Source organism: Benincasa hispida, chromosome 12 (assembly GCF_027475165.1).
Source record: "Benincasa hispida cultivar pf3 chromosome 12, pf3_genome.v1.1, whole genome shotgun sequence".
Classification (NCBI taxonomy): Eukaryota; Viridiplantae; Streptophyta; class Magnoliopsida; order Cucurbitales; family Cucurbitaceae; genus Benincasa; species Benincasa hispida.
This window is the reverse complement of record NC_143489.1, coordinates 56,098,345-56,170,433: the sequence shown is the minus strand read 5'-3', so window position 1 is coordinate 56,170,433 and position 72,089 is coordinate 56,098,345. Positions and strand designations below refer to the sequence as shown.

At 34.3% G+C, this 72,089-nt stretch overlaps 4 protein-coding genes across 9 annotated transcripts; 1 reads left to right on the top strand and 3 right to left on the bottom strand.

Moving 5' to 3' along the window:
* The first annotated feature begins 20,789 nt into the window (after positions 1 to 20,789).
* Positions 20,790 to 28,840, top strand: LOC120092840 (COP1-interacting protein-like protein). 6 transcript variants are annotated; one of them, XR_016525231.1, is made up of 15 exons: positions 20,790 to 21,012; positions 21,155 to 21,215; positions 21,591 to 21,770; positions 22,304 to 22,424; positions 22,505 to 22,574; positions 22,712 to 22,764; positions 22,852 to 22,907; positions 23,542 to 23,694; positions 23,807 to 24,036; positions 24,329 to 25,899; positions 26,112 to 26,984; positions 27,331 to 27,356; positions 27,445 to 27,856; positions 28,341 to 28,403; positions 28,513 to 28,840. XR_016525231.1 is itself a non-coding variant. In XM_039051066.2 (14 exons), exons 2-14 carry the CDS (start codon positions 21,157 to 21,159, stop codon positions 28,575 to 28,577), a joined length of 3,906 nt encoding a protein of 1,301 aa, XP_038906994.1. In that variant the 5' UTR covers positions 20,790 to 21,012; positions 21,155 to 21,156; the 3' UTR covers positions 28,578 to 28,840. The 6 variants fall into 6 exon arrangements, 4 of the variants coding, with proteins under 4 accessions (XP_038906994.1, XP_038906995.1, XP_038906996.1 ...); XM_039051066.2 differs by lacking the exon at positions 27,331 to 27,356; XM_039051067.2 differs by lacking the exon at positions 27,331 to 27,356 and having other exon boundaries at positions 20,817 to 20,935.
* Positions 28,841 to 30,277: 1,437 nt separating this feature from the next.
* On the bottom strand, positions 30,278 to 33,791 carry LOC120092841 (Protein phosphatase 2C family protein). Its single transcript, XM_039051069.2, has 5 exons — positions 33,556 to 33,791; positions 33,164 to 33,457; positions 32,127 to 32,385; positions 31,734 to 31,831; positions 30,278 to 30,545 (listed from the first exon to the last, which is right to left on the bottom strand). Exons 1-5 carry the CDS (start codon positions 33,586 to 33,588, stop codon positions 30,408 to 30,410), a joined length of 822 nt encoding a protein of 273 aa, XP_038906997.1. The 5' UTR covers positions 33,589 to 33,791; the 3' UTR covers positions 30,278 to 30,407.
* A 2,234-nt stretch (positions 33,792 to 36,025) lies between these two features.
* LOC120092712 (large ribosomal subunit protein eL14y-like) lies at positions 36,026 to 37,685 on the bottom strand. The gene is made up of 5 exons (XM_039050866.2): positions 37,524 to 37,685; positions 37,317 to 37,418; positions 36,615 to 36,744; positions 36,425 to 36,537; positions 36,026 to 36,340 (listed from the first exon to the last, which is right to left on the bottom strand). Exons 1-5 carry the CDS (start codon positions 37,524 to 37,526, stop codon positions 36,287 to 36,289), a joined length of 402 nt encoding a protein of 133 aa, XP_038906794.1. The 5' UTR covers positions 37,527 to 37,685; the 3' UTR covers positions 36,026 to 36,286.
* Positions 37,686 to 39,574: 1,889 nt separating this feature from the next.
* LOC120092862 (P-loop containing nucleoside triphosphate hydrolases superfamily protein) lies at positions 39,575 to 43,276 on the bottom strand. The gene is made up of 6 exons (XM_039051095.2): positions 42,436 to 43,276; positions 41,844 to 41,999; positions 41,641 to 41,748; positions 41,439 to 41,549; positions 40,075 to 41,328; positions 39,575 to 39,983 (listed from the first exon to the last, which is right to left on the bottom strand). The coding sequence occupies exons 1-6, from the start codon at positions 43,093 to 43,095 to the stop codon at positions 39,759 to 39,761; spliced, it is 2,514 nt and encodes an 837-aa protein (XP_038907023.1). The 5' UTR covers positions 43,096 to 43,276; the 3' UTR covers positions 39,575 to 39,758.
* Between the last annotated feature and the right edge of the window lie 28,813 nt (positions 43,277 to 72,089).

Sequence of the window (72,089 nt, the reverse complement as noted above, 5' to 3'; positions counted from 1 at the left end):
AAAATAAATATTTTAGAGACAATAAAGTTATTGAAATTTTTAATATAGAGGGGGGAGAGACATTTTAAAAATAAAACTTTAGAGAAGGAAACAAAGTTAGAAAGATTTTAGAGAGAGAAAATAGATATAATTCAAGAAAACCTTCGAAAGAGTGAGAAAAATGGACAAAAATAAAGAGATTTAGGAGAGATTAAAAAAATTAGCCTCGGGGTCGTATAAAATTAAGTTATTTTAAGGAAAATTTTTATAAATTAAAAATTTTCAAAAATATTTACACTTTATAATAAAATGTTTTAAAAGTGATTTGTATTTTAGAACTTTTTGCTAAAAATGAATATTTTTAGATATTTTTTTATATGTTTGATTTTATTTTTTTGCCGACGTCAAATCTTATTTATATTTCACATTGCTTCTAGGTAAATTTGAAACTTATGATGCTTATAATTATTGCATAAATAGTTAATTTGTGAATGCATTTTTGTTTTTCTTATTACATTCTAGTTTTAGAAGAAAAAAATACATTTGATATGTTATATCATATATTTGCTTTGAGATAACAATCAAGAAATTTTTTGCAATCTAATGACTTACTAGAAAAAACATCATTATCATGCATAGGTACAACATTATTAAGTTTCTCTTTACTACTTTCCACCTTATCAAAAAGCTCAAATATAGTAGATAAACTAACTTTTTGGAAAATTGTGAAAAATAACACGTTTAGGTTCACTTTACAAAATCAGCACGTTTTTTGAAAACTCATAAAAATAGTACTTCTCGGTCCATCTCGGGCGAGATCAACCATCGAAAATTAATTAAAAAATCAACATTTTTTCAAGTTTTGGGTCTTCTTATACATCTCGCCTAATTACACATCAAGACTTGCTATTTTTTTTTTTTTTTTTTTGTAATCTTCCCAAATCTTATACTATTTTCAAATTTTCTTCAAATTCGATTATGTTTACTAAATATTAAATTATTATGTAATTTTTTTTAATTTTTTTTAGCATAATTTATGTTTTCACAATTTTATGAATTTCCAAAATTTTAAATGCGTTTTGCCAATTATCAAATTAGATTTTTCAAATTGATTCAACATTTTTAAATTTTGAGAAAGATCAAATTTTTGGAAAATGGGTAAGATTTGGGATATATATAGAATGTTGGTGTTAATCATGCCCGATATTTCATCGAGAAAGCTCAAATATATGAATTTCGGTGCTAATTATGCCTAGGATTTCACTGAGAAAGCTCAAATATATAGAATCTTGGTGTTTTTTTGCCCAAGATTAGCACCGAGATGCACATAATCTCAGTGCATACTCTGGTGAGGTGTATCGAGAAAGCCTCAAACAATCGATAGGTTGGAAAAAGTTGATTGTTTAACTAAAATCTCAGGGTCGATCTCGCCCAAGATGGACCGAGAAAAATTATTTTTACGAGTTTTTTTTTTATTATTTTAAAAATGCTAGTTTTGTAAGGTAAAAACTTAAACGTACTAGGTCTGACAATTTTCCTAACTTTTTCCACTAATGTATTGGCATTGAAACTAGTCTTAGATTTAGTATACCTCGAAGATCTCTTGTAGAGTTGCTTTTCTATCTTGATAGAAATGCACATCATTTCTTCCAAATCCTTATAAGGTCGAATCACTTCTTGATCGGCAAGTATATCGAAAATATCCTCATTAAGTCATTTATAAAATCAATCCATGATAGCTTCTTCATCTTCAAATGCGTTAACCTCATCAAGTAATAACATCTCCTCTTAGTAATTGTTCACACTTTTGCTCAATTGCTTAAAAATTAGCAATTTGTGGAAAGCCTTGGGAACAAAATTCTTCCTCATAAAAAGCTTGGTTTCTTTCCACGGGGGTGTTACATGATTTCCTTCTTCTTGTCCTTTTTTTATAATAAAATATTTCACCATGTTAGTGAAGGAACTCTTATCAAAGAGAACCCATGAGCGGAAGCATGATCAATCCAAATTCATTGTGACAGGATTACAAGAATTCACAAACATACAAACTAGTTATGCATCTTTACCAAAATTATGACATGCTTTAGAAATTAAATACAAAAGAAGTAAGAGACTTACCTTTGAAGAACTCTTCTTCCACAGATCTCCTACTCTCATGAAGAACTAGACCAACAACCTCTTGTTGTCGCTACGAACACCTATCCAATAGTTTAGTAGTCACGAACAATCTTCTCCACGAACAAGTAACCTCTTAGACACCACCACTCGGCAATCTTGGTATTTTCAGAGTGAGAATCCAGGAGGTGTGAATTCTGTTGGATTTGGTAGAGGGTTGGAGGAAAGCAACGATCAAACTATACAATCAAGAAAGTGGGAGAATGTACTGTCTATCGTATAGACTTTGTGTGCTTGATCGTTTAGTAAAACTCAACAGGTACAGGATCGTTTAGAAAAATAGGCTTGATCGTTTAGAGAAACTCGCTAGGCACATGATCGTTTAGTAAAACTTTACACGATTTTTTAGATAAAAGTGCTTACACGATCGTTTAGGTTGTCACTTAGAAGGCTATCGTATAGTCTCTCTTCAGCTAAACGATTAATAATGCTCTTAATGAAGCGATTCTTTACAAAATGAAAACATTTTTTTATTTTATCCTTCAGTTATGAAAACTGAACATAGCCTCCCACTTTCACGCACGGTTAAAGGAGAAACCACCTACAATTATGACATAATTGTTTAATTATAAATAAATATAATAACTAACTTATCATATTATATTTATAACCTATAGTTTTAATATCACATCATATGTAACATTTAAACCATAGCCCTTTTCTTCTTTACTTGATATAAATCATATTTATATCAAATTCCTCTAATTAATGTATCTCATACGTCATATTAATTATATCACATATAACTGAACTAGTTTAATCATATCATATATAATCAAACTCGCTCTTGTCAATTTGAACACTTCAAACTAACCCAAAAACTAATTCTCAACTTGAATCCATTGAGCTACCAAAGGGACCTTATGGACCTGTAGCTTGAAGCCCCAACAGTACGTGAATAGCTTATTAAACTCTTTAATTACGAGATCCACCATCCGTTAACGGTCTGCACTCTACTAAAGACCGACAGCTGCACTCTTCTCACTACAGATATATTTCTGTGTCCATCGGATATAACCAGTCAACAGTACGATAACCCTTCACAGATCGCTCATAAGTACAGCTGGGCCAATTTGTCGTTTTGCCCCTGTAGTTACATCTAACTCCTTAAGTACCACTGATCCCTTTAATGAATAATACATCATAGTCCTACTATGAGTGGACACCTCTCGGGCCATGAGAAGGTGTGTGGCGTCACATCGTTCAAGCCCTAGAATCAGCACTTAAGGGAGCAATCTATCTACTTACCCCTACTTTGGAGAATAGGTGAATTCCATCTTATGTAGCTGAGTTCCCAGCTCCCCAATCAGACGAATCCCCAAAGTGGTAGGTTTGAGTCGGAAATCTGGCCACTCGCACCCATGAAAATCAAAGGACCGCCCTCAAAGGCAGGAGTTCCCAACTCACTTAGGATTAAGGTCATGTTACCTATCGTTATCCTAGTGAAATGAAAGTCTCTGTCATGAACGACGTTATATAACGAGACTAAACACTTCATGGTCCAATCTTATACAAACTCCTTTATATAGGACACCTCCGCTCGCATGTCTCCACATAAATGATCAGGATCAGACTGTCTGTAGCACGTCACAACACTTGTAACTATCTACAAAATGGGTTGTATCTGTAGTGTCACTAGGATAAGGTTTCCCTCATATATCCATATACTACAGACCATTTAGGTTATCACTTAAGGCATGATCCACTTGTATGTCTCCATAAATATGCTTAAGTTACAACGAAAAAGCAAATAAAATATTTCATATTATTACATCACAAACCTTTGTTCATACAGGTGTTTACAAACTACAGGACCCTACGAGAGTTTAGGGTATCAACCCCAACAGTTAGTGCATAGTCTTCAAATGTAGAGACAATAAGTTTTACCTTTCCCTTTTCATTATAGTGGTTGTGATCAAATATGACATCAATTTCCTTCTCACAATGAAGATACTCCTCTAGATTTGAAGTATTTCTAAAGAACAATGGAAGCATGTTTCGAAAACATGACAACTATTTCTCAAAGCTCCTCTTTATATATACATGACTTAAGAAATCCAATTGCTCATAACTCATGAAATTCAGCTGTTTAATTAACATGCTTGTTTGACTTAGTTGCTTTCACACCTTCATCAATCTGTCGTCATAAACCTTCTCGATTTTTTTTCTTTTTTCAATTTCACACACCACCACCTCTTCAAATTTTTTTCACCCAATCTTTTCCCAACTTTTGTTTTCAATTTCTCTTTCTTTTTTCTTTTGCTTCTCAATTTGCTAGCACATATTTCGAAATTTTTTGTCTTCTTTCCCTACACCGATGATCGATTTCGATTTAGTTTCTCTTTTTCTACAATTTCAAAATCTGCACAATATCGATCTACCTCTTTTTTTCTTTCGATTTATCTTTTTTTTTTTTACCTCCCCAATTTTGATTCGGAAGAACAACAACCACAATTTTTTTTCTTCAATTGAAACAAAAATTCAACTAAATTTTTGTGCAATTTTTTTCTTCCTTCTTTTCAAACGTACAATGCAACAAGAATCCTGAATAGAAAATATATTCAACAAAAAAAATGAATAAAAAGAAACATATATCCAATCTAGAGCCTAGACTCTAATACCAAATGATATGAAAATTCTAGAAATTTGAGAAATTAAGAACTGGGTTGGTGCTCTAAATCTTGTAGGATCCTATAGTTTGTAATTGTATTGGACAAACATCTTATTTATCTAATAAAATATGTGTTTTATTTGATATTTAGTTGCATTAATCCACAAACCAATAAACTAACATCTAAAAAGGAAGAGAGGGTGCGGGCCCCCAAAGAGACGAGTGTGGCTTTCCATGGTTGCACTCTCCTCACTCTAGATACATTTCTATCTACTTGATTTAACCATGATCAGTAAGTCGATCATTCAAAGGTCATTCATATTTACAGCTAGGTCAAAATTATCATTTTACCTCTATGAATACATATTGTTTCTTAAGCTCCCATTGATCTTCTATTGAACAATTAGTTAATAGTCCAATTAATAAACTATGTTCCCCTCGGCCATGAGAGGGCGGGCCCCTTTGTTCAAGACCAGGAATCAGTATTTAAGGGAACAACCTATTTATTAGTCCTAAAACGGGTATGAGTGGTAGGACTATGTCCCCAGCTATCTATCTGGTATTATCCCTAAAATGGGAGGCTTGTTAAGCAGTGCTATTGAACTACTCCCACTTATGCAGATCAAATGATAATTCCAAATAAACAAGAGTTCATAATTAGCTCAGGATTAAGATTGAGTTACCCTAGGTCATCGAATTAAAATAGTCAGTTTTAACGGTAAATGGTTGTTATAAAGAAAAATAGACTATTTCTTGGTCCAGTCTTATGCAAAACTCTTTTTCATAGGATGCCCCCAATCACATGTCTCCACATGGACGATTCTGAGATCACATCGTTTGTATTAAGATACAAAATAGGCCGCATCCATAGTGTCTCCAGGACGAGTACTAATCTCATCCATATACTTATAGACTTTTTTGGCTATATATTATAACTTGATCCTCTTTTATGTCTCTACATAAAGTTAAAGTATTCATACTATAACCATAGATTCGTTTATTAGATTTTATTACATAATGCAATTTCAATAACACTTTTTTTTAATAAATGCTTCAATAATACTTTTTATTGATAAATAGAATATGTTTCCATGATTACATACTGCAAGTTTTAGGACATTCCCAATAGTTGGCTCATTGGGGCGAAACTATGGAATCTAAAATGAGGAGTTACACTTACAAGAAATGTCAAGCGAGTTTAACAATTTTTTGACCGAATAATGGTGACTGATAGTTACAGTAACAAAGAGTTGTTCTGTCTATTGGTTGAGATTGTCTCATTTGAGTGAAGGGGCACTTGATCACCGTACGATGCCTTTTGTCTTATCTCACTGAAGAATCATTGCAAAATAAATGTCACTAAGGGTACATTAAATTATTTTGCTAAAATTGATTGGTTTTTCTAAATGGTTTAATGCAAATATACTAATATAAATAATTTGTACAATTTCAGCAAATTTATTCATAATGACTTTCGCAACTCTTAATTTGCTCACCGTTGACAAACTAACAGGCAATAATTACGCAACTTGGAAACAAAATCAACAGTATCTTAATCATCAATGACCTTCAGTTTGTCCTAATGGAAGATCGTCATCCCATTCCAGCTCCAAATAATGCTCAAAATGTTCGAGAAGCATATGAGCGATGGACACGGGCAAACAAGAAGGCCCAAGCGTACATCTTGGCAAGCATTTTTGAAGTCTTGAGCAAGAAGCATGAGCCCATGCTTACGGCCCATGAGATCATGAAGTCCTTGAGTGGAATGTTTGGATAACCGTCCGCACAGCTCAGGCACAACGCTCTCAAATACATCTTCAATTCTCGTATACAGGAAGGGGAATCTATTAGAGAACATGTTCTCAATATAATGGTCCACTTCAACGTGGTGGATATGAATGGGTCCGTCATCGATGAAGCCAATCAGGTTAGCTTCATCCTAAAAACTTTACCTGAAAGTTTCCTACAGTTCCATAGCAATACTGTTATGAACATGATTGACTACACCCTGACCATCTTTCTCAACGAGCTATAAACCTTTCAATCCTTGATGAAAACTAAGAAAAAGAAGAGTGAGATAAATGTTTCTTCATTCTCTAAGAAGTTCTTCAAAGGTTCGACCTTTGGGACGAAGAATAAAAAGAAAGGTGGAAAGGGGAAAGCTAACCCACCAGTTGCTATCCAGAAGGACAAGAAGACCAAGGTTGTGAAGGAAAATTGTTTCCGTTGCAATCAGGATGGACATTAGAAGAGGAACTGTCCCAAATACTTGGCAGAAAAGAAGAAGGCCAAGCAAGGTAAATATGATTTGCTTGTTTTGAAAATATGTTTAGTGGAGAATGATGATTTGATCTGGATAATTGATTCGGGCGCCATTAACCATGTTTGTTCTTCATTTAAGAGAATTAGTTCCTGGCGGCAACTAGAAGCTGGGGAGATGATGATGTGAGTCGAAACTGAACACGTTGTCTCAACTACAACAATGGGAGGGCTTCGACTTTGTTTACATAAATCTTATGTTATATTAGATAATGTATTTTTGGTTCCAAGTTTGCAAAGGAACCTTATTTCTGTAAAATTCCTTTTAGAACAAAATTGTACTATCTATTTTAATGTAAATAAAGTGTTTATTTACAAAAATTGTGTATATATTTGTTCTGCAAATCTCGAAGATAATCTTTATGTGCTAAGACCGTTAGCAACTAAATCCCTCCTTAACATTGAAATGTTTAAAATTCCAATAACTCAAAATAAAAGACTTAAAATTTCTCCTAAAGAAAATGCCCAACTTTGGTACCTGAGATTAGGATACATCAATCTCAATAGGATTGAGAGATTTGTAAAGAATGGACTTCTAAGCGAGTTAGAAAAAAATTCTTTACCTGTGTGTGAGTCATGCCTTGAAGGCAAAATGATTAAAAGATCTTCTACTGGAAAAGGTAACAGGGCAAAAAAACCCTTAAAGTACATTCAAACTTCTGTGGTTCGATGAATGTAAAAGAAAAAGAAGGGTTTGAATATTTCATCACCTTTGCTGATGAATGCAACATAAGTTTAAATTCGTTGAAAAGTTCAAAGAGTTCAAGGTCGAAGTTGAAAATGCATTAAATAAGACAATTAAGACATTTTTATCTTATCGAGGTGGAGAGTTTTAAATCTTACATTCCAAAACTATTTGATAGAACATGGAATAGTAACCCAACTCTTACCACCTGGTACACCTTAGCAGAATGGTGTATCAAAAAGGAGAAATCGAACCTTGTTGGACATGGTTCGGTCTATGATGAGTTACGCTTCCTTACCTAATTCGTTTTGGGGTTTTACAGTATAGATTGTAATGTATATTTTAAATTTTGTTCCATCCAATAGTGTTACAAGAACACATTTGAAGTTATGGGATGGTCGTAAAGCTAGTTTACGTCATTTCAAAATCTGGGGTTACTCAACACATGTGCTTGAGACAAATCCTAAGAAACTAGAACCTCGTTCAAAATCATGCCCATTTGTAGGCTACCCTAAAGGAACGAGAGGTGGTTACTTCTTCGACCCTAAGGAAAATAAAGTGTTTGTGTCGAAAAATGCTACTTTTCTAGAAGAAGACCACATAAAGGGAGCACAAGCCCTGCAGTAAAAAATAGTGTTGAATGAATTTTCCAAGGAATCTATTGAACCTTCAACAAGAGTTATTGAAGAACCCAACACCTTAACAAGAATTGTTGAAGTTGGATCATCTAGTAGGTCAAATCCACCTCAAGTGTTGAGGTAACCTCGACATGGTAGGAAGGTTATGAACCCTCCTGTCCATTATCTAGGTTTAATAGAAGTCCTAGCTAGTAGCTGACAGAGATATTGAGGATCCATTGTCTTATGAGAAGGCAATGGAGAACGTTGACAAAGATGAGTAGATCAAAGCTATGAATCTCGAAATAGAGTCAATGTACTTCAATTCGATTTTGGATCTTATAGATCAACCTGGTGGGATTAAACCTATAGGATGCAAATGGATCTACTAGAGAAAATGGGGTGTTGATGGGAAGGTACAAACCTTCAAGGCTAGACTTATGGCAAAGGGTTATACCCAAGTTGAGAGAATCGACTATGGGGAGACTTTCTCACCTATTGTCATGTTAAAGTCTATCCGGATCCTCCTGTCCATTGTCTCATATTATGACTATGAGATTTGGCAAATGGATGTCAAGACTGCTTTTCTGCATGACAATCTTGAAGATGAAGGAAACTCTAACTAAGGGAGAGATCCTTGAGCGGGAGCAAGATCGACCCAAATTTCCATTTTTTATTGAATTTAAGTTTTACAGTAAAACAAGAACAAGATATGCATTTACATAAATTATAGCATGCTTTAAATAAAGAAAAACTTAGGGTTTCAAAAACCCTTACCTTTGAAGACTACTTCAAGAATCTCTCGAACAAAACACGAACGAATCTCATTCTTTCGAAAAGGACACCACCACTTGAGAACCCTCTGTATTCTCTGAGGACAAATGATTCAAGCAAGAGTTGTGGGCTTTGCTTGAATCCTTGGAAGAGGGAAAGGAGATGGAGAGAAAGAAAATGAGAAGAAGAACTTTTATTCTCTTTTTCAGTTTTTCCAGTGATAATCCTTCTCAGAGATAATTGAGGAAGAAGATGAATCTCCTGCCACTTGAATCTTTCACAACCCACATAAATTAACTGAGAGAAGTGGGGGGAGGGAGTTGTAACTCCTTCCCTTTAATTAATTTCAATTAAATATATATATATATAATTACTTTATTATATACACACACACACTATATGTTATGTCAAATATAACATATAGCCTATAGTTTTATATTGCATCAAATACAATATAACCTATAGATTTTATTTTCTCTCAACAATACATGGCATTTAATATAAATGACATTTATATTAAATTTATTTATATGAATCTCATCCATATAATTGATATTTGGATCATATCCAAATATTTAATTCCTCTCAATATAAATCATATTAGATTTAATTACATGAATCTCATTCATATAATTAGTATTTGAATCTTATTCAAATACCTCTCATATTACCTTAAATTATAATGTATCAAATACATTATATTAATTATATCTCATATATAACTAATTTAATTAATTAATTTGAACACTTCAAATTAATCCAAAATTAATTCTTAATTAAATTTCTTTGAGCTACAGAGGGGACCTTATGAACCTGTAGATTGAAGCTCCAACAGTACTCGGATAATTAATTAAACTCTTTAATTAAATTACCCAACATCCGTTAACTGTCGGTCATTCCACTAAAGACTGACAGCTGGACTCTTTGCAATATAGATAAATTTCTGTGTCCATTGAATATAACCAATCATCAATGCAATGACCCTTCACAAATTGCTCGTAAGTACAGTTGAACCAAAATTATCGTTTTCCCCCTGTAGTTACATATAACTCCTTAAGTACCACCGATTCCTCTAATGAACAATAAGTCATAGTTCAACTATGATCAAGTCCCTCTTGGGCTAGGAGAGGGTGTGGCCACTACGTTCAAGATTGAAATCAGTCCTTAAGGGAGCAATTTATCTACTTGTCCTTGCATTGGGGAATGAGTGAAATGTAAGTCTCTATTATTATGGCGTTATATAAAGAGACTAATCATTTCGTGGTCTGGTCTTATACAAACTCTTTGTATAGGATACCCCACTCACATGTCTCCACATGAATGATCAGGATCAGATCATTTGTAGCACTTTACAACACTTTTAACACCTACAAAGCGGGTCGTATCCATAGTGTCACGAGGATAAAGTACCCAGCCTTATCCATCTACTACAGACGTTTAGGTTATTGTTTAAACAAGATCTACTTGTATGTCTCTACATACTTATTTAAATTACATGAAATAACCTCGGATCTTAGTTTATTGGATTGAGTATATGCTGATAAAATAATACTTATTTTATTAACAACAATATGTTTATACAAAGTTTACAAACTACGAGATTATAAGGATATTTAGGACACCAATCCCAACAGAAGAGACCATTTATATGCAGCAACCTGAGGGATTCATAACCCAAGGTCAAGAGCAAAAGGTTTGCAAGCTTAATCGATCCATTTATGGATTGAATCAAGCTTCTCGATCTTGGAATATAAGATTCGATACAGCAATAAAATCTTATAGCTTTGATTAGAATGTTGATGAGCCTCGTGTATACAAGAGGTGTTTAGTAGCTTTTCTAGTGTTGTATTTAGATGATATTCTACTCATTGGGAGTGATGTAAGTCTACTGACTGAAGTTAAGAACTAACTAGCGACCCAATTTCAAATCAAATATTTGGGAGAGACTCAGTTTGTTCTAGGAATTCAGATCTTTAGAGATCGAAAGAACAAAATAATAGCTTTGTCTTAAGCATCATATATTAACAAAATGATTGTCAAGTATTCGATGCATAACTCCAAGAGAGGTTTACTACCTTTCATGCATGGAGTTATATTGACTAAGGAACATTATCCTAAGACATCTCAAGAGGTTGAGGAAATGAGATGGATCCCCTATACATCGACTGTTGGCAGTCTAATGTATGCGATGTTATGTACTAGACCTGACATCTGCTATGTGGTGGGGATAGTGAGTAGATATCAATCTAATCCAGGATATGATCACTGGATTGCCGTTAAAAATATCCTCAAGTACCTATGGAGAACGAGGGACTACATGCCCGTGTATGATTATAAGGATCTGATCCTTATAGAATACATGGACTTTAATTTCTAGACTGATAAGGATTCTAGGAAATCCACATCAGAATCAGTGTTCACTCTTAACGGAGGGGAAATAGTCTAGAGGAGCACCAAGCAGGGGTGCATTGTTGACTCCACCATGGAGGCAGAGTATGTAGCGTCTTGTGAAGCTGCTAAGAAAGTTGTTTGGCTCAAGAAATTCTTGATAGATCTGAAAGTCGTTCCAAACATGTCAAGGCCCATCACACTTTATCGTGATAATAGTGGTGTTGTGGCTAGTTCCTGAGAGCCTATGAATCACAAGCGCGAGAAGCATATAGAGTGAAAGTGTCAACTCATCCGAGAGATTGTGCATCGATGAGAGGTGATCGTCATGCAAATAGCTTTGGAGCACAATGATGTTGATCTGTTTACAAAGGCCCTCACGACCAAGGTGTTTGAGGATCACTTACAAAGTATGGGTCTATGGGACATGCCACGTTTAGACTAGGATAAATGGAAGATTTGTACTAGGCGTGTTATGCCCTAGTTTATTGTTTGTATACTTTATATTTATTACTTTTACTTTTATATTGTACACCCAACTAGCTTTAGGTCAAGTGGGAGATTGTTGAGGTTGGTGCTCTAAATTTCATAGAGTTCTATAGTTTGTAATTGTATTGTACAAACATCTTATTTATCTTATATGGTTTGTAGATAGTTACAATCTCATAGAGTCCTATAGTTTGTAATCTCATAGAGTTCTATAGTTTGTAACTGTATTGTACAAACATGTGATATTTTATTTGATATTTAGTTGCATTAATCCACAAACCAATAACTAACATCCAAGGTTTATCTTGTAGCTTAAACATTCATGTAGAGACATACGAGTGGATCATGTTTTAAGTGATAACCTAAATGGTTTGTAGTATATGGATAAGGTTGAATACCTTATCCTGTTGACACTACAAGTATGACCCCTTTGTAGATGTTATAATTGTTGTAAAGTGCTACAAATGATATGATCCTGATCATTCATGTAGAGACATGTGAGTAGGGATATTCTATACAAATGAGTTTTTATAAGACTAGACCACAAAATGACTAGTCTCATTATATAACATCGTTCGTAATAGAGACTACATTTCACTAGGATGACCATAGGTGACATGATCTGAATCCTGAATGAGTTGTGAACTCCTGCCTATGAAGGCGGTCCTTTGATTTGTATGGGTGAGAGTGGCCAGATCGCTGACTCAATAAACCTACCATTTTGAGGATTCGTCTGATTAGGGAGCTGGGAACACAGGTACACAAGAAAGAATTCACTTCTTCCCCAACATCAGGGTAAGTAGATAAATTTCTCTCTTAAGAGCCAATTCCGGGGCTTGAACAATGTGGTATCAAACCTTCTCCTGGCCCGAAAGGGGTTTGGTCAGAGTTGGACTATGATTTATTGTTAATTAGAGGGATTAGTGGTACTTAAGGAGTTACATGTAACTATAGGGGCAAAACGGTAATTTTCGCCCAGCTGTACTTGCGAGCAATTTGTGAAGGGTCATCGTACTGTTGACTGGTTATATCCAATAGACACAAAAATATATCTGTAGTGCGAAGAGTGCAACTGTCGGTCTTTAATAGAGTGTCCAACAGTTAATAGATGATGAATAATTTAAATAAACGAGTTTAATTAATTATTCATGTATTGTTGGAGCTTCAAGCTACAAGTCAATGAAGTCCCCTTTTAGCTCAACGAGAATTAATGAGAATCAATTTTTAGATTAATTTGAATTGTTCAAATTGATTGGGGGAATTAATTATATGTAATATAATTTTAATTTAATTATATATGATATAATCAATATAGTATATTTGATACATTATAATATACAAGTTTATTTGAGAGAAATTAAATATTTGAATATGATTCAAATATTAATTATGTGAATTGGATTCATATAATTAAATTTAATATAAATGAAATTGATATTAAATATCGTTATTGAGAGAATTAAACTATAGTTATAGTGTATTTGATACAATATTAAACTATAGAATGTTATAGTTGATTTAACATATAGTTTAATATATAGTATGTGATAAAGTTGTTATCATATAAATATATATTAAAGTTTTTATTAAAATTAATTTGTTTTATTAATTTTAGGTTTTTAAAAAAAATTAGGGAAGGAGTTGTAACTTCCTCCCTTTTTTCTTTTTAGAACGTGAGAGTGGGTTTCAGTTTTTTTTTTTGCTAGTCAATCATCTTCTTCTTCGTGAAGAAAAATTACAGATAGGTTATCTGTAAGTTTTTCAATCGCATTCCAATCTCTTCTCTCATTTCTAAAAAATTCCCTCTCTTCCAAAATAGCCAAAGCCCATACCTCCTCGATTTTCATCCAAGGAATACAGTGAAAATATCGTGGTGGTGTTCAATCAGTTCGAGGGATTTTACTTGAAGAACGGTTCTTCAAAGGTAAGGGTTTCTGAAACCAAATTTATTTTTTTGTATTTTTTTTCTCAAGCATGCTGAAATTGACTTTTAGATGCATAATTTTTAATTGTTTGCTGTAAAATAAACATTCGGTAAATTTTGGATTTTTGGGTTTGATCCCTTTTTTTGCTCAAGGACCTTCAATGGTTCCTCCACCCAATTGGGATGAACCCCTAATATCAAATTCTAAAACTCCCAAATATGTTGATGCCCATTCAAGAGGAAAGATTAGATTTGGATTACCTTTTGAATGAAGACCATAAGACGAGAACTATTTTCCTACTCACGGTCTAAACACTCTACAAGCAAGTCGATCAATCTTACCCGAAGAAGGTTGGCAATGAATCTCTATCATTAGCACATAGGAAAAATATCCTTCATAAATTCAATATCCAAAAATTGTGTGCACAATCCAATCTAATGACAAGGTTTTATATAGCCTCCCAATGAAACCCTAATGCCACATCATTAATCATAACAAAATTATAAAAACACTCTACGTGACATGAAAAGAATAAAATTGAAAAATACTTAATTTATATCAAATTTATTAAATAAAATTTAAATAACAATTTGACGCCTTTGACGGTTCATATCAACTTCCCTTAAGATTGATCTTAATCTTGTTCGAATTGACCTGCGTAAGAGATACTCACATCGTTGCTACTGCAACTTGATGCTTAAGTTAGTATTATAAGTGACTAATTCAGCTAAGCATGAAAATGAAAAAAGCTTAGATCTCTCATTTGGAGTTGACTTACTTTCCTTTTCGGGGTGGTTGAAAAAGGCTAAGTCAATCCTTTGATACATGCACACAGTTGTGTATGACAACATAGGTGTCAGGGACATTTCTTGCGCTCGAACTCGAAGTTGTAGGGTGCGAATCCGACCTTGACTCGCTTATTTCTGTATTGGTATACATTTAAATTAATAATATTACAATAATAATAATATTTTTCTTCTATTAAAATTATATCATTCACAAAAACACACACACATTCTCGTGGAGAGTTGCGATTTTCAAAATTCAATAATAATAATAATAATAATTATTATTATTATTATGATTATAATTTTATTCATATTTTTCAACCAGTTTAACTTTGAAAAAATCTTTAAAATATCCTTGTTAAAAAGAGAGAGAGAGAGATAATTGATGTGGAAATAAATAATAATAACATTTTGATTCATATTTTTCAACAAAAACGAAATTTTAAAAACATTTTTTTTTCCATTTTCAATATTCCTTAGGTCCCGTTTGATAATCATTTGGGTTTTGTTTGGTAACCATTTTATTTTTTTTTTCATTTTTGAAAATTAAGTCTATGGACATTACTTCTACCTTCAAATTTCTTCATTTGTTATCTACTTTTCATCAATGGTTTAAAAAATCAAGCCAAATTTTGAGAACTAAAAAAAAAATAGTTTTCAACAAGTTGTTTTCGTTTTTGTAATTTGGCTAAGAATTCAACAATTGTACTTAAGAAAAATGTAAATCATTATAAGAAATATGGATGATATAGGTTTAATTTTAAAAAACAAAAATAAAAAGCCAAATAATTACCGAACGAGGCCTTAGTTATTGATTTTTAAAAATCTACTTTCGATTTTTAGTTTTTTTTTTTTTTTTTAATCATACATCTTTAGTTACTATTTTTAGTTCTTAGCTTCTGAAAACTAAAAACTAAAAACACGTTTGATAATTGTGTTTTGGTTTTCTGTTTGTTAAAAACGCAAAATAAGATTTGATTACTTTTTTAATTTTATATCTTTTATATGAGAAATAAAATCAAACTATATTTACAATATTTTCCATCTAATATAATAATTAAAAAATTATATGTTTATTCTTAAATTTTCTTTTAAAAAAATCATATTAACAAATCGGTAATTAGTTTTTTAAATGTATTGATTTATCACAGATCAAAGAATGAAAACTAACAAAAATAAAAATACAACAAAACACAATAAAATATTTTTATTTTGTAAGAGCAAACTATATTAGAATAAGGAAATGATGAAACAATTAATTTATATAAAGTTCATCTTATTTTTTTAAGAGAATTTTGTTTTTTTATGGTGCTCAAGGTGCCATGAACAATTGTCTTTTAGATAAAATGAATAATTAACTTATGAATAATTTCAATTTCATATAAAAAATGAAAATCATTATAATAAAATGGAGAATAATAAAGTGAAAAGATAAAGTATAATATATTTTTGTTAAGATGAAAAATAAAAATTAATGTGAGAATGTATAATATAAGGACAAATTTTCAACACATCCCTTGCATTGACTAGATAAAAAAAAATACTTTTAAAAAAGGTTATTATTATTTAACCTCTTTTGATAAAAATTCTTCGAAATACATTTTGAAAGTATTTTAAAGGCTATTTTGAGTGGGTGTTAGAAACTTCAATTTTCTAAAAAATACTTATTTTCAAAATGACACACTTAAAAAATTAAATAAAATGCTCCTAACACGTGTTCTCAAGAAGGAAAAAAAGTTTTTAAAACGACTTTTTTTGGTTCTTAAAATTTCTTTACATTTTCAAAAACTTATTTAAAATTGAAAGAAAAAACAGAACACTCAATTAGTTAACAAACATATATGTTTTTCAAAAACTAAAAACCAAAAACTAATTTTGATTATCAAACGACTCCTTAATAATCTTAAAAACGTATTTGAAATTTAAAAAAAAAAAAAAAATGCAATTGGATTCTGAACAAATCCGTTTTACAAAAATTAAAAACTAAAAAATCAAATGGTTATCAAACAATCTCTAATTCCTTTAACTTTCAAATTTTGTCATGATACTTACAAACATTAGTGAAAAATTAACAACAAAAAAAAATGAAAATAATATTTATAAATTGAATTCTAAAAAGTCAAGAGTCTGTTCAATCTGAAAATATAACATTAAAAACAAGAGATTAAAAAAAAAAAAAATTGTATGTCATATCTCCAGATATATATTTAATAACATATTTAGAATTAAATTTAAATTAAAATAGGTTTGAAAATATATTTAGTTATCCAATAAATAGTAATATAAGAAAATGATAAGCATAGATGATAACGTTATAAATGGTTGAAATTCGTTAATAGCATAATGATACTATAATTAGTGGGGGAGCATTAATAATGAAATAAATTGAAATTAAAACAGAATACTAAAAAGAAATTGAAATAAAAATATAAGTGTTGTTTGGTAGTATAGACAAATAGTCAAACCAAAAATCAAAATGTCCCGTTTTGAATTAGAAAAAGACAACTACTCAATCGAAACATAAGGGAAATGCCAGCCTATCACACACCAATCGGATATAGCTAAACTTTAGTCTATAATAGCAAATAATAATAATAATAATAACAACAACAAATAAATAATAATAATGATAATGATAAAGTCCTTTTAATTTTGTATTAAAAAAAATCTTTTTTATAAAACAATGATAAATTAAAAAGGTAATTTCCACCTACAGAAAAAATGGTTAGACTATCAATATAAATAGTAAAAATAATAAAAAATAATATTAATAGATACTAATAGACTTTTATCACCATCTATCAATGATAAATTTCTACCAATTTCTAGAATCTCTATTAAAGAAGATTAAAGTTTTGCTATTTCGTGTGATTGGTTTTCCTTATTTTTCTATTTTTAAAAATTTGCCTAAAATTAATTTACCAATTTTAGTATATGAACATTAGTTTTTTTTTAATTCCTAAAATCCAATAGGAAATTTTTAAAGATTTATTTTTTAATTTGTGCATATTAGACACTAAATTGATAGTTTTGAATCCTATTAAACATAAAATATAATCATATAAAAATATATATTAGTTAGTTACAGAGAATTAAATTTCCATCTATATGTCAATCAGTTCAATATCTACACGAGAGATGAATCAATATTTCTATTATATCGTACAAAAATTCACGAAACAAAAAACAAGCAATAAAATGTCACTAATTTAAATATATTATAAATAATAGATGACAATCATAAGATGTATCCCAAGTGCAGCTAATGTGGCTACAAGCTATTTTTAATTTTTTTTTTTTTTGTAACTTTTTTAGAAATATCTATTCAAATTGAAATTTTCGTAAAATCAAGACCTCGTATTTCGGTGGAAATCGACATTTTAAATCTTGGTTAGTCATTAAAATTTTTGAATATGTTAGACGTATATTATTAGACACAAAATTGAAAAGTTTGAAGATTTACAAAATATTTTTAAAGTTGACTTTTTAGATACAAAATTGAAAGTTTAATGACTTTTTAAATACAAAGTCGTAAAGGTGGACCATGGTTTCTTTTTCTTTTTCTTTTTTTTTTTTTTTTTTTTCGTTTTCAATTTTAATAAATAATTTATTAATAAAAGGAGATGTTGACAAATTTGACTAAAATAATCTCTTCGCTGGATATTAAAATCCGACTCTCGCTTAACCACCTTTTTGTTTTTTAAAGTAGAATAGTTAAAACATAATTTTGATTCTGTAATTTAGTTTACCTTCTATTTTTATCTGTATTCTTTTAGATATTTAAATTTAGTTTATGTATTTTCAAAAATAAATTTTAATCATTATTTAAATTTATTTTATTCTTAAAAATTGATTAAATAATAATAATAATAATAATAATTTTAAGATAACAAAGGACAGTGTGGATGTATTTTCTAAATTTATAGGACAACTAAGAGAGCCTGATTTTTTATATAGAAATTAAGAATAAACTATTTTGAAAATATATCGAGATGTATATATTAATTTAGACATTTAAGAATACAAAAATCGAAATAAAACAAGTCAAAAAGTACAATATCCAAACAAATATTTTAACTAAGAAGAAGATAGATAATATATTATTGTAATTTGATTATATTATACTCAATCATTTTTCTTTCAACATTGTTTTTTTTTTTTTTTTCCTTTTTTGAGTTATTTTCTTTCAACTTTATTATATTTAGTTGTTTTGTCTCTTCTTCTAATTAACATGGAGTTTTGTTACATGGTGATGTTTGATGATGGATAATGACATTGGCCTTTTTTTGTTGGGTCTATTCACAAAGATGTTGAAAAGCTATTCCAATAAAGTGAAGAGACATGATTTGTAGATAAAACTTTAAATCAATTCAATTTGTTAAATTAGTACTAATAGTTGCAAAGAAGATTGTGAGACTAAAATTATTATAAACTTTGGAGTAGTTCTTAATTAATATTTTCATAAGTGGAAGGATACAATTAATATAAGATATCAATTACAATCTCTATTAGTTAAAAAAAAAAAAGTCATCATTTTTAAGTACCAATATAATATAAAAAGTGTAGGATAAAATTGACAATATACAAAATATCACCCACTTAAATTTAAATATACCAATAATAATCGAAATTTAATACAGATACTTAGCATTTTTTTAATTGACAACATACAAAATATTACCCACTTAAATGTAAATAATAATAATAATCCAAATTTATTTTGAATTACTTTTTTTTTTCTTTTTGAAAACTAAATCTATTTTCATCCATTTTCTTACAATGATATGCATATTTATTAAGTACAATGATTGAATTCTGAAGTAAATTTAAAAAAAGGTACTTTTTTTAGTTTTCAAAATTTAACTTAGTTTTTTAAACCTTTGGTAAATGTAGATAACAAATGAAGAAATTTGAAGAAAGAATTAGTGTTTATAGACTTAATTTTAAAAAATAAAATGACAATAAAATGGGATCTTCACCTTTCATATGTTCAATTATATGAATATGAAAACTAATATCTAACCATCAATTTTTTTGAGAAATAATATAATTTTTAGCTATTAAATTATGTTCCCATTGACTCGTAATTGGCCTCTCTAAAGTATTATAGTGACATTGATTAATAAAATTAAAACGTGTATTTGTTTTAATTTTCATTTCCATAATTAAAAACCCATAAATACATGAATTTTCTTCTACTTTCCCTAACACATAGAATTTAACCAATAACTTGCCTTTTTAGTTCATTTTAACTTTCAAATAAATTTTTTTTGCCCTTATATTTTGAATTTAGTTTATGTTTAATTCATAAAATTTTAAAGGAATTTTTTTAAAATATTAATTTTTTTAAAAAAAATATTTAAAATTTATAGCAAAAAAAAAAAAAATTCAAAATTACAAAACACTTTTAGAATTTTTTGCTATAAAGTATAAATAATTTTTGGATCTTTTTAAATATAAAAAAATAACTTGCCTTTTTAGTTCATTTTAATATTTAGAGGAAAATTTTTTTGACCTTATATTTTGAATTTAGTTTATGTTTAATTCATAAAATTTGAAAAGGATCTTTAAATATAAAAAAAATATTTAAAAATATTTACATTTTATAGTAAAAAAATTCTAAAAGTTTACCATAAAATGTGAATATTTTAAGAAATTTTCTATTTATAAGAATTTTCATTTTTTTAAAATACTAAACTTTTACTCTCGAGTTTGAACTTATTATCAGCGTGATCCTACTCAAAATGTTAAAAATTTGGACTCCCATTTAGCATATTCTTGAACTCAAAGAAAAAAAAAGGCATTTGACTTCATTAAAAATTGTGAAAATTTAATATTTACTAATTTAACTAAAATTGACATCTCGATATTATTTACGACATTAATATTAAAAAAAAAAACGCGGTTGACATTTTCTGGCTTCGTATGTGTCGCTTTCTTGCAGCATTTCGACCATGCCGTTGTTTCTCAACTTTATTCTGTTTTGCAAATCTACCCCTTTTCTTTTCCATATTTACCTTTTCATCCCATTCCCAGCCAAAAAGTTGCACTCTCTTTCCTCTCTTAGTCTTGGATTCTTTCGCTGGTCGCTTGCCGCAGCTGCTCTCCCTCTCTCTCTCTCTCTCTCTCTCATGGCAGCTGCCATTAAAGCTCATCTTTTGAGCTAAATGCCCTTTCTCCCTTAGGTTTCTTCTTCAACTTTTTACTTACAATTCCGACCTCTTCTTTTGGTGGCACAAACCTGCTTATTAGTAGTCTTTCGGTATCTTCTGTTTTTTTCCGCAGATTCCTTTTCTTTCTCATTTCCTTCTATTTCTTGTTCTGATCTCACTTGTAACGCTAATTCCTTGGTTTTTGTATCTTACTTGTTGAGTTTTGTTCTTCTGATTCTTTTTTCGTTGCAGCAATGAAGTCTTCGACTAAGCTTGATTCGGCTACTTTTCAACTCACACCTACTCGAACAAGGTTTATTCTATTGGCTTATTGTTTGAGTTACTTTACATTTCTTTGCCAATGTTTGAAGAATTTGATTAGATGATCTGCTATGTCGCCTTCTGTTTTAGAAGCCAATTCATGGTTTTAGTATTTTAGCTTTCTTTGTTCTTGTTGCATAATATCCTTTTCGTTTCATTTTGTTGGATTTTGTCAGCATTCTGACCTTCTACCATGGTTTTATTTTAGTTTTTAAAATTTTTAGCATTTCTCTTTAAAGTTAAGGATTTATTTGTTGAGATTGTAGCATTTTTACTTATACCATCATTCTGCTGAAAGTAAACATCGAGTCATTGAACTTTCTAGTTTTTTAATAGTGATTGATAGTTGACCATCTCTCTTAATCAGGTGTGATTTGATTATATCTGCAAATGGAAAGTCTGAGAAGATAGCTTCGGGTTTACTAAATCCTTTTCTTGCCCATTTGAAGATTGCACAAGAACAGATGGCCAGAGGTGGTTATTCCATTATTCTCGAGCCAGACCCTCGCAGTGATAGAACATGGTTCACAAAGGGTACCATGGAGAGGTTGTATTGATATTAAAAACCTACATCTCTCCCATTCATAAATATGCATCAATATTACTCTCAATAACTATGTGTTTCTATTCATATTATTAATTGCCTCTAGAATCAACATAAATGTGTTCATATTAAGTGCCTAACGGGTAACAACCATTGAAAAATTAACATGTTCTTAATCCTAATGGCCTGTTATTGCAGTGCCCATCCTAGGGTATAGGTAAATGAAGTGATCGTATAGTTCCAGAGGGTCCCATTTTCTATCAAGTTCCCAAATTTTGTGTAGCACATAATAAAATTGATAGAAGTTTTATAACTAAATCCAGAATAAGTATGAGTGAAACTGAAATGATGGGACTAAAAAAATGTATAACTAAAGTAGTAAATGTAAATTTTATTTAAAATGTAAGGCAAGTTTAAATTTTGGCCTAAATTGTCTTAGGTTCAGCCATGTGTTACCCAGCATAAGTCTTGAATCTTTTTGGGAAACTTATGTTAGTACATAGTCATATGATATACTGATAAAATGCCACATTTAGGTTTGTCCGATTTGTAAGCACCCCTGAAATTTTGGAACGGGTGTACACTACCGAATCAGAGATATTACAGATTGAGGAGGCAATCTTGATTCAGGGCAACAATGACACGGGGCCAAATGTTGTAAGTAAATTCTAGCATATTATTAATGCTTGTCGTGTTGACTCAAAAGGTCCATCTTTCAATTCAGTTTCACGTAACAGGTAGATGACAAACAAGGAAAGCCTACAAAGCCTCCCGAAAGCACCACTGAAGGTATTAAAATCAGTGGAGGTTTGTAGAATATTCTCTTTCATTTTCTTAGCATAGATTATATTCCATTTGTTTCAATTCCATTAGTCAAGTCATATTTATGTTCCTTAGATCCTGCAATTTTTAACAACTAAATTGATTCATGTGGTCTTTAACAGCAAGCAAGACTCTTCTGGATGGTAACGAGGAGAAAGCCATTGTTTTGTACAAGGTAAGGGGCACTCAAATATGCTCTTCAACAAACAAAATTTCACTTCTTTATTTTAATCTACCTTTGCTTTGTTTAAAAATCTGGCAGCCTGATGCCGATTCACTCGAGGCCAATGGACATATGGTGTCAGAGGAGAACTCAAAGTACATTCCATCTCTAGTGATTGTCAATTGTGTCCTCTAACATCTTGACTTGAATAGATTTATTATAAAATTTACGCTAGTGAACAATTGGAAATACTTAAAGAGTCTTGAATGCTAATATGTGTATGTACGCCTATTGCAAGTCTTGTCTGGATATAATGACAATAGTTAACATCACAATCTCAAATGACAACCTTATTAACATTCTAGTATGTTATTTGATTCCATTCTGCAAACTAATTTTCAATTTTTTTACCTTATATAATAGCAATTAGAGAATTATATCTTATGTCTCAAAGCTGTTTTATATTTTGCTAAGCCCTTACACAGAAAGGACTGATCAGTAATCACAATTGGGAAATTTCTTCTCAAATTTTTGCCTGTTTTGCACTTCTTCACTTCCATATCACAGATGCAAAGGTGCTCCCATTATTTTATTTAATCAAACTATCGTACAGGGTTGATTCTCCTCTCATCATTTTTTTTCCTCTTTCCATGGCAAACAATTAATAAATTTTCAAATAAATAAGTTAGTTGAAGTATATCTGGTGTTGGCCTCCTTTAGTTTAGGATAGTTATGCAATGAAATTTTAGGACTATACTGAGTATTTTTAGTTTCATTTAATCCCATTAGAGCTCAGCTTCTTAAAGTCCTGGAGACACGCAAAGCTATGCTGCAAAAGGAGCAAGGAATGGCTTTTGCTCGAGCTGTTGCTGCTGGTTTTGACATTGATCAGATGTCCCCATTGATATCATTTGCGAACAACTTTGGAGCCTCACGATTGATGTACGAAGAGATTGATATTTCTAAATATTATACAAAAGCGTTATGTTGATGTTGACATCATATTTCTTGCAGTTGATGACTCATAATTTGAATAATCTGCTGCAAAAAACAGGGACGCATGCTTAAAATTCAAAGAACTATGGAAAAGAAAGCATGAAAGTGGCCAATGGCTTGAAATTGAAGCAGCAGAGACACTATCCAGCCGGCCAGACTTTTCCCCTTCCACAAATACGTCAGGAATTATACTTACAAGTTTGTCTGACAAGCAGGCAGAATCTAGAGAAGCATGGTCTGAATCTCAGCAAGAACCATCTTCAATGATTAAGGGGAATGCAAGTGCAGGTGCGATATGATTACATTAGAAATCTGATGAATTGTGGTTTGAAAAAGTATTCTAAACTTAAGCTTCAAGTCTTCGTCGTAGACTTAGAATATCCATGCTACGCCATTATATTTGTTTTAGTATCAACCATGGGACTAGTTCTTGAAGTTGAATTTACAGTCTTCTGGTTTTGGATCAAACCTAAATACTAACTGGTCGAGTCTGCATGAACTACACTGCCTTATACAATGCTGCTTTTTTTACTCTCTTCAATTTTGTATTAAAGGAGTTTTTGTCCACTCATTTTCCCAGATGGAAATACACCTATGATGTACCAGTCACCACCAGGCCACCAAGAGTATCTTCAAGGGCAGTATCCTCATCATGTATACCCTCCCTGGCCCATCAATTCTCCGCCAGGTGCATTGCCTGTCTTTCAAGGATACCCCATGCAAGGAATGCCTTACTATCAGAACTATGCAGGAAGTAGCCCTTTCTTTCATCCACATTATCCAGTGACAGAGGATTCTCGTGTGGGTGATGGTAAAAAAATGGGAGGCAAAAGGCACTCCATGGATAGTGGAGATAACTCCATCGAACCAGTAACTTGGGAGACGAATGCTTCAAAAACAAGAATACCTGATGATGCAGAATCAGAGCAAGAAGCTTCAGAAGATCTGAGAAAAGCCGGTCGCTCAGGTAAAAGAAAATCGGGTGTGGTTGTCATCCGCAACATCAACTACATTGCCTCGAAGAGGCACAATTCATCAGGCAGCGAAACAGATTCACTGTCTGAAAGCGGAAGTGGGGAAGATGGAGATTCACAGGCTATTAGTCCAGAAATTAAACAGAAGAAATCTACTAGATCATCAAGGAGCAAAGGAAAACATCTAAATTTTGGAGATCAATCGAATACTCCAGCAAAAACTGTTTCACCAGAAGCAGACGGACATTGGCAGGCATTCCAAAGCCTTTTACTTCGAGATGCTGATGCAGACAAACCACATGCTGAGCAAAGCTTGTTCACCATGGAACGTGAGACCAAGCAGAAAAGGCGCCAAAATAATGTTGGTGATGATCCATTAATTGCTCAAGGATCAAACAGAGATGAAATCCAAGAAAATGGTGCTAGAGATATTGATAGAGTTGGTGGAAGAATCAGCCGCATGTCAAGGGCATCAAATGATGAATTATTAACTTCTCGAAGAGATGGTCTATCGGGGGATGGTCATTTGAATATGCAGGCTACAGAACTTGATGGAGGAAGAAATGGCTACAGGAGGTCTGGTAGTGATGATTTTATGGTTTATGGACAAGAGGGTCAAACTCTCTCTAATGTCCACTTCGATCCATTAGCTGTAAGTGGCTCTGATATTACAAAAATGAGCTATGATAAAAATTCTTCAAATAATTTGGATGGTGATTCTTACATAGTTCCATTAAGATCGATGTCAATGGATGCAGTTGGAAAGGAAGGTAGAACTGCTGTTGACATGGATTCCGAGTTTCCATCTTCAAATTGTAAGGAAGAAAAATTGTCCAATAGAGTTGCTACCTATGAGCCAGATGTACTGAATCTAATGCCAAAGCGTGAAACAGAAAATGAACCTGCTGGTTATGATCCTGCTTTCGAATATGAAATGCAGGGCCATGCTGGACGGGTAACAGGTGTGGATAAAAAGAAGGAAGAAGTGACTGATGTTAAAAAGGGGGTTAAAAGGTTGGACAATGGTCGTAAGCCAAAAACCACTCCAGATAGGAAGACTGGGGGGCCAATAAGGAAGGGAAAGCCTTCTAAGTTGAGTCCTTTAGATGAAGCACGGGCACGTGCTGAAAAGCTAAGAACTTATAAAGCTGATCTCCAGAAATTGAAGAAGGAGAAGGTACCATGTTAGTAGTGTTTTTCTTTACACATTTAAGCGGAACCCTAAATCTAGAGTAGTCAAGTGATATGGTTTCTATCCCGCATATATATTATTTTTCTTGCTAGTCACGTCTCAAAGTTGCAGGGTCTGTCCCCCCCGCCCCGTTTCTTTTCTTTTTTCCTGGCTAGTTTGTTCAGGATATATAACTTCTTCTAAAATTTTCCATCCAGGAGGAGGAAGCAATAAAAAGAATAGAAACTTTGAAGCTAGAGAGGCAGAAAAGAATTGCAGCAAGGGGTAATAATAGCAACACTGCTCAGTCATCATTGCCCTCTCAGCAAACTAGAAAGCTCCTGCCAACAAAAATGTCACCCAACTCTCAGAAGGGATCAAAATTTAGTGATTCAGATCCAGGACCATCGTCTCCTCTGCAAAGATTCCCCATCAGAACGCCTTCAATTGGTTCCAACGATTCCAACAAAGCTGCAAAACCCAGCAGATTGAATGGTGGAAATCACTCAGCTGGCAATCGGTTAATTCAATCTGTACCTTCATTAACTAAACTAAAGAAAGAGAACAGTGATGCCACAAATGACAAAAAAGTATCCATGGCTCGAATTAGAAGATTATCAGAGCCAAAAATGAGTATCAGCAATCATGCTGCTTCTATCAAGACACGGAGTGAGCCAGCTTTAAAAGCAAAAGTAACAAATGAAACTGAGAGCAAAAAGAAGATATCTGCTATAATGAATTTGGATAAGAGCAAGGCTGCAACTCTTCCGGAACTTAAAATTAGAACGCCCAAGGGACCTGGTGCTACAATTGGCAACTCGATAGCACAAGAAACAAAGCAGAGTGTGAATTGTCCTTCAGTTTCTGAAGGTGCTTGTGCTTCCATGGAAGGAATCACTGCCAAAGTCTCACATCATAATGAACTGGATGACAACCCTGTTGTTGAAAAGACCGTTGTAATGCTTGAATATGAGAAACCCTCTATCCGTACAGGTCCTTCATCAGACAATCTTAATCCCCAAATTAAAGTGTCCGGTGTCAATAGAGAACCCATCAAGCTCCAATCACAGAGTCAGTTGAGTTCTCATGAGGTATGATTGGCTGCAACCTCAGATGTGGAAAGTTTATCTGACAACGGTGTGATGCTTAGAGGACAAGTAAAGCCCTTAAAATATAATATTCATTAGCTAGTATTGAAATTTATTATAGTCAGAATGCAGCAAATTGCACTTGCACTTCTCTCACTCTTTTCATACAGTAGTTCGAAGTAAAATTATAGTAATTGGAGATTATTTATTATTTTTCCATTATCATCCCCCCGGGAGTGCATTAACCGGTCTATGGTCTTCGTTTCTCAATCCTTAATCTTTCGACATAATGTGTACATCTTTTATCGACTTAAAAAGCACCTTTAATTTATTTTCTTTGACTCAACAGATTTCATTATCCTGCCCTCCTGGAAGGTTGGGTCTTTGTTTGTTTTTTTTCTTTATTTGGGACAGCGTTTCTAGGTGTCCTTGATAGTCTTACATACAAATCTCTGATGTGCAGGTGACAGCAAATGGTGCATCAGATCAGGGAGCACAAAAGTTTTCATCTCCTAGCACGACTGAAAAATTATATAAAGCTCCACATGCTCGTGTTTCTTCTTTTGAAGATCCTTGCACTCGTGTTTCAGAGTATGGAAAAGCAACCCCATCAGATTTGGAGAGTGCAGCAAAAGGCTCTGAAACGGCAAAAGCTTATGTTCCTGATTATGGAAACGCACAATTGGAAAAGATTCCTGAAGCATCGGAGAAGCCCGAGGTAAAAAAATCATCAAAAGGACTTAGACTACTACTGAAGTTTGGAAGAAAGAATCAAAGCCCAGCTACAGATGAGCATAATGATGAATCAGATAATATCAGCACAAATGGTTCTGAAGCCAATGATGTTGGGACAAATTCCACTTCTCACGATGAAGGTAAAATACCAATAGATGGCGTCTTAGTTGCTTGATAATTGATACATGCTTGAGCAGATGACTGAAACGCCTATAACTCTAGTAACAATCAGTTACATTTTTTTTCCTTAACATGAATCTGAGAGTCCAAATATGATGCGTTAAAAGTGATTCTACCATCAAAAGAACCACTTAAGATATATGATGTTAACTATCTACGCTGCAATGATTAAATTTCATCTTGAACTGAAACTCATTTAGCTGAGTCGCATGTACATCTTTTCACATTAGACAGAAATATGGAGAAGTGAACCACTCATCAGAAGTCAGATGCCACACTAACCAACTAATATGGCAGGTTTTCTTGTTCTACCATTATGTTGGATGATGCAAAGTCCATGTTTGACTAAAATATGACTAGATGTCTCCATGTGTATGTTTCTGTTGATCTTGCTTTGTGAGCTTACTATATATATCTTTAATACCCTTTGTTTTCTGCCGTCAGTTCCTACGCTGAAAAATCTGATATCTCAAGACGAAACCCCCACTGCCAGCAAAACTCATAAGTGTAAGCATTTTAAAAAATTTGATGTTTCTATTTTTTCCCCTATTGTCTTCATCTTGTAAGATCATTATGATCTCAAATTCAAACGTATTTTTTTTTTGCTCTTATTCAGCTTCTCGTGCATTTTCCCTGCTATCACCTTTCCGAAGTAAGAACAGTGAAAAGAGAAGTGCATAACACAACACGGATTTGTGGTACCATTAATTATGTGAAGTCGAGTAACATCAAGCTCAAGCTTGTCTTTTGCACAGTGCAAGCGTGCTTGGGTTATGTAGGATACACCGGTTTGTTATTTATTCTTTCATTACTGTGGCTATATAAAATATCTTTAATAACGTTATCTGAAACATGGTCGTATATTTTACATATTTTTCCAGTGGTGAATTTCCATGTAGGATTATAAGCTTATTAAATGAAAACCAGTTTCAAATCATGCAAAATTTGATCTACTGTTTTAAGCTGGTTGCAGCCATGACCACAAACTGAAAAAAAAAGGCCGTGTCTCATACTAAAGGGATGGAAGAACATCGCTTGGGAAAAATCAAATATCGTCGTAATGTTTACTATATCATCCTAAATGGTTGTAAGAGAAGAGAGACTGGAGGCCATATCATTCTCGAATGTGCTCATTCGATCACCGGACGAGCATCAAGTCTAAAATAGGTACTTCTGTTATGAATTTGATAATCAATCATCGAATTATCATCATGGATTCTGCAGCCTTACTAGTAGTTACTAGCTATTACAAAACGTTCATGGAGGAAGTGGGTGGATCTGTTCCATCGATTATCCTCACTGCTGCCCTAAAATATAGCCTCTCACAGTGGATTCAATACTTGTAGAATCATTCTATTTTAGCTATCATATACACGTGTTTAGGCATATCATTTTAGAAAGGGGTCATTTACGCCCCCTTAAATCATTTCATTTCATTTTCAGCACAAGAAAAGGCCAGCACCTCTCCAATTAGGGTAGGAAACATCACGTAATGAAAACTAGATCCCTCCCTTCCTACCTAAAGTATGTATTATCGACCAAAATGTTAGAAGTTCAAATCCCAGTCTTGCACACTGTTGACTAAAAAAAAACTGACCCTTCTTAGAGGGCGTGATAAATGTAACACATACATAATTGTGTTGGTGATTAATCCTCCCAAATGTTGATTCTAACGTCATAATAGGGCTAGCTCTATTTTCACTTGCCTCCTTTTGCTCTTTTACGTTATTATGATTATTCTTTTAAGTTGAACGATGGGAATATTCAAGCCTCCAACCAAGGTTGAGTATATGCCTTAACTTCTTCCTCTCCTTTTTCCCTTTTTTAATTCAAAACAATATTTGAGATGTGCAGATTTGCACCTCTTATTTCTTGGTTGAGGGTATGTATCTTAACCAGTTGAAGGAGCTTTCTTTTTATTGTATGCATACAAATTGATCCCTTCACATCGGAAATGGTTATTTTTACTTGCATGTTCAATGTTCTGTTTAGAGTGGCTAACTTCATTCACATCAAGAAAGTTAAACCTGTACCCAACTGGTGAGATCTCCCTTTCTAAAGGAAGTTCCACAAAGTTGACTTTTCAGATAGATGAAAAGAGGAGAAAGGGAAGGGAATATTTTAAGTAGAAAGAAGAAATATCATAATAAAGTTATTGCCTTTTATTTTATTTGTCCATTGATAATTATAATACAACATTTTTTTAGTTCCTTGGAGTAGAAGATTCGAATCTCTCCTATAGAGTTGAGCTATACTCTTGTAGAACATATTAAACAACCTAACTTTTAACAATAAATTTTAAAAACATAACTATAAAAATATATATATGAAGAAAATCTAAGCAATAAGGTCTCCAAAATTTTTATGTTTTTGGATGAGAGTTTATGAAAGGAATCTATTAGAGTAAAAACTATATAGCTCATATTTACACCATAGCATTTTATAACCCAAGTTGTGAAGAGATTGGATAGAAAAATATATTAGAAGAAAAGGATTTGGAAAATGTTAAATTTAGTCAAAACGTATGACCAAACAAGAAATACTACTTTTGCTCATTCTTGTGAAAGCCTCCTTTGCCAAACACTCTGCTGCTTCTTGTGGGTCTTCCATGTGTCTTATCAGATTCACAGCTTCTTGGTTCTTCATCACCTGATTTCCCCCCACCCCCAAAAAAATTAATAACATAAAACATTTTAAAATTTTGATATATATATATATATATATATATGTATATGTAGGTATGTATGTATATATATATATATATATATATGTATATGTAGGTATGTATGTATATATATAAACCAACAAAGAAAGTTTAAATGTAAATCCAAGTTCTCTTGTGATTTTTTTACCAAGGAATTTTCAATGCATTGAAATTCCATGATTATTTGATTTTAAATGTCTCCCATTACCATTGACCAAAAAATCTAACAAAATCTTATTAAAATTCAAAAAGGAAAAAGATCAATTTTTCATATTTTAATGCTTTCCACTAATGATGGAGGTGAAAAACCTTAAATCTTATCTTTGAAAAAGGGAGAAAGGTATATTATGGTCGTTCCATAACAAAAATGAGGTGTTTTTTTTAACCAATCCTACTTCAGGTTAGATTGGGTGGTGTTGTCTGGTTATAACTTTTTTTTTAAAGTTAAAAACGTGTAAATTCATCTACAACCATATAATTAATAACTAAAATTTCATAAAATTCAAATGTTAAATACCAAATATTCACGATATTTATTACAAACTTTAAACAAAGACAGATATCATATTCACTTTAAAAGAAAAATTTTAAAAGTTTACAAATTAATCAAATTTTAAACAAAGCGAAATATGTGTGTGTTGGGTTGGGTCAATCCAGATTTTTTTAAGCCAATATGTGATCCAATCTAACCTAACAAAAATGGAAAGAGTTCAATCAAATCTAAAGAACAAAACAAACCCAATCCAATTCTTACATTTTGGGTTGGGTACTTCGAATTGTTCGGATTGTCAGATCATTTGAACACCCCAAACAAAAGTTATGAAAAATAAACTCACCCCAAATGAAAGTTATGAAAAATAAACTCTAAGAAAACAATGTAGAAATTGAAATTGTGGAGTTTATTTGATAACCATTTTATTTATTTATTTATTTGGTTAAAAAAATCATAGTTGAAGCAAGCACTTTGAAAATGAACGTGCAATGGAGTAAATTTGAAGATATGTGCATATACACACGTAAAATATTCTTAAGATATGATGTTGCTTTAAAATATGGGTCTTAATTACATTTATTAGGAACCAAAGATCTTTTCAAGCGGAAGATTTTAAATGTTCTTGGAGTTTATATCTTACCTCCCATATGCCATTGCTCCCCAATATTACAAATTCAGTTTCCGAGTTGATTCTTTTGGTTGCAAGCACGAGTTCAGAGCTTTTCCGAGGCTTCATTCCTACGAAGACACTCGCTCGAGTTAAAAGCTATAAGAGAAATGTTAGTATATATATTGGTATAATATTATTCACTTTAGACCCCTAACTTGGGTCATATTCAAGATTTGGTGGTATCTTAATTTGTCATTCACCTGTAACTTTATTTGTCACAAAAGTTTCGTTCTAGAGAAGCAATGTGTTTACTTATAGATTAATAATACTCTTCTAATGGGGATTTTTGGTTGTGTTCTTACCTAATGTCATTCGAGGTTGAAAATAGAATATGAATCGAAAGAGTTGCGAAAGAGAGATTACCGAGCATTAATCTACGAGGCCAACGTTGGCTGGCTGAATCTTGATCACAGCTTATTTGATGAGCCAGGCCATCTTCACATACAATAGCTCTATAATCCCCCATGCTAGCAATCACCAATTTATCTCCATCGATGACCAATGCTGAAGATGATCCTATTTTCCATGACACCTTCCCTTCCTTTGCTTCTCTCACCTTTGTTCTTGCACTCAGATGTGCTTTCTTCATTGCTTCTCTTCCTTTCCCTTTTATTACTTGCGACTGCAGACATACTCTGTTCTTTAGAATAACTAAACATCCCCTTCATTTCATGAATAATGAAATGATTTGAAGTACAAAATAACCTTTTAACTTACCAACCATACAACAAAATTGGTTGTGTTTTATAGATGTGAAAGCTTTGTTTGTGGAGCAAGAAAAGTTTTTAAAATGTTCATCCGAACGAAATCCGAAACTCTTTCACTATTTACGCGAAATCCAAAACTCTATCACTGTTTACTATTCGTAATGTAATGTAATGTGAGGAAAAAGAAACAATCAATTCTAAGCATGGTCATTCTTTCAAAGGTTGTAGGACCAAAATTTGTGACGCTACAGGAGAAAACAATCCATTCGAAGTGTATCTCATCTTCAAAGAAGACCTTTCTAGATTGGCCTAGTAGTCAATTAAGGTCATAGACATATAACAAAAGACTTGAATATCAATCCGTAATCACTATTGTCCTAGAATGATATGCTAAAAGTACTATCGCCACTTAGATGTCATAGAGTTAGACAATATCTAATGAGATTATTCAATCAATGATAGTCACCTAATTCGAATTACTATTTTAGAAGATTCTTTAACACTCAAATGTTATAAGGTTAAATGAATAATTTTAGGCATTCGAAGTGTAGATTTGAATTGATGTAGTATGAGAAAGAGATTGAAGATTTGAAATCCAAAACCCACTGTCTAATATTTGTGATATAACAATATTTCAAAACCCAAAAAAGAAAAAAAATAAAGAAAAGAATGAAGAAAATCCAGAGAATTTACCTCTTGAAAGTTCTTATCAAAGAAATGGGTTTGCATGAACTTGATCACTTTATCACCAATTTGAGGATCAAAAACCCCAAAAAACCATAACTCAATCCCTTCCATCTGCTCTCTCTGAACCACAACAGAGTCATAATCCGATTCATCTTCCCAAATTCTCGAACACGACTGATCCGCCACCACATGATACCCATGATTCACCGGCGCCATCCACGACGCCTTACTCACCTCCGCCACCGTCCCCCGTCGGTTCTTCCTTGTATTCCTCATCAGAAACCTCCCCAATCGAAGCCCCTACAAAAATTTACACCGTATCCGCCATTAATGCAATGAAACAGTAAATCCATTTGAAAAAGAAACTGAGATTAAGAAGAAAAAGAAAACGGGTTTACCTTGAGTTTGAGACGAAGATCTTTAAGACCCATTTTGAGAAATCTGAAGAAATGAGAACCCTCGATGAACAAAGAAAAAATTAGCGAAAATTTTCACGTGGGTTTGTGGTATTTCCCTTGTTTTGAAAGGGAAAACGAAAGATTTTTCCTGGGATTTATCAGTCAATTAGGCCAAGGGGTTTGGACTTTCTTAGGGAGAAATTATTGTAATTAGTGGGGAGTATTATTTGAAAAAAGAGAATTTCTAGAAACAAAAAATATATATTTATCATTTTAAACCCCATTTTTGGGTCGAATGAATTGGCAAGATAATTATTAATTAAAATTCTAATTACCAATTAATATAGATAACCAAAAATTTAGTGTGAAGTAACGGTTTGTTTAAGCTTTTTTGTATATTTTCAGTTCAGACAGGTAAAACTCGACGCTTTCCCGTGAAGAAGAAGATGAAAATGCAAAGAAAACAGATTTAACTTTAATCCCAAAAAATTGCTCATTTGAAACTGCCTTTTTTTGGCTATTGATTTTAATTTCCAACGCTTCAATTTTTATATATTAATGAAAATTGAATGAAATTAAGCCCTTATCAAGTTTTTTTTTTAATTGATATACTTAATTGTGTCCAATATGAAAGAGGCCTTATGTTGTGTGAGAGTTAATATTAGAGGTGTAAACAGCTAGATTTTTGTCAAAATGAATATAAAATAAGAAAATAAGGAACTGATTTAAAAAAAAACAAGATGGATTTTAGTTTATGAAGTACTTTTTAAATATATTTTTGAAATGTTTCAAAATTGTATTTAGATTTTAATAATGGTGGTTCCAAAAATTTTGTTGACGGGAGCTTTATAATCAAAGGGTTAAAAGAAATAAAAACTAAAAAGAAGCTGGGTCTAGAGGGGATTGAAAACCAAAATTATCACTAGGCTAGCCACAAATATTAGTACTATATATATGAATAAAGAGTGTATAAAGTTGAAGGGGTCGAACTCCTCTTAGACCTATATCAAATTTGCCTTTCAATTCTAGTCAAATTCTTAACTATTTAGAAACACATTAAAATTTCCAATATAGACTTTATTAAAAGAGAAAAATGATCCAATTTCATCATAGTGGGAGGTGGAGGAAGAGAGGAAGTCAAGTGGATTAATCAACATTAAAAGTGGACTAAGAGCATTAAGCCAATTGGCATTTACAAAATGCAAACATTTTATGCCAAAAGTGAGAAAAATTTTAATTTTTTTCTTTGAATAAAAAAGTGAGAAAATGTGTTTTTTTTTTCCCCCCTCTCTATTTTGTTTGTTTTCACTTCAAACCGCGATTGGGAATTAATTGGGAGGAAGAAATAAGAGTAAAATGTTAAAACTCTCCCTAGGATTTGTCACCTGAAATTCATTCACCTAATTAATTGATTATAATAAGGATATTTTTATTATACTATCAAATGAATTGATATTGAATGTCCATCTAAGCCCAACTAAATAGATGATGGTTCAAATTCTACCTTATTAGTAAAAAATGATTGATATATTAACTAAAATCTCGTTTGGTGGATTTTAGTTTATGAACAAATAGGTTTAATTTTTAAAAACTAAAAATCGAAGATTACCAAACAAGACTTAACATAATGCAATTTATAAAATATAGAAATATACATGACATTTTTTTAATAATAAAACAATACATATCTATGAATATTTTGAAGAGGGAAAAAAATGGGGAAGTTAACACAATAGTTTTTTAACATTTTAATTAACATCGCATAAGATATATCGTAGATTCATGGTTGCGTGCACATAGAAGTATAAATCACAAACGCATGATGAATGAGAAGTTCACTTAATGGGGATTTTCAAACTTTGTTCATTTGATCTTTTGACTTATTTTTTAATTGATACTTTTTAAAATTTAAAAAAATAATAATAATACACCAGTTGATCGGTTTTCCAAAATCTATGACAAGAAAACCAAAAACCAACCGACCTTAACTGGAACAGTTTTTCAGTACCTTTATGTACAGCCCAAGTCAAATTAAATAGTTATATTTATCTGATAAAATTCGAGTAACAGACTCGGATACAAGCCAGACAATAAACTAAAATGTTACATTGTTCAATTAGAATGAATCAATTACACAACTATGATTACGAACAACTACGAACAACTCGGTACAGCCTAAAGTCTAGCAACTCTGCTTTAACCATAAATAAAGACGTCCACTTGTGATTAAGATTTTTTTTTTTTTGGAGCTCAACGAGATTATACAACTTCAGACATGATACCAATTGGCCTATTAATAAATCCTATAACAAATTCCACATCTCAAAAATTGACTACACCAAAGCGGGCTAAAATGAATATGTTAGTGACCAAGAGATATATGTTCGAATCATCTTAACCTACCTGTATTGTACTTCAAAAGATTTAAAAAAAAAAGAAAAAAACCAAGAACTTACCTTCCCTGGGTCACTTTCTCAAACAAATGGAAAACCAGTACTCTCATTCAAACCACCAATTAAAACAAGGACCTCTTACATAAAGGGTGATAAAGTTGTGATAATTGAAATCGAAATAAGAAATTGGCGTAATAAGATTAAAAATGGAAGAGGTTGAACACGATAACTTAAGGCAATAATACTGCTACAAAAAGTTTGAACTATAGATCAACGACCTATAGAAGTGAGAAGAAAGTCGACAGCAAAATGAGAAAATCCCTTGAAAAATTGAACCTCTAGGACTCTGCCTTCTTCAACTTTGCAAGCTCTTGCCTAACCAATCCAGCTCTCTGCAAAAACGAAAACCCATCAATTTGAATGTTATCACATTTGTATTAAAGAAACTTAGGTGCATATCGTTAATCAACACAAACCTTAATCTTTGCCAACATAAGCTTGAACCTGTCGAAGTCATTAAGTGAGGCCCTTCTCTTCTTAACAATCAATTTTCTGCCCCAAGAACTATTCTCCCATTTCTTCTGGACATCTGATTATTCAACAGCAAAACAATTAAGCGCAAGCAAACACAATATAAGTAGAAAATTGTAAGGAATTACTCAATACCCCCAGCTTTCATGGCTTCAATCAGCTCCTTCTTCTTAGGGACCCTCTTAATATCAATTTTGATATCTGTCAGGGAGAGTCTCTTAAAATTCATTTGAGATCGCTCCATATCAGGGGCATCCACCAGAGCCTGCCCATACATAAAATCAAGCTAGTCATGCAGCAAATGATTAAACAAGAGACTCCATGAAGAAACAAGTCATAGTAATCACTGTCGTTCCAAAAAGTTTCAAAATCACTCAAGAACAAACAACAAAGCCCCAAGTAGAAAACATAGATGAACTTCAATAGACCTGAGGATGTTCGAAATGACAACCACCATTATAAAAACTTTCCAACTGAAACAAAGCATTATACAAATCCAGCCACTCTTAAGTTCTAAAGCAATAACATAAATCTATAAAATTCCATTATCCATCAGTTCAAGGATTACACTTTAAAGCAAAAAAAAAAAAAAAAAAAAAAGCAACCCAGAAGACTTAAAACTGAAACAAAACTAGTTCATTATCCAGCAGGTTCAGCACCAAACCCTATGATACGAATATAATGTAAAAATCCCCGCAGAAACTGAGGTATTACTGTTATTCCATCTAGCTATTTTGAAAAGCAAAGAACATCAAAGTTTTTTCATTCTCCTTGCCTAACTAAAACCATCAGAACACCAAATACAAAAGTGGAATGAATAGCAACGAGTGTGCTTACCCGATTCTGGTCGATTACATCCACGATTACAACAAGCTTCCCATAATCTTCACCGTAGTTGATGAGGGCAATCCTTCCGATCTCAACATACCGCTTGAACGGCTAAAGAAACACAACCAAAGACCAAAATGAACAGATTGAAGCGGTGAGACACAAGGTAAAGTTAAGAGAATAGGAGAAGTTAGCGATACAGAGAGAGAATCTCACCATTTTTGCTGGCTTGCGAGGGGTTAGCAACTGTGAAAAGCAGCGGCGCCGATGGAGGGGAGAAAGGGAAGAAGACGTCCTACTGCCTTTTATAATAACTTCTGTCTAGGGCTCAGAATTTATTTGGGCTTCATTTTCGATGCCCAGAAAATTGGGCCTTCTAATGAAGTTTAGACTGAATTGAAAGGCTTTATTTTGGGCCTTTGCCGGCCCACTTTTTTATACGATATAGGGAAAATAAACCTCTTTTTTATCCCTTTGAGTTCTAATTTTTATTTGGTCTTTTAAATTTTAAAATGTTACATATTTAGTCCTTAAGTTTTGAATTTAGTTTTAATTTAATTTCTAAATTTCAAAATGATGCAATTTTACCTTTGATATTTGAACTTTATTTGAATTTGATCCCTACACTTCAAGATTTTACATTTTTTTAACCTTAATTTTTCTTCAAATACTCACTTTCTTCAAACATTGACATCCATGTCTATTAATTAATTTAAAATAATTATGAAGTCAAATTTTAAATTTAATTTTAAAAGTGGTGAAAAATAATGAAACTTGATTAATTAGAATTCATTTAATTATTTTAAACTCGTTACCATACATTAACATTGAAGACGGAAAACGAGTATTTCATGAAAAAATTGAGGTTAAAAATGTAAATTTGAAATCTGGAGACTAAATTCAAACAAAACACAATTGTTAAGAGTAAAATTGTAGCATTTTGAAATTTAGGGACTAAATTGAAACTAAATCCAAAACTTAAAGATTAAATGTATTTTGAAACCTAGATCGACCTCAAACCTAGGGACCAAAAAAGTATTTTTTTTTTTTTTTCTAAATATTTATGATACTTTTAGTATTGAAAGCTTTAGGTATCAACATGCTACCTAACTACTCTTTTACAAATGTCCTAAAATTAATAATATTTCATAACTAAATCTCAGCAACATTTTATGACATTTTTAACCTTTTGATATATTCACTCTCACCTTTTATTTTGATTTTTTTTTAAAAAAAAAAAATATATGTCATTCTTTAGTTTTAATTATATAAGGATTCTTATTTTTTTGTAACATCGTTAATTACATCATCTTTCATTAATAAATTTTTTGACATTTAATTCTTTCCTTATTAACATCGTTTTCGAAATTTGACTTTGTTTTTGTTATTTATTAGTTTTGCTTGGCATTCATTTAATGCATGAAATTACAAATTGATATTTCCTTCAATTTAGGAGATTTTTTTCCCGCTTAAAATCAACCACCTATTCATTGAGATATCTTGAATATACGGGTAATATATTGAAAAATATAAAATTACATCACATATGCAATGGTTTGTTTTTTGGTTTATTTACAAATAAACTTAAAAATGTGAATATATACATCACATATATTGTTTGGTGTATAAGATGATGTATTGTATAAATTGTCTTGTTCATGCACTAATCAAATATACCTTATTTTATTTCTAGAAATTTCAAATACATATTGTTGTATATATCAAATATACCTTGTAATTCTCATTTGAAAATTCTTGTTGATTCTTGCTTTCATTTTAAAATTTAAGGACCAAATAGAAATTAGACAAAAAAAAAAAAAAAAAAAAAAAAAAAACCTAGAAGCCAAAAATATATAAATTTTAAAATCAAACTTTTGGACGAAACCTTGTTGGATCCACTTTTTAAAGTTCATATTAAGATAGCAAAAGTTTTGTAATCTATATTTTACCATACTTCATTCCATTCAATACATTTCCCCATTTTTGTTAGAGGACTACATTGCTTCATTGAAGCGTAAAATTAACATTAAGTTGATTTTGAGTGATTAAATACATATTTTCAAACAATTTTAAATATGACAAGTGATTTTAATAATTTAATAGTCACTCTCAAACATGTACCATGTCCGAAGGAGTAGTGGCCTATATACTTGACAGTATCGAGTCCAAAGGAGTAGTGGCTATCGGTACTTGAAAGTATATGGTATAGGCAGCCAAAAAAATATAATCCAAAGTAATTGAAACTGATATGTTATGCTAGAAGAAACTATAATGGGAAGGACGAGTAGCTTTCATATTTAACAAAGTATATAAGATATAATTGAATACATTGAAGATTTCATGAACCTATTAACAACTTCGGAGTTCAACACAAGAGTATATTCATCTCTATATACTCAAGCACAACAAAATGGCAAAAGTCCTAAACATAAATCTCTCCCTTTCCTTCCCTCAGTGTCTTCTTACAGTGATGAATGGCGTAGCGCAGAGCCTCGGTGATAGACCATCACTCTGCTGCGATACGATGTTTGGCGTGACGGGTAGCTTGTTTTCCTTTGAGCACAATGGAATTGGACTCAGTGGTACAACACTAAGACTGTTTACTCCTCCCTTTACTTGTAGCTTTATAGGCTGCATTGTCTCCTCATTTTCTGTCAATACAGCTCCATTCTGGTTCTGAAATGTAAGCAAAAAAGAGCCATAATGATCGTTATTACAAAATGAAAAGAAAAATTTTTGGAACCGAAAAATGTTATATTGCTATTACCGTCAGGTCTGAAAGAATTTGAGTGTAATGATCTGATGCAGGCTTCTGAACTTCACCAATTGTCTTCAATGGAGATGAAGGGTGCTGATTTTCAGCATCATCAGATCTCTTCTTCTCAGGTATTGGGGCAATTTGTTGAGAAAGCTCCCTATGGTTTCCACAAAGAGTAAATATATTTTGAATTCTCAATTTTCTCGAGAATGCAGTGTCCTTGGAGCATTCGTTTTCGTTTAACAATCCGATGCCAATCTCTGATCTCTCCTTGAGAAAATCATCTTTGTTCTGACATTTGTCTGGAATATCCGGTGTCAGTTTGGTTAGCCCTTCAACTGTACACACTCTCTTTTCTTCTATAACTTCCTTCTCCTCTTCCTCCTCTGCTTCTTCTTCCTCGAACACGGTACTCAGGCATACTCTATCCCCATCCCCAAACCGTGATGAAAACACGTCAAGATCAACTTTCTCATTCACTTTGTCTAGTAGGCTTTGGATACCATTGTTGGTAGTTGGTCGATAATCCATACCGCCAATGAGTTTTACTTCGTGTATCGGTTCTTGATCATCCATGTCCAAGTCCATGGACTTCACCATCCCTGCCTCTGCACTAGCATATACTCCTAAGAGCCTTTTAGCAAGCCTACAGCCATCCATGTCCTTTGATTTGTTTACGTCGTTGTTTGTTGCATCCCTTGAATTCAATAGCTCGGATTCGATCTCTTCCAACCGCCGTCTCAACATTTCGACCTCTTGTTGCTGCTGCAGTATCCTTTCTTCCATCCTTCTCCTTTCCAATTCAACAAATTCATTGGCCATTCGCTGGCACTCCTCCAGCTTCCTCTCCAACTCAAGTTTCAGAAGTTGGGTTCTCTCATTCACCTTCGAATTGATCTCTTCCTCACTCACGCCTGATCCTTTCGACCCTGCTAGCTCAAGCTTAGCTCTCAATGCTGATACCTGCTCTTCTTTCTTCATGAGCTCTCTATGTGCCTCATTTCGCTCTTTCTCTCTAAGTTTGTTCTCCTTCTGCAACTTGAAGATGAAATCATCCATGGCTGCAATTCTCGATCCCAGAATAACAGCAGAAGCAGAATCGTCAGCACCACATTTATCCTTGGTTGGTGTATGAGGACCTCGAACAATGCATTTGGCTTTCGCACCATATTCGAGAGTAGAGATTGTCTTGTGTAATTCCTTTGGATCAGGGCTGGCACACAGAATCATCAGAATTTTGGATTTATCATCCTCAAAAGAATCCTGGAGAGAAGGATTTGAAAACCAAATCAAATCAAATCAATTTTACAATCACAATCTAAACAAAACTAAGCACCAATTTCCACTGAGAGGAAGAAGAAGAAGAAAGCTACCTGCAGAAGCATAGTCAATTTACTGTCTCTGAAAGGCACATGAGAATCACCATTGGCAATTGATTCAACCACTCTTTTCAATGCAATGTTACCCTGATTAATCTTTGCTGTCTGTGATTGAAATCAATATTTAGTTCTTAAAAAGTACGAGGGGGGAGGGGTGGAGTGTGGGTGAGGACTGCTCTTAAAAAACAATTTTCACCTGCATTTTTGCCTCAAATCCAACTTGCCCAGCTTGCTCTATATTTTCAGAACCAGCCATATCGACGAGCATCAAGCGTCCACCAACAGTCGGCACGTCTAGGATTATCTATGAAGCATCCAAAAGATAACAAAATTATTAAATATTCATCATCTAGACAAAGAATACTGGAATCAATATTTAGTCCAAAACCTCAAACATACCATGCAATGGCTTCTAGAACTTCTCTCATTACAGAGAGTACTTTTAACAATCCTTCTTTTCTCTACTTTCTGAATCTCTTTAGAAATTTTTCCTGCTTCATTCCCAGATAGATAAGTAGCATTCTTTGCCTTCTTCCCCATTACTTCAAGCTTCACCTGCAACAACATAATGGTCTCAAACTTTCAATCCCTCACGAACGCAGTCCAAACTAGATTGATCCAAACAACCAAAACAGATTCCATTTTCTCCATTTTCACATGAAAATTATTAGTTCGAACAATTAAAACAGCATACCCTCTACTTTCAAACATCCAAATTAGTCCTTACACTTCAAAACCACATCTTAAAAATAGTCCCAACAGATAGTTTGAAGTCAATTTCAACAGGAAAGCCTTCCCTATAGTTAAAAAAGTTCCACACACTGATATTTCATGAATGAAATGTTTTGACAACAGATTGAACCACTTTCAACAGTTCCCTCATCTATAGGACTAAACTTAAGCATAAAACTATAAAGACCAGACCAAGAACCAAAGTATTATTTCAACCTAATTCACAAGACAAGTGTTTTCGGGATTCTGATAATATTACCTTAGAGGCACTACCCTTAGGCCAGCCCAGCCCTAGCCCTCCACCAGAATTGCTCGATAGAAGATCATATATTTCTTCATTATAGATCTCCAGCACCGTGACTTGTACAAACATCCCAACGTTCAGCCGCTCGCCACCACCTTCTCCGACGGCAGTGGCGGCTTCACTCTCTCCATCGCCTAAAATGTCCTTAAGCGACCGATACACAATCCCCGGCTGCTTCGCACAACCAAACATCGTGTGGCTCTTGCCGGCACCGGTTGGTCCGTACATCATAATCGTACATTTCTCACCCAACTTAACACCATGAATCCTCGCTTCAACGAATTTCTTGTAAAACGAGTCGAGATCTTCCTCTTCCGACAGCGAAATTCCGTCGAGACTGAAATCCCTGTACCCGAAATCAGCCCGAACCCGAACGTTCTGTCCATCGGGATTTATCTGCAGAATCGAAACCGGTTTATCTTTCCGGTCCGGATAGTCTCGGATCCGGCCGATTACTTCAACCGGATGCTCCGATTGGGAGTCTTTAACGGCGGAATTGGGGAAAGGTGATGAATGTGGCCTAGGGGGGTTGATGAAATTGAGCCGCTTCGCTTGAGGAGTTCTCAATTGACTTATGTGACCATGATTTGATTTAGAAGACGGTGTTGGTGCCATTACAGTGACGATCCAGAAGAAAACTGAAGTGCAGAAGAAGTTTATATCTTGATTTGATATCAAGATTGATTCGCAGATCACTAGGGCTTTCAATCGATGGAGTTCAAGAAAGCTAATCTAGGAAGAAGAAGAAGAAGAAGAAGATCCGTTGAAATGAGAGAAAGGAAGAAATGGAAAGTTCAAAAATCGTAATGAGAGTTTTGAAGTTCAAACAAAATATAGCCGTTACGGCTTCTTCTTCCTAACGTACACATTTTTACATACCCAAACAACAGCACATCACGCACACGCTCTTTTGTGGACTATCTAATTTCATTATTTATTTTTTTTCCAAATTATTTTTCTTCTTTCATTTTTCATATCAAAATTTTAAAAATAAAATCGACCTTATTTAATAATTATTTGATTTTTAGTTTCTCTAACTATTTCATAAATTTTTTAATTTCTCCAATATAATTTTCAATTATGTTCATCAACTTTTAATTTTATGTTTAATATCTAATATGTTCTAGATAATTTTGATTTTTTTTTAAATGAATTAATCTATTAGAAATGTACTTAAATTTTATATTTAATGGGATCCTAAATTTTAGTTTTATATCTAGTAGATTCATGAATTTTTTATTAAAAATATTAAAAATTCAAAGACTAAATTTATAATTTTAAAAGTTCATCTACTAAATAAATACAAATAGTAAAGCTGAAGATTAAGTTTGTAATAATATATTTTTTCCCTTCCAATAATGGTGTTTTGGGGCATGGTTTCCAATTTTATATTTAATTGAATTATCAAAAGAATTAGGGAAAATAAGATAAGAGTTGCAATTCTGACTTATGATAGACTTTTGCTTCAATAATCGTTGAAAAAAGTATCCTCAATCCGTATTATGAATGATAGGATAAAATTTTCTCAACCATAGGGAAAAAATTAACCTTTAACATGATTTTTTTAATTATTTATAAATTTGTAAGTTTTAAAGGTATTTTTTAATGGTTGCTTTTTTTAATTAACCAAATTTAATTTTGTGTAAACCTTTATTTCATCAAATTAGTTTTAGCTTTTATATATATATATACACATTTTTTAATAGAAAATCATGGATGAATACTAGCCATAATTGAAAAGGGGTGAAAATGGTAACATCTATTTAAGTTGGAGTCTAGTTTGATGAAGTCGATATAATTTGACAAATTTAGGTGTAAAATTTAATTCCCCAAATTTCTATTAGTTCTTTAGCATATTAAAAAAAATATCGGAAATATGTTTCTATTGAGAATCTTGTCGGACCGGTAACATATTATCCTTTTTATTAACAAAGTGGGAAGGTTGAAAATTCAAATCTATGACCTTTTAGTCATTATATATGATTTAACTAAATGAGCTAGGATGATTAGATTAATTGGTGCCATAATATCTTATCCCATTTCATTATTTTATGACAATATATATTTTTTTTAAAAAAAAAAAACCTCAAAGTTTAACCTCTTCCTTCTCTTCCCGTGCATGTTAAAAAGGTAGCATAATGATACAATCTAAAAGGAATATTGCTCGCGAACAATTTGAAGAATTTGTAAAAACGAATAATGAGATATTCTGAGAAGAGAGAAGAAATTTCTTTCCATTTATTCTCATAATATCTGTATATTTATTGGCAAACAATCTTGACCTAAATTAATTTATTTTTTTAAAAGCCACTTTCTATCACTCTACTTCAACTATCACACAATTTATGTCCATTGTTTTTAGAGTAATACTTGTCAAGGATACATTCCCAATGTACCAATCATTTCTCTCATCCTTCACACTCACACAGGCATGCACACACGCGCATGTACACGCACGCGCACGAACACATACGCCACAGGAAAAATTGTGATGAAATAATTTGAAATGATATAGGATGTGGAGAGTTCTGATATCTAGAGAGTTCTGATGTTTGTATTTGGGTGTGCAGAGTTGTTATGTCTGAGTTGATATGTCTGTGTTTGGGTGTGCAGAGTCGTTATGTCTGAGTTCATATGTCTATGTTTGGGTGTGCAAAATTATTATGTTAGTGCTATCTGGTTCAGTTTTTGTACTCTATAATAATTTGCCTATATGAACACTATTTTTTTGATCTTATAATCAAATTATTGTATCCATCCTATTTGGAATAAGACATTGATTGCATTTTTTTTTATTCTTTCCAATCTCAAGATATGGTATACGGTTCAATTTCATATTATTCATTCCAAACTTCTCATCAAAGAAAGTCAAATGGTTTTACAAAATAGTGTTAATTTAGACCAGATATGAAATTCATTAAATTCATTCCACTGTTAAAAAAAAAATAGACCGAATATGAAATTCATTAAATTCATTCCCCTCAAAAGATTTTACATAATTTGATGACCTTATACATGACTATTTTACAACTTGGTTAGAAATATTTTCATCCATATCTAAGGGCTACATACCACGGGCCATTTGTACATGTCACAAAAAATCAACAAATATTAAAAATCTATGGAATAAGAGACTAGGGGAGGTTACAAAAAATAATAACAAACCAATTTGTAAACACCGACAAAAAAATTAGTTAGTCTTGGCCAACAAATGTATCCAACACCTTTTCCTTAATGGTGGTGGAATGACTAAAAAACCGTCTGTTCGCTGAATATCATTCACCAACAGATCTATGAGGGACAACTAACCGTCCTCCTCTAAACCCTCAACTTGGTAGATCTGTTCGATGACCTCCGGACGCCTCTTGAGCTCCAATTCATATTTCTCTTTCTGCCATTGTACAAGTTTCTCCATTTTACTTTCATGCACATCCATTGTTATACGTACAATGTTAAGCATTTCAGTAAAGGGAGTCCTCTTGCGTTTCGTTCCTCTCGTATCATTTCTTGATTTAGTACGTCTACTGATTGGTGTATTTGGGAAAACCTCATCCATCCCATCAACGGTCGGTATGTCCATGTCAGATATGTTCATGTTAGGTATACTTTTTTGTTTCTTATTAACCTGTGATCCCAATCGAATATCCTCCAAATGTTCATCCGTTGTAGATGCTTGATCGTACGGGGTGTCACTGCCTTCACTAGTGGCCCTATCTTTCCCAAATATGATTGAAAGCTCATCATAGTATGGGAATGGTTTGTCTCAAACCCTTCACGTTGGGATGAGACTACAAACAAGAACGTATATTATGTTAGAACATAATATTATATTAGAAAGAGTTCACCATTGTAAGATAATAATACTATAATGTGTTCTCTTACCCGAATCCATACATCGTAAACCTCTTTCTCTACTTCCGTACATTTGAACTCGTCGTTCCAACCAAATCCATTGCATACATTACTCAACATCTCAACGATTGCACAATATTGTGGCTTTAAAATCTAACCTTGCACTCTATTGTCGACAACCCGATGGAAGAGCCAGGAATTTTTTCCATAAGTAGACGTTGTAGCTGTTGTAGATATTCAGACTTGAATGTTCCATTATCAGCTTGCCAACCTGTTTCTACCAAGTGCAATAGTGACTCCACTTTGTCCAAATGTGTTTTGTCATTTTCTCACGTCTTGCCATTTAACTACATACATATGTATAACTTAATAAAATAAATTGGGCACAGTTAGATAAACAAAGTTTTGAGTATGAATAATGTAGAACATGTTTCATCATTCACATGAACCAATTAACACAACATAAATTAAGATAATTCAATATAGTAGATTATTTAAACCGAAAGATAACATAGTCTAAAAGTAGGAGGAAGTTATTCATAGTAAAGCTAATTGAACAAGAAACTTTGTGCTCATGATGCTTGTTCCCATTCATCGAACATTCTTGTCACTAACTCGTCCCTGAAACTGGTCCATTCGTCGGATGTTTCAATAAATTGTATATTTTCATCGCCGAGCTCATTAGATATAGAATCTTCATCATTCGTTGTTCCAGACATTGTAGTCTGGCCCATCTTCCTCATTATCAGGTTGTGTAGCAGGCAACATGTCGTTATTGTTCTACAGTGGATCTTAACTAGGGAGTAGGACTTCCCACGTAGTATCGCCCAACGACCTTTGAGTACGCCAAATGCTCTTTCTATGCAGTTTCTAGTGGATGAATGTCTCATGTTGAAAAAATCTCATGGATTAGTCGGTGCATTTCCAACACCATGCCATTCTGAAAGATGGTACCACTTTCCCTTATATGGTGCCAAGAATCCCTTGACATTGGAATATCCAACATCACATAGGTAATAATAACTTAGACATGGTATACAAAAAATTAGTTGGAAAACTATTTACTCTTGAATCCAGACAATGGAATTACAAAAGCCTATACCCTTAGGAACCTTCAACCCGTGTGGTTGAGAAATTACATCCCTAAGCACTCTAGAATCGACTATAGACCCTTTCCACCCTGACAGTACAAATATGAACTCACCAATTGGTGAACAGACGACAAGCACATTCGTAGCTATCTCACCTTTCTGGGTATGATAGCGGGGACGATCGGTTGCACTTACATTGATCTTTATGTTTGTGCCATCCAATGCACCCAGACAGTTCTGTATGGGATCATAGATTGACAAAGAGATAAACATTTTCTAGTTTCCCAAAAAATATAGAACCTGATATTTAACTGGAAGTGGAATTAAAATTGTTGTAATACCTCAAACCATTTTCACCTACTGTCAGTGCAATCGCTCGTGATAGGCTCCGATTTTTTCAACAATAACTTATGAAGTTGTAGTACTGCTATCAGAACATACCTAAAATTCCTCGAAACAATTTCACCAGACCGTGCAAATTATCGTCCAACTACTCAGTTCTTAACGTCGTGTGCCAAAATGTGGAGAAAAATTGCCACCATCTCTTAGATGTCAAAACATTGAGTAGGTGCTAAATGACCGGTCAAAGTATGTCATAGAGGATGACGAAATTCCGTTAATCCATTCGCGTGCTCTTGCGATAGCAGACATCATTCTCATAAATAAATCGAAAGAAGTTTAGTTGTCTAATTCGATGTCTAGTGTAGGAGGGTTGGTTCTCTATTTTACGATGGTCATTTAGTAATAGGGCCAATATTAGGAATAGTTGTCGTTGGGACGTGGTGATGATTGAAAAGAAAGTAACTTCTTCATTTTCCATATTTTGGGATAGAAACCTAAATCCTTAGGATACAAAAGGAAAAATAGTTTTATCAGGGATGGATCTGAATTGAAATACATTACTACAACTTCATGAGTTATTTGATAGTTTAACTAGTAGATTGGTAAATTAATCATCTCATCCTTAAATCCATATAAAAAAAAGGTAAGAATTTACCTTTGAATTATATTAAAAATCTATAATTTACATTTTTATTAATCTTTTCATAAGTTGGTTAAAGGTATGTGAAAGTTGTTGCATTAGCCATAGCTGGTCAAAAGTCCATATTAGTTTCAAATCTTTATTGGGAATGAAACGTTTCAAAGACTGTTTTTAATTCAACAATTTACATGGTGCAACTAAGATGAATAGTTACTTAATTAAAGACATGATTATATTAATTAAACATTTCAAAGTTATATTGATTACTACAAATGAATAAATTAATTAAAGACATCATTATATGAATAGTTAATTAATGGAAGACATGATTATATTACAAAGGATAGTTTAAAAAATGTTTCAATTTTTTTAATTAAACATGATTATCTTAATAACTAAAATTGAATAAATTAATGAATAAATTGATTATAATAGTGATAATTGACCAAAATTTGTGTATTGATAACTTATACTAAAATAATTAAAAATGATTAGTTAATTTGTATATTGATATTTTATACTAAAATAATTAAAAATGATTAGTTAATTTGTATATTTATAATTTATACTAAAATAATGAAAAATGATTAAATAATATAAAAATCATATTGAAGAGTATAAACAGTTACTATGTCAAAAATATGATTCAATTTATATTATTATTTTCATATGATTTTAACGATTGGATAACTTCCATTGAAAAAGCCATATCATTAATTTGAATTTATAAAATCAAATTATCGAAGGTTAATTTGGGTATTACAACTACGGGCAGAATCGAAAGCATCTAAAATTTAAAAATTAGTAAACAGTCTATTACACCAAAATTAATAACACAAAAAATGTCAAACAGTGAAAAATTAATAAACAGTCAGTAACACAAAAAAATGTCAAACAACCCGTGTACACAATGGACGCATCAAAAAAATACAACTACAATCTCAATGAGGCATACCAAAAAATACAACTAACATAGAATATAGGGGAATAAAAAAAAAGTAATACACTAACCGCAAACTAATTGAATGTTCTAGATTAGTTTGGGCTGCATAACAAAACAAAAAAAACAGTAGTTAGAAAAAATCTACAAATACTTAAAATATAGGAAGAGAACTAGTTGGAATTGAGAATTGCCTATGTAACTTTTATGAAATAGTATTTGGATGGAGAGTCCACGGGTTGCCGGATCAAAACACAATGAGGCACCCTACCACCCATCAAAGAACTAAAATTTAGGAAGTTAATAATATGAAAATAACAGAATAAAAAAATATAAAGTAGAAAGATAAACCAAATTAAACAACTTACCAGATTGACAAACTAAATCTCGGACAATGGAGGCTCTCAGTAAATAAAGAAAGACCAATGTTATATAGGTAGAGGGGTGGTTGGAGAAGGGTGGTTATTGACCATTAATAATAGCACCAACAAATATTACCAGCCTCAGAATTCAATTAACTATTGGGGTTTGTGCCTTAAAGTCTCGTGTCCAGTAGTTTGTAAACAACTTTGTACGAACACTTGTGATGTATAATATAAATGATATTTACTTCACTACTTAACTTTGCACATTTAGATATTTTTTAATTTTACCACAAACCAATAAACTTAAGATCCCTGGTTATCTGTATGTAACTTAAGCATGTATGTGGTGACATACAAGTGGATCATGTCTTGAGTGATAACCAAAATGGTCTGTAGCATATGGATATAGGAGGGAAACCTCATCCTGGTAACGCTACTGATGTGGCCCGCTTTTTGGAATGGTCACAAGTATTGTGACTTCTCACAGATGATTTGATCCTGATCATTCGTGTAGGGGACACGGGGGCGTCCTATGCAAAGAGTTTGTATAAGACCTGACCACAAAATGTTAATGTCTCGTTATATAACACCGTTCATAATTGAGACTTCACTTCACTAGGATGACCATAGGTAACATGACCTCAATCCTGAGTGAGTTGGAAACTCCTGCCATTGAAGGCGGTCCTTTGATTTGCATGGGTGCGAGTGGCCAGAACACCGACTCAAACTTACCATTTTGGGGATTCGTTTGATTTAGGAGCTGGGCACTCAGCTACACAAGATGGAATTCACTCCTTCCTCGAGGTAGGGGCAAGTAGATAGATAGCTCCCTTAAGGGCTGATTCTAGGGCTTGAACGATGTGGCGCCACGCATCTTCTCATGGCCTGAGAGATGTTCACACATAGTAGGACTATGTTGTATTGTTCATTAGAGAGATCAATGGTACTTAAGAATGAAGATGTAATTACAGGGGGAAAACGGTAAATTGGCCTGTTGTAATTACGAGCATATGTGAGAAGGGTCATTGTACTGATGATTGGTTATATCCAATGGACATAGAAATACATCTATGGCAAGAAGAGTTCAACTGTCGGTTTTTAGTGGAATGCCTGATAGTTAACGGATGGTGGATATCATGACTAAAGAGTTTAGTCAGCTATTCACGTACCGTTCGAGCTTCGAGCTATAGGTCCATAAGGTTCCCTTAGTAGCTTGGATACAAGTTGGGAGTCAGTTTTTGGGTCAATTTGAAATGTTCAAATTGACAAGAGGGAGTTCAATTATATATGATATAATTGAACGAGTTAATTAAATATGATATAATTAACTTTATGTATGAGATACATTAATTTAGAGAAAATTGTATATAAATATGATTTATATCTAGTAGAGGAAAAAAATTATAATTAATATTTGATATTAATTTATAAGTTATGAATGTGATAAGTTCACATTAATTGAACGGTTTTAAAGGAAATGGGAAGGTGCCTCTTCGTTTAAAATAACGGACGAGTGCATTATAAATAGCAGACAGTATGTTGATCTCGGTATGCGCGAATATTGTGAAGAAGATAGTGTTATCGTTTAGAAAATCAATGCATATACGATAGGACTGCACGATCGCTTACATATACGATATTACTAAGTAATTGCATACCGATTACACCGTCGCGCGCTATTATCTAAACGATTGTTTACCTTTTTCCTAAGCGATCGTTTAGCTCCCAGTATTTACTAAACGATCATATAGACGATCGCTTAGTTTTTCCTACACGATCGTTTTGGACGATCGCTCACCCATTTCCTACACGATTGTTTACCTTTTCCTACACAACCGTATAGACGATCGTATACTTCACCTAAACGATCAAGTATCCTATCTATGCGATAGATGACCTATTCTCCCACTTGCTTGATCGTTGTGTATGGTCGCTCTTCCTCCTTCCCTCTACCAAATCCGAACAAAGCTCACACTTTAGATTCTCACTCCAAGAATACTGAGAGCTCTAAATGGTGTTGTCTTCTCCGATTCCTTCTGTCTGAGTGGTGACTGTTCGAGGTAGACGGTTGGGCTTCAGAGTCGTTGTGAAGAAGAAATCTTCATCTGGTATGATTTCTTGATCCCTTTTGCATCATGAAAGTATGTTTGAATGTATATGTGGTAATTCTGTCACAATGAATAGGAAAGATTCGCTTCCACTCGTAGGTACTCTTAAATAAGAGTTCCTTCAATTGGTATCAGAGCACTCGGTTTTTTGATATTCCAATTCATTGCTGCAAAAGAATTGCAAATACGTTCTTGGTGGGTGTATTTCTACATTGTTTAATCGTTAAATTGTTGTGGATGTGCGAATTTATAGATGTTTACGTGGATGTTAGCCTCGGTTTGTTTTAATTCCTTTACATTTGCGGTTGTTTGTAAAGGCCCCTACATTTTTGGGCATTAATAATCGTTATCGATTTTGTATTCAAAGTCTATTTGAGTTTTGAATCGTTCGCGAAGAAGATCAGAGAAAGCGTTGTGGTTCTTCGAGGAAGGTATGCGATCAAGTGTTGATCGCATTGGTTAAACGATAGGGCATGCGATCAAGTGTTGATCTCATCGTGCAGTCAATGGAGTACGCGATCGCTGTTGATCGCATCGGCTAGATGATGGAGCACGCGATCGCTGTTGATCGCATCGGTTAAACGATGGGGTATGCGATCAAGTGTTGATCTCATCATGCAGTTGATGGAGTACGCGATCGCTGATGATCGCATTGTGTAGACGATTGGATAAGCGATCAAGGGTTGATCGCATCGTGTCGAAGATCGGTTATGCGATCACTGAGTATCGGGTCGTGTAGACGAGGTGATGCTCACGTATTGCTTAACGCGCGTGCCTGGTCAATCGTTTAGGTCAACAAGCTTGATTGCTTAGTAACTGACTAAACGATCGCTTAGTAATGCAAGGTAAATCATTTACCTGACGCCGCGTTAAGTGATCACATAGACGATCGTTTTGGTCAGCAAGCTTCATCGCTTAGTAACTAACTAAATGATCGCTTAGTAACGCAAGGTAAATTGTTTACCTGATGCCGCGTTAAGTGATCGCATAGACGATCATTTTGGTCAACAAGCTTCATCGCTTAGCAACTGACTAAACGATCACCTAGTAATGCAAGGTAAATCATTAACCTGACGCCGAATCGGTTAGACGATGAGATGCTTGCGTATCGTTTAGCGAGTGCGCGCACTGGACGATCGTTTAGGTCAGCAAGCTTCATTGCTTAGTAAATGACTAAACGATGGCTTAGTAACACAAGGTAAATCGTTTACCTATCATCATGCTACGCGATCGCATAGACGAACAGACTTCGCAGCCTCGTCGTCGTCTATGCGATCGTTTAATTATGCTCCTATCGTCTAGTGCATGCTGAACGATCGTCTACCTATGACATTTATTACATGATGGAGTCCTCCTGGCGGTTCAAGACCCAGTTCGTCTGTGAACCGGTTTGCTCGATGAAAAATGTAATAGATAGGGTTATTTCATTTCGGTTTTGTAAAAGGCTCATCCTGGTCCATAAATCCTTTATTTTTTACATGTGATGTATGTTTTTAATATGTCATATGGTATGCACATATAGATAAACCCCACCTTAGGTCATGCATATTTTCTTTATTATAAGTGTTATAATTTAGAGAAGCATGCTTTAATTTACATAAATGCATGCTCTTGCATCATATAATATAAGGGTTATATTTATAAATGCTTTATTTTTTTTTACATTATATTTATAAGCGTTATAAATGCTTCATCATGTGGGATGTGTGTTTTAGTTGTTTATTTTATAAATGGTTATAAAATGAAATTAGAACTAAAATAATTAATAAAATATCAATATGTAGCAAGTCTATCTAAAGTAGACTTTTTGTCAAAGATGAGTTCTGTCTAGGCTGGGGTATTTAAGATGACGGCAACGGAATACCCCTACCTGGGAACCTACCTGGAAAGGTAATTTAGATAGATTTGATGCATGCAAACTAAGGTCAGTCCATTAAAGAGTTTAATGTGACTACTTGGTTTTTTTTTCATTATTATTTCAAAGACAAATGTTATTTTTGAGCAAACTTTATAAATGACTTAAATCATAATCAGTAGCCGGATTGTCTAGGTTAATAAAGCCCTAGGTAGAACATTCAATGGGAGGTTCTTAGGGAATTTGATGCTTCATTTTCACCTCTTGCATTTCTCCCTTATAGTCCACACCGTGAGATCTACCCTCGGCCTTGAGGTACCTTTGACGTGTCCCCCCAATGGATGGTGTTTGGGTAGGTTAATATCAAGGTGGATGGAGAGAATGTTCATAGTGTAACGACCCGATCTTTTGAGTACTCTGATAAGGATCGTTACTCATAATTAAACACTTACATTCAAAACATTTTGACCATTGAGGAAAATAGATTTCATTAAAATAATAAAGACAGTTTTCCAAAATAAATAACAAATAAGTAAAACCTTTGTTCGGGGCCTCTAAAATAATGAAGAAAATATAACTTAAACAGATAAATTTTGACCAACATCGAGTTTCAAATCAAAACTTTTAAATAGCTTGAAAATGTAAATTTAGCGGAAGCGATTTACATGTCCCATATGGCACGATCACAGGTCCCTCTCGTCACTCGCCAGTCCGTTCTTATCCTTACCTGAAAAACATAAATTAAGAAAGGTTGAGTATAAAATACTCAGTAAGTGATCCCATTATCGGGATCAGGCTATGCATCCACGAGTAGAGAAAAATAGCTCGTGGCTCATAGAGCTACATCGATTTTTGATGATGGAAGGAAAACCAAAAGACGTACTATCTTGCCTTGATACGCATGTCTAGCGGCCCGTAGGCACACCGTCAAACATAAAAATAGTATGAATGTAAACCCGTCGACTCACGCATGTCTAGCGGCTTGTAGGCATACCGTCAAACATGGAAATAACATGAACATAAACCTGTCGGCTCATGCATGTCTAGCGGCCTGTAGGCTCGCCGTCAAACATGAAAATAACATGAACATAAACCTGTCGGCTCACGCATGTCTAGCGGCCCATAGGCACACCATCAAACATGAAACATAAAAAAAAAGTAACATGAACGTAAACCTATCGGCTCACGCATGTCTAGCAGCCCATAGACACACCGTCAAACATGAAACTAGACTCGTAGGTCCTCTGAAATAAAATACGCGTCAAGGCGAGACAGTAACCCACTCTATTGGTCTATTCATGCATCGCATACATAATATCAGTACTGATTAGAAATTCGAACATGCTCATAATACTTATAACTGTCATGCAACAAGTAAAACATAATGACAAAAAAAACCGTGCTTCAAGAGTCCATTAAGTAACTTTATAGGTTTAGTCTAGGCCACCTGGCACGAAGGTGCCGGTAATAGTACCACTTACCTCAACTTGGTCACAAAAGTCCACGCAAATAATTCTTTAAAACCTTTAGAAAACTTGAATCAACCCAAAGTTGTGGCTTGGTCCAAGACAAATTCCAAAACTTGATTCAATTAGCCAATCTGATCAAGAATTAAATCCAAAATCAATAACTTAATTTTCCCACTATTACTCTCAATCCAAAAGAACAACCAACCAACAACTTACCCAAAACTTACCGATCTTTACCAATTTTCTGCAAAACGAAAAATGGTCTCTAGCTTGATGGTCAATGCCTTAAAACTTCCAAATCTTGAATCTAAGTTTCAGACCAAAGAGAGGTTACTAATTTAACCCAAATCAAATGGGTGAATTTCACCTCCCAAATTATAAGGACAATAAGTCTTACCCAAGGTTTTTCTCAAGATTTCGACAAAGATCGGGTAGTGGAGGTTGATGGTGCGTCGGCTCGTGGCTACCATAGATAGGCAGCGGGTATTGGTGTCGGACAACATAAATTATTTAGGCTCGCGACTGGTAGTGAAGGTCTTGCATGAGGAGGGTTTGCGAGAGTGAGAGAGAAGTGGAATTTCTAGTTTTACAGATTTTATTCAGCAGCGATTACGAACAAACTAGAGCTTCAAATAACGATCCAACCGTTCAAAATGAAACTCTATATGTCTTGAACAGACTGACCAAATTTGAGCACGATCCAATGGTTCAAAATCTGGCTATCGATAATTTTGTGAAAGCTGTCGCTGAAAAACCGAATTGCTTTCTCTCCAATTTTTTTGCCTCTTTTCACTCTCATTTAATTTTGAAAAAAATCTCAATTCTTTTATTTTTTTCAAATTTTGAAAAGATAAATAAAATATTTTACCACAATATTTCCAAAACCTCTAAAGATTCTATTAAATTTATAAATCAATTAACTTTTCAAATTATCTTAATTTATGCTTCAAAAATCAAAATTAAAGGCATAAGATCCATCAATTTATACAAATTAAATCTTTCCAAATATTTAAATCAATTTAAAACCATATGAAATTAATTATCTCTTTTATTTTTTTTTAAGTTGGCCCTAAAATCCAAAATCAAAAGGAAACGAAATTCAATATTTTCAAGATAATTAGTTCGAATATCTAATCAATTAAATTAAATTTAACCAATAAAAGTTTTTCAATTATTTCAATTTAATCTCAATTTTCCAAATGAAAGGGAAATTTAAACTCAATAATTTTAGATAATTAACTTAAATTTTTCTGAAATTGGGGATGTTACATTCTTCTCTTCTTAAGAGACTTTCGTTCTCAAAAGTTCAAGTCCTTAAAGGCTCGTGATACTTAGTTCTTGTCTCATCCCCATGATTCCAAATCGCTTCTTCAAACCGATAATTCTGCCAAAGAATTTCTAACTAGCATTGTCTCCAAGTTTTAGAAAGTTTTCACCTCCTACCATGAATTATATAACTTATCTGAGGCAATATCATGTTACTCTTTAATCTTAAAACAAACACATATCACCATTTAGACCCTCCCATACACGAGTCTGAAAATCTCATTTAAATGAGGCTCTTGAAGTCCCTATATACTGTAGAGCATTTGTCATTCTAAAATACATCACCATAACCTCATAATAGCTGTAACCATTACCTGATGCCAGTTTCTAAGATAAAGACCTTCATAATTGTATACATCTATATTGAGAATGTTCACACTCCATAGAGTGGGTCACCTCACTGTCCATGCAACAGAAAACATATCTCTCATGGCATCTCAAGTCCAGGATTCAGAATTCGGTTTCAGCACCTAATTGCCCTAACAATCCTTTGCAATCGAGATACGCTATCATATTCAATCTGTAATAGTTGATACAAAGTCGCGTGAATCATCTTTTTTTTCCTAATAAACAAAGTTGGTGTGCTCCAAGGAAAAACATTAAGGCACATATGAAACACTTGCTAAATGGTTCTTGTATCAGTGACTTAGGCTATTCCAACTCTACTAGATTCCTTCTATGAGGAGCCTTAAGGATAGGAGTTGCTCTCAACTCAAGTTCATCTCTAGTGCTAGAGGTCATTCTGGAAGATCAAATTTATTCAATCTTAATACTCATATAGCTTATTTCTTACTTAGAGCTAGATTACTTTCACCTTCAAATCAAATCGATGGCTTCATTACTTCCTTGTTCTAGATATTCGTGTCCACAATCAAAACCTCTAAACCTTGCTAATACCTTTCAACGTCTTTCCCCTCTTTAACGAGGCCTTACCCCTTCAATTCCATAGTTTCTAGCAACTATTGCTACTAAATGTCCTTTCATAAAATGTATTTCCTCCGACTCCACTATAATTTGAAGAAGATTACTATGCACTCTTCCAATGCGTGATAGTCTAGCTTAATTAAATTCTCATGCTAAAATTGAGTTCCATGACCAATAGCTTAGGTAGGATATCCATTCAACCAACAAATACCAAGATCCATAGTTCCAAATAGTAATGAAATTGTTCATATAAACTCTAAAGGTTTGTAAACACATATTTCCTATCTTGGACACCAAACCAAACCTTTGTTCTTAATCTCAAAACATCAATTCCCCTTACCCTCTCAAAACAACAAAATATTTCTCAAATCCTTTCATCTTCCCTTATCTTTTCCAAGACCAATAAATCCAAGATGCTCTATTTCACTTTCCTAGTGAAATATATATGTACCAAAACAAGTGACTGTTCGAATCTCCTTTAACAGTCTACAATCCAACAACCTAAGCAAGCTATATATATATATATATTTCGAACACTACATATTGCAGTACAAAGTTCCAAATGGTAATGAGAGATTCTTATTTTATACCAAACCATGCCTTGTATCCACCCATATCATGTCTTAAAATCCAAACATTTCTTAATTATTTTAGAATCTTGAACACATTAATTACCATTTATCTCCCCAAATGAATAAAACCTTTCCTTAAATACTATTATTTTCTTCACATTTATCCTTGTTTAATCCAACAACTCGAAGGTACACTTTTCACATCGAGTGAAACATAATCTCTAAACCAAGACATATGATCCTTTATAACCTTTTCCATAAATCTAAAATTCCATTCCAAATTTGGAACTTTAGTAGGGTATCCCCACAGGATAACATTGCTTTTAAACTTCAAAACGTTTATCCTTCCTCTTGGTATGGTTAATTAAACTTGAACCTTTTCATTGCGACAAACACATAGTTCAAACCCAAGCACCTTAATAATTTTCAATCCAATAACTCGTTTTCTCCCATCTAAAGGTAACTATAATTTCAACCATCTTGGAATTCCTTGACAAATTCATCTTACCTAGGTCTTGTAAAGAGTTCCTCATACTATCTCTTTATGCTCCATCTAGTAATTCTTCTTCCTTTTAGGCATGTTACATAAAGAACCAAAACACCATACATTACTTTGTTCCACCAACTTCGATACCATGAAAGTGATCATGACCTATTAATCATTTCAAAAATTTTCTTGGAACATTTTGACTTTAATATCTAGTGATCCTTAATAGAATTTATAGTCTCTTCTTCACCTCTTTCTTATATTATAAAGAAACTTTAATCTCATAACTAAGAACGTGTGCCTTGTGATAAAGTTCCTTGTAGCACCACTAGTTTTATTCTCGTAATGCAAAACTTAATATTATTCTCCAGTGAATTTCCAATTCACCTACCTTATTCTATAGCTTAACCAAATACATCCATTTCTTTCTTTCATGTCATAAGTGCATAATACTTCATAGTTCGATCAGGTTTCGATATCCCTGAACAGAAATATATGTCCGTTTCTAACAGTCATTCCATGAATTAAACTAATGCTAAATGGCCTTATTATGATCCTTCTTTCTTTACATAACACCAAAACAAAATAGTCATCTCATATTAACTTCTTTCAGGTCGTTAAACTAGCAATAACAATCAGTCAATACATAAGCTTAGACATGAAGGCTTTTAAACACATTTTCCATAAAACATTTAATGAAAGAACATACCTGGTGAGGACGAAGGATTCGTGAATAGCCATAAGGACACAAAACCAAGACTTACATCTTAAGTCAGTCTACAGAACCTAAAACTTAGGCTCTGATACCAACTGTAACGATCCGACCTTTTGAGTACTCTGATAAGGGTTGTTACTCATAATTACACACTTACATTCAAAACATTTTGATCATTGAGGAAAATAAATTTCATTAAAATAATAAAGATGGTTTTCCAAAATAAATAACAAATAAGTAAAACCTTTGTTTGGGGCCCCTAAAATAATGAAAAAAAAAACTTAAACAGATAAATATTGACCAAATCGAGTTTCAAATCAAAACTTTTAAATAGCTTGAAAATGTAAAGTGAGCGGAAGTGATTTACATGTCACATATGGCACGATCACAGATCCCTCTCGTCACCTGCCGGTCCGTTCTTATCCTTACCTGAAAAACATAAATTAAGAAAGGTTGAGTATAAAATACTCAGTAAGTGATCCTATTATCGGGATCAGGCTATGCATCCACGAGTAGAGAAAAATAGCCCATGGCTCATACAGCTACATCGGTTTTTGATGATGAAAGGAAAACCAAAAGACGTACTATCTTGCCTTGATACGCATGTCTAGCGACCCGTAGGCACACCGTCAAACATGAAAATAACATGAACGTGAACCCGTCGACTCACGCACATCTAACGGCCCGTAGACACACCGTCAAACATGGAAATAACATGAACGTAAACCTGTCGGCTCATGCATGTCTAGCGGCCTGTAGGCTCACCGTCAAACATGAAAATAACATAAACGTAAACCTATCGGCTCACGCATGTCTAGTGGCCCCTAGGTGCACCGTCAAACATGAAACTAGACTCGTAGGTCATCTGAAATAAAACACGTGTCAAGGCGAGACAGTAACTCGCTCTATTGGTCTATTCATGTATCACATACATAATATCAGTACTGATTAGAAATTCGAGCATGCTCATAATACTTATAACTGTCATGCAACAAGTAAAACATAATGACAAAAAAATCATGCTTCAAGAGTCCATTAAGTAACTTTATAGGTTTAGTCTAGGCCACCTGGCACGAAGGTGCCGGTAATAGTACCACTTACCTCAACTTGGTCACAAAAGTCCACGCAAATAATTCTTTAAAACCTTTAGAAAACTTGAATCAACCCAAAGTTGTGGCTTGGTCCAAGACAAATTCCAAAACTTGATTCAATTAGCCAATCTGATCAAGAATTAAATCCAAAATCAATAACTTAATTTTCCCACTATTACTCTCAATCCAAAAGAACAACCAACCAACAACTTACCCAAAACTTACCGATCTTTACCAATTTTCTGCAAAACGAAAAATGGTCTCTAGCTTGATGGTCAATGCCTCGAAACTTTCAAATCTTGAATCTAAGTTTCAGACCAAAGAGAGGTTACTATCTTGAATAAAGGGCATAAGATCCATCAATTTATACAAATTTTGAATAAAAGGCATAAGATCCATCAATTTATACAAATTAAATCATTCCAAATATTTAAATTAATTCAAAATCACATGAAATTAATTATCTCTCTCTTTTTTTTTTTTTTTATTAAGTTGGCCTTAAAATCCAAAATCAAAGGGAAGCAAAATTCAATATTTTCAAGATAATCAGTTCGAATATCTAATCAATTAAATTCAATTTAACCAATAAAAGGTTTTCAATTATTTCAATTTAATCTCAATTTTCCAAATGAAAGGGAAATTTAAACTCAATAATTTTAGATAATTAACTTAAATTTTTCTGAAATTGGGGATGTTACACATAGTAAGTGGGAGCGGGAAGTGCGTCAGCATACCCCTCGGTCTCCCTCGTTGGATTGAATAAAGTTTCTACGCATCGCCTCGTGGCACCTTGGGTGTGTCCCCCTATAGGATGGTTGTTTTGCACGTTTCTTTATTTGATCTTCTGTAAGAGGATAAGGTTACTTAGTCTCTTATCCTAATCTGTCTTTACCCTATGGTAAGCGCATTAGGGCGGGACTCTGGGGCCGAAAATGAGGGGTTACACTTACGCAGAATTATTAAGTGTTAACTATTCTGGACCGAACAAATGGTGGCTATTAGGTTTATTTCCAAGAGTTGGTTCTGCCTAATGGTTGAGATTGTCTTATCCCAGTGAAGGGCCATCCGATCATCCCACCGGTGACGTTTGTCCTGCCTCACTAGGGCATCATTGCAAAATAGAAGTCTTTTCACTTAGGGTACTTGGAATCTGTTTTGTTAAAATTAATTGGTTAATAAAAAAGTGGTTTTTGCAAAGTCTTATAAAAGGTTTTTCATTCTTTTTCAGCAATGGTTTTTTTTAATGGCATCAACCACTATTAATTTGCTTAGTGCCGAAAAACTGAATGGCCAAAACCATTCAAGTTGGAAACATATGCTCACGACGATACTCATCATCGAGGATCTGAAGTTTGTCCTTACAGAGGAATGTCCTCCTATTCCAGCTCAGGACACTGCTCGAAATGTTCAGACAGCGTGCGAGCATTGGATATGGGCAAATGAGAAGGCCCGAGCCTATATTTTGGCTAGTCTTAGTGACGCCTTGGCCAAGAAACACGAGTCCAAGGTCTCAACTCGTGAGATCATGGAATTCCTGCGGGGAATGTTCGGACAGCCATCTGGACAGCTCAAGCATGAGGCTCTGAAACACATTTTTAGCTCCAAAATGGAGGAAGGCACCTCTATTCGTGAACACGTGCTGAATATGATGGTCCACTTTAACGTGGCAGAGATAATGGATCTAAGATCGATGAGGGTAGTCAGGTTAGCATTATCCTGCATTCATTGTCGGAGAGCTTCCTTCACTTTGTTAGCAATGCGATTCTTAACAAAGTGGAATACTCCCTTACCACTCTCCTCAATGAGTTGCAGACTTACCAATCCTTGCTGAAAAGTAAGGAGAAAAATGAAGGTGAGGCAAATTTTATCTCATCCTCTAAAAAGTTCTATTGAGGTTCGACCTCAGGAACAAAGTCTGCACCTTCCACTTCTAACTCTAGAAAGGGGAAGAAGAAGAAGAATGGTAAAGGGAAAGGGAATGTGTCGCTAACCCACCACCTGTTGCCCAGAAGAAGCGTTCACTGCCAGTTGAAAAAAGAAAATGTTTCCACTGTAACCAGGATGGACACTGGAAGAGGAATTGTCCTCGTTATCTGAAGAAAAAGAAGGCGGCCAAGGCTAAGGCCAAGGCAGACAAAGGTAAATATGATTTGCTTGTATTAGAAACTTGTTTAGTGGACAATGGTGATTCTACTTGGATATTAGATTTGGGCACCACTAATCATGTATGTTCTTTTTTTCAGAGGATTAGATCCTGGCGATAGTTGGAAGCTGGTGAGATGACGATGCGAGTAGGCACCGGGCACATTGTCTCAGCTGTGGCAGTGGGAGACATCCAGTTTACTTTACAAAATAGGTTTCTTCTATTAAAAGATGTCTTTGTAGTTTCTGAACTAAAAAGGAACCTTATTTCTGTAAAGTGTTTGTTACAATACAATTACACTATTTCTTTTACATTTAATAAAGCATTTATTTGTAAGGATGGTATTGAAATATGTATAGCTAAACTGGAAAATAACTTGTATGTGCTAAGACCTTTAGCCTTAAGTTCCCTCCATAACATAGAGATGTTTAAATCTACCGTAACTCAATCTTAATGTTAACAAGTTTCTCCAAAAGAAAATGCCCAACTTTGGAACCTTAGATTAGGGCACATCAATCTTAATAGGATTGAGAGATTGGTGAAGAATGGCATTTTAAGCAAGTTGGAGGAAAATTCTTTACCAGTGTGCGAATCTTGCCTTGAAGGTAAGATAACTAAACGAACTTTTACTGGAAAAGGTCATCGAGCCAGATAACCTCTTGAATTAGTACATTCTGACCTTTATGGTCCTATGAATGTACGAGCTCAAGGAGGCTATGAGTACTTTATCAGTTTTACTAATGATTACTCGAGATATCGGTATATCTATCTGATGCAACATAAGTCTGAATCTTTTGAAAAATTCAAATTGTTTAAGGCCGAAGTTGAAAATTCTTTGGATAGACGAATAAAAACACTTCGATCAGATCGAGGTGGAAATTTTTTAGATTCTGAGTTCCAGGACTATTTATTAGAACATGGAATCATTTCCCAACTCTCGGCACCGAGTATACCTCAGCAAAATGGTGTAGTAGAGAGAAAAAACAGAACTTTGTTAGACATGGTTCGTTTGATGATGAGTTACGCTTCCTTATCGGACTCGTTTTGGGGTTTCGTAGTGGAGACTGCGGTATACATTCTCAACTGTGTTCCTTCTAAGAGTGTTGCAAGAACACCTCTGGAGTTGTGGAATAGGCGTAAAGCTAGTTTACGTCACTTCCGCATATGGGGTTGCCCAGCACATGTGCTTGAGGCAAATCCCAAGAAGTTGGAATCCCGATCGAGGTTGTGCCTCTTTGTAGGCTACCCTAAAGGTACACGAGGAGGTTACTTTTATGATCCGTCAGAAAACAAGGTGTTTGTTTCCACAAATGAAACTTTCCTGGAGGAGGATCATATCAGGGAGCACAGTCCACGTAGTAAAGTCGTATTAAATGAGCTTTCCAAAGAAACTACTGAAACTTCAACAAGAGTTGTTAAAGAACCTGATTCATCAAACAGAATTGTTGATGATAGTTCATCTGATAGGTCGGTTCCACCTCAAGAGTTTAGGGAACCTCGACACAGTGGGAGGGTTATGAACCCGCCTGATCGCTATCTAGTTTTCACAAAAATCCTAGTTATGGTGACAGATGGCGACGTTGAGGATCCGTTGTCATGGAGGATGTTGATCGGGATGAATGGGTCAAAGCCAAGAATCTGGAGATGGAGTCGATGTACTTCAACTCGGTATGGGATCTTATAGATCAGCCTGATGGGGTAAGACCTATAGGTTGTAAATGGATTTACAAGCGCAAACGGCGTGCTGATGGGAATGTGCAAACCTTCAAGGCTCGACTTGTGGCAAAGGGATATATCCAAGTGGAGGGAGTCAACTACGAGGAGACTTTCTCACCTATTGTCACGTTAAAGTTGATCCGTATCCTCCTATCTATTACAGGTTATTTTGATTATGAGATTTGGAAAATGGACGTCAAAACAGTTTTTCTGAATGGCAATCTTGAGAAGACCATTTACATGGTGCAACCTGAAGGATTCATTGCCCAAGGTCAAGAGCAAAAAGTTTGCAAACTGAATCGGTCCATTTATGGGCTGAAGCAGGCGTCTTGATCTTGGAATATTCAGTTTGATGTTGCGATCAAATCGCATGGCTTTGACCAAAACATTGATGAACCTTGTGTTTACAAGAAAATAGTCAACAATTCAATAGCTTTCTTAGTATTGTATGTATACGATATATTACTCATTGGGAATGATGTAGATCTACTGACTACAGTCAAGAACTGGCTAGCGACCCAATTCCAAACGAAAGATTTGAGAGAGGTTCAGTTTGTTCTGGGTATACAGATCTTTCGGGATCATAAGAACAAAGTGCTAGCGCTGTCTCAGGCATCGTATATTGACAAAACTTTGCTCAAGTACTCGATGCAGAACTCCAAAAAGGGCCTACTACCATTCAGGCATGGAGTCACTTTGTTTAAGGACATGTGTCCTAAGACGCCTTAAGAGGTTGAGGACATGAGACGGGTCCCATATGCATCTGCCATTGGCAGTTTAATGTATGTGATGCTCTGCACTAGGCCAGACATCTGTTATGCTGTGGGAATAGTCAGTAGGTATCAATCTAACCCAGGCCAGGGTCATTGAACCGCAATTAAGAACATCCTCAAGTATCTTCAGAGAATAAGGACTACATGCTCGTGTATGGGTCTCGGGATTTGATCCTTATTGGATACATGGATTCTGACTTTTAGACTGATAAGGACTCTCGAAAGTCCACTTCATGGTCAGTATTTACTCTTAATGGAGGAGCTGTAGTATGGCAGAGCATTAAGCAGGGGTGCATCACCGACTCCACGATGGAGCCCGAGTATGTAACAGCTTATGAAGTTGCTAAAGAGGTCGTCTGGCTCAGAAAGTTCTTGACAGAGCTGGAAGTTGTTCCAGATATGTCTATGCCCATCATCCTCTATTGTGACAATAGTGGTGTTGTGGCGAACTCCAAGGAGCCTAGGAGTTATAGGCGCGGTAAATACATAGAGCGGAAGTATCATCTGATCCGCGAGATAGTGCATCGAGGAGACGTGATCGTCACGAAGATCGCCTCGGAGCAAAACATTGCTGATCCGTTTATGAAGGCTCTCACGGCTACAGTGTTTGAGGGTCACCTTCAGAGTATGGGCATATGCTGGGCGTGATGTGCCACACGGGGGAGACTGCTGCACTGGGCTGGCGCGCGGGATGCGTCGAGCGAGGTATGTGTGGACGGACGAACGTAGAGCTGTGTGCTTGTAGGGTGTGGGCTGGCTGTGCATCTGGCTGACTCAATGCCTCACCAACGCAACCTTGCTTCTTTTGATCTCCAATCAACTTGGCAGCCTAATAACTCAAACATAATTCTCTAAATATGCTCTCAACACATGATTTAAGTGATGGTATGAATGAATTCCCCTTGCCCAACCCCTCTATTTATAGCCATTTCAAACTCACCCCATGTTAACAACACAACTCCCATTTGTCTCACTTTGGAGATGCCAACACTTAGTCTACCCAGCCTAGCCTTAGTCTAGCCTTGAGTTGTTCTCATTTTAGCTTGCCAGCCAAAATCTCCTTTTTTGCATGAAATCTCCTTCACCCACCTCCTGCTTGGGGTGATAAGACTTCAATTGCATGAAATCTCCTTTAGCCACCTCCTACTAGAATTTTATGTGATCCTTCTTTTACCACTTAAATTACTTAAATACTTCACATATTTCTCTACTTAAATTGTTTAAGACTTATACTCATATACTCTTGGCATTCTCCCTTGAAGTTTTCCATCAATTAGCCTTATCTTTTATCCTTAACGTATAGCAATTCACCCTTCCTTCATTAAAGTCCCACTTAGCCAACACATGAGTTGGTCATCACCAACGCATAGGGTGGCCGCTCACCCTCAACGCATGGCCTTCTAGGTGTGGTTGCTCGGCCTACTAAGCATGGACGCATGGTGCTGACCATCGACACACGATGTGCTGCCTAGGCACTTACGTGCTTGGCTGCATAGGCATGCTTGGCATAGCGCATCGACGCATGGCTGCTTGACAAACTTGGCTGTGCTTTGACGCATAGGATGGCTTGCCCGCTTTCCCGTTCTACGCATAGGCAGGGCGTTCGACATACACCATCGACGCATGGACTGCGGCATACACCATTGACGCATGGGCTATGCGCTCGACATACACCATCGACGCATGGGTTGCGCACTCGGCATACACCATTGATGTATGGGCTGCGCTTGATGCACGGCCTGTGCGCTTGTCCTCAATGCATGGCCTACGCACCTAGCATGCTCACTCGACGCATGCTTGTTGTCCGTGTTCGCATGGCTCATGTATGACTTTACGTTGGTTGTATGCAACCCTTAGCCATTTTTTTCAAGTTTTCTTGCTTCCGTCCTTCATGCTTTCTTGCGTCCAACATATTTCAAGCCCTTCATAGGTGTTTGGATTTCTAGTCACCTTTTGGATAATTTTTTGATGTTTTTCTCCCTTTGTCCCACTATCCCTACTTAGGATTTTTCTTCTCTACATTTAACCTCCACTTTAGATTTAGTGTTAGGGTCTTACATTTACCACCCCTTTAAAATAATTTAGTCCTAGAAATTAAACGAAATTTAATTTACAACAGAATTTTTATTTAATAATTTTTCTCATATAGTTTTATTACACCACAACTTTCTCTTTCCCTTTTCCCACCACCGACATATTGTCTTCCCTATCCTGAGTTAGTCCATATAGGTTCCCCAACGTCATTTTTCCTGTTTCCTCTTTTCTCCCTCCTACAGTTCGTCCTCCTCCAACTGTCATTGATCTCCCTCCTGGGTTGTTTGGTGGTTGTACATTTCCAGTATCCATCAACTAAGGGCATTCTCATTTAAAGTGTTCTGGTCTGCCACACTTAAAACACGTGTGCGACCGTTCTTGGGAACACTTAAAACACATGTGCGACCGTTCTTGGGTTTGTTCCCAACATTTTTTCCAGTGATATTTATTACAGATCGGGCATCTTGGTCTTTGGTTAACGCTCATCATTGACTCCTTTATTTGACTCTCCCATTCAGGGTCTGCTTTAGTGTTGGTAACTCCTCTTTTTTTCCATCCACTTCTGTTTTCTACCCTGGGGGTAAAATTTCTTGGTTCTTCTGTGAAACCCGGATTTCCATTTTTCCTACTTAAGCAGGTGATTAAGGGATTAACTAGGAAAAAGTTAAATCCTATGTTGAAGAAAAAGGAAATTTTTAAGTGTTGAATAGATTTTCCTTGAGTAGCTTTGAGTTAAGCTTAAATCCCTGAAAATTGACTAAGTGTTAGACTAGGCATTGCTATGTGAGTAGCTTTGAGTTAAGCTTAAATCCCTGAAAATTGATTGTGTTGGACTAGACATTGCTATGTAAGTAGCTTTGAGTTAAGCTTAAATCCCTGAAAAATTGACTAACTTTGGACTAGGCATTGCTATGTGAATAGTTTTGAGTTGAGCTTAAATCCCTAAAAATTGACTAAGTGTTGGACTAGGCATTGCTATGCATTGGCCACAAGATCTTGGAAAGAGTACTCGGGCAAAGGGAAAATTTGGAAATTTGGCTAAGTATAGAATGTTATGTGGATGTGTTGGAAGGAGGGAAAATTTGGAAATTTGGCTAAGTATAAAAGGTTGTGTTGATGCATTGGAAGAAGTTGTGTTGATGCGTTGGAAGAGACCAAAGCGTTGGAAGAAGTTGTGTTGATGCGTTGGAAGGGACCAATGTGTTGGAAGAATTTGTGTGATGCATTGGAAGGGTTGTTGGTGATGGCATGCGGCTGAAGGAAGGAAAATGGAAGTGATGCGTTGAACATCCAAGACTTTGTGGACGCATATGAAGGATGAACTCATGGAGGATGTCATTCGGACATGTGGCTTGTTAGGAGGAATTCTTAAGCCTTAAGTAAAAGAGGTGGCAGCATAAGATGACATACAAAGTTAAGGGCCATGCATTGGTGAAAGGAGAAGAAGACACATTGGGTTGTGCTGATGCAAAGATTGTGTTGATGGTGTAAGGAAGAGACACTTGGTCATGCGGCCAAGTAGGAGGTGTCGCCATGGAGCAATCTTGGACGCCTATAAATAGGACCAAAGACTTCATTCTTCAGATCACAACTCAAAATAAATTTAAGAAGAGTGGGAAATTTGAGGAAACCTTGCGTTAAAGCAAAATCCATGCGTTGGACATAGAAGTTCAAAGAGGACGCATAGGACAGTGAAGTCTGGAAAGTAGAATCAACTTAGAACTAGAAGTTCTCCCATAATACTCATGTGTTTGATATGATTCTAAAGCTATCTAAAAGCTAAAAGAGTCTAGTTTTTATGGTGGGGCTGCCGAAGAAGAAGATCCAAGGAATCAGGCTGGAGAATGAGGAAAAGATAGAAGGGTCGAGCTGTCGAGTAAGTTGGGTCAGTCTTAATTATTTGATGATTCCGGCCAAACCACAAGAATTTCTAAGCTAATATTTTAGGTTAATATTTCTGAGACATTTTAGAACATATTTGTAGAAGGAAGTATCTCTAGATAACGCCTATAACTATGAGTAATCTGAGCTTTAAATTGAATCTGGATTTTAGGGTTCAAAAGGAAAACCAAGGAAACTTAAAGAACTTCGGAAAGGAAAGTTCCTAACCAACCAAGGTGAGTGACTAAAATGTTTAAAATTTTTTAAGAAACCATGTGCTAAAGAAAGATCTTTCAGATAAAGACATGTTTTCTAAGTTTTATTAAAGAAAGTTATTTTATGACTAGTTTTACTTAAAACTCGATACTGAAGGACATTTGAGAAGGTATCCAAGTAGCTTGATACTGAAGGACACAGTTGAGATGGTATCTGAGCAAAAGTACCCAAGTGTGGGGTAGTTCTTCTGATAAAAATAAGTTTTCTGGTCACTCACTGGGCTTTATAGCTCATGCTTTCCAAATATTTTTCCTTTTCCCAAGTAGAGAAATGTGAGGAGTTCCAGGGTGCTGCTATGGTCAAGGTCTATCACATGCCACAGTTACACTCCCGGAGGGTTTTATGGTTGTTGTTGTAAACTTGTAATTAAGTTTTGGAGTTGTATAAACGTTACATTGTTGTAATGAAATGAGCCTACTTAATCAGTTGGTTATTGAATTTATTCATTGGTATCAGAGTTGTTAGGCAGTAAGTGTCGACCAAAGGGTTGATAACTGCTGTCAATCACGCCCTTTCTCAGGCTCAGAGGGTGGTCTGGGGCGGGGTGTGACAACTTCCCTCCGCCATCGACTCATTGATGAGTCTCTTTCCGATCTTACTTCTTCTGCCGTTAAACTTCTTTCTACTCTCATCGCGGCTTCTATTAGCTTTGTAAATTCTCCCCATTCCGTGGTTGCTGTAACAGGAGTTCGAATCTCTTGTTTTAATCCTGTTTCACACCTCCGACGGCGTTCTTTTTCATCCACCACTATGTTTAAAGCATACTTGGATAATTCCGTATCCTTTAATTCATATTCTGCTACCGTCTTGCATGAGTTGTAGAAACTCATCTTGTATCATATCCCTGAACGATCGGGGATAGAATCTTTTGAAAAATGCTTTTCGAAATTTCTCCCAACATATTTCTTCTTGATCGCCCCTCTTATTCTTTAATAGCTTCCACCAATCTTCTACTTGTTTTTGCAGTAAGAATGTGGCAAGACTTACCTTACAGTTTTCAGGACATCTCATCACCTCGAAACATTTTTCTATTTGATTCATCCATACTTCTACTTCTGCATGATCCTTTGTTCCTTCAAAGTTTGTGGTTCCCAATGCCTTTAATCGTTCTATCCCATATTTCTTCTCGGGATCAGGTTGTAAATTTTCTAAGCTTACTTGTTGTTTTTGGATGAATTTATCCATTTGTTCTTCCTCCCTGGATTTTTCTCTTGGATGGCTTGAGGCACTTTCACTTTTATTTCCAGAGGGTTGCCTCGTTCTAGTTTTCCACTTCTCAGCATTTTGTCTACAATCATTCACACATAAATTAGACATATGTTATCAACATACATTTTTTATTTATGAACATTGTTTCTATTTACATTAGTAGTTTCTTCCAGTCTACATAGTTATTTGTTTTACTCATTCCCCAATAGTCGAAAGTTTTCAAAGTTAAGGCGCATCCTCTCGTTCCTCCATAGACACCTCTCTTGAACATGTCCTATTTCCTTACAGAAAATATGAAATTTATAGGATTCTGCGTTGTTAGAGTCATAAGTGGGTTGTTCCTCGAATTCGATCACGATACGTCGAGGAATATCCTTCTTTCCTGCACGCGCCCATTCTTAGTCCAACGTTAGTTCAGGCAGTATGTTGTTACTTCCTGAACTTGAACCTCCAGCCAGTTCTCGTTAATATTTTTCCTGAATCTTTCTTGTTTTTCTTTGAAAGATATACCAATTTTTGCGGATATGGCCAACCTTGCCACACCCATAGCAAATTTCGGTCCCTTTCAGACACAGACCGCTATGATTTTTACCACACTGTGGACATCCCATGTTAGTTTGGGATTCCACCAAGTTTGTATTGTCCAAGGTAATAGGATATTTAGTATTATTATTCACAATATTCTCAGATCCTTTGGGGTTTTCCCTTAGGTTAGCACTGTTGTCTCCAGTTCGCGTTCCGGAGTCATTCCACCACCAGTCTTGTTTGTTCAGATTCATTTCCTACAGTTGACATTATTCAGGTTATTACTTACTAATTTCTTTATTTTCACTTCCCTTTTTTTTTCATATTTTTCTATGTCCACTTATTATTCCTCATTTCTTTCTCCTAACCTTTCTTGGTTCTACTTTAGGATTTTCCTAATATATTTCATTATATTTATTCCTTTTTAGATTTTGACCTGGCCTAGTTTCTAATATTATCTGGCTTCCCTACCTTAGGTAAGCCTTTTCCTGATGCTGCTTTGGCTTTAACCTATCCCTTTTTCCTTTACTTTTCCTAGATTCTATTATACTTATGCTAGACTCAACTTTTCCTAGGTTTTACGTAAACCTAGCTCTGATACCAAGCTGTCACACCCCCTCCCTAGCCTTAACTCCCCAAGACCTGGAAGGGAGCGTGAGGGTACACCAGTAGTATCCTAAGACAATATTTAAATTCAACATTTCCCCCCTTATCTATTAAAGACTTCAACATGTTTACAACACTCTATCTAACTTTCATACACATAGTTCAATTTTCTATATTCTTTATTACATGATTCGAGTGGTGCCCTGAGAATTTACCAAGTCCTGGTGTGTTGGTGGTTAGTAGACTCCTTCCTGAACGCTTCGCTTTGCTACCTGGGGGGGGGATATAAGAAAACATTTTGAAGAGTGTGAGCTACTAAGCCAGTGAGTGGTTCTTTTAGAATAATAATCACTTTACAAAACATATTGGGAAAGTAATCACATAATCACAATTCCAGTATAATCTATGCATGATCATGTGTACATTCATTCAATTATCATCCTCCAGTTCCATGCTATACGTGGTATGCTCATATCATGGACACATTGTCAATCACATACAACTTTTTATGGAAACTTTCCTATAACCCACTTCTCCTGCCAATGTGCACATCGACAATTCTTTTCCCGCTAGTCATGCTTAGGTACTTGATTATATTTCCCACCGGTCGTCACTGACTATTATTTTCCACTGATCGAGGCCGACTATATTTTCCCGCCAAGCACCTTT

Coding starts and splice junctions, on each gene's coding strand:
- LOC120092840 (XM_039051066.2), top strand. CDS start 21,157: ATGAAGTCTTCGACTAAGCTTGATTCGGCTACTTTTCAACTCACACCT. Junction 22,425..22,504: donor ATGACACGGGGCCAAATGTT/GTAAGTAAATTC, acceptor TTCACGTAACAG/GTAGATGACAAACAAGGAAA. Junction 24,037..24,328: donor TAAGGGGAATGCAAGTGCAG/GTGCGATATGAT, acceptor TCATTTTCCCAG/ATGGAAATACACCTATGATG.
- LOC120092841 (XM_039051069.2), bottom strand. CDS start 33,588: ATGGGTCTTAAAGATCTTCGTCTCAAACTCAAG. Junction 33,458..33,555: donor ATCTTCGTCTCAAACTCAAG/GTAAACCCGTTT, acceptor AAATTTTTGTAG/GGGCTTCGATTGGGGAGGTT. Junction 32,386..33,163: donor TTGATAAGAACTTTCAAGAG/GTAAATTCTCTG, acceptor GTATGTCTGCAG/TCGCAAGTAATAAAAGGGAA.
- LOC120092712 (XM_039050866.2), bottom strand. Junction 36,745..37,316: donor ATGTAATCGACCAGAATCGG/GTAAGCACACTC, acceptor ATGTATGGGCAG/GCTCTGGTGGATGCCCCTGA. Junction 36,341..36,424: donor TTATGTTGGCAAAGATTAAG/GTTTGTGTTGAT, acceptor TCGTTTTTGCAG/AGAGCTGGATTGGTTAGGCA.
- LOC120092862 (XM_039051095.2), bottom strand. CDS start 43,095: ATGGCACCAACACCGTCTTCTAAATCAAATCATGGTCACATAAGTCAA. Junction 42,000..42,435: donor CTAAGGGTAGTGCCTCTAAG/GTAATATTATCA, acceptor ATGTTGTTGCAG/GTGAAGCTTGAAGTAATGGG. Junction 41,329..41,438: donor AATTGACTATGCTTCTGCAG/GTAGCTTTCTTC, acceptor CCTTCTCTCCAG/GATTCTTTTGAGGATGATAA.